Here is a 72089-nt window from a genome sequence, read left to right on the forward strand (position 1 = left end):
AGCTTCTGCGCTGAATTTCATTAGAGCACCGTGTTGAGGCCGCTGGGCGTTTCGTCTCCGACGTGCGAGTGCGCGTATGCCTTCAACTTCGAACGGCGGTGCTATTATGGCCAGCCGCGAACGATCGTTCGCACGAAACTCTTGTCGCTCACCACACGGTCATTGTCTAAGACATATCAAGACTATTGCGACCTACAAAGGTGATTCCTACGCGTCGCTTTGGTTCGTCGAACCCCGTGTCTTGTAATCGCTGCGTGCTGTCATTGTAGTGTGTCGCGTCTCGACTAGATGGCGCCACGGCGACCATCATCATCAGTTGGCTCTAGGCGCTCTAATAAAGCAAGCTCCCCGCCGGGGCGGGTTATGTTCCTGCTGGTAGCATCGTGTCTGTGCGTGCCTCTCAGGGCCGTGTGCTCTGCCGGGGTGGTCCATCGGCGTACCCGCTCGGCCACCCTCAACATGGTGTCAGAAGTGGCTTTAGTTCTTCGGTTCAACGCTCGTCCGTACTTCAACGGTTCAACCAGTTCAACCCCGTACGCCCGTCACGAGACAACCGCCGCCGCCCCCGCCATGACTACCCCTGCCATCGCCGCCGCCGCCGCGCCGCAGCTGACTCAGCTACGCCCACCACCGCCCTTCGACTTCGACAACCCCGGCTCTTGGACTACGTGGCTGCTCCAGTATGAGGATTACACTTTCGCCACGGGCCACTACACAGCACCGCCGGAGGTTCAGGTGCGTTCTATGCTCTATTGTATGGGTCCGCAAGCCCGCGTCGTACTCGCAACCACGCCGCTGGGTGACTCCGAGCTCAAAGACGTTGCCGCCGTCAAAAAAGCGTTTACCGACCATTTCATTCATCCGCCCAACGAGCTGTACGAGACGGCCCGCTTTCACCGCCGTGTTCAAGAACCGGGCGAAACTGCCGATGCCTTCTACACGGCTCTCCGCTCGATGGTAAAGCGCTGCAACTACGCGTCGCCGGAAGTCGAGGAAAGGCTCGTCCGCGACCGCTTCGTTGTGGGTTTGCTCGACCGTAACCTCTCGGATAAACTGTGCCGAAGTCCGAAGCTCACCTTGAAAGAGGCACTTACGCATGTCCGTCAACACGAAGACGCAGAAAACGAGCGCCGGGCACGCGACGCGGCCGACTCGTCACCGCTTGCCGTCGATGCCGCCGCGCGTGTTCGTAACGCCAAAGGAAAGACCGGGTCACCGGACAGGCCCAACCTGAGAGGGTGCTTTTTCTGCGTACGTTCTTCGCACGAGCGTGCAGACTGTCCGGCTCGACAAGCAACTTGCAATTTCTGCAGCAAGAAAGGTCATTTCGAAACTGTCTGCATGAAGAAAAGTAGATGCAACTCCAAGCGCACTCGGTCTACAGCAAGCTCCATTGAACTTCATGCGGTGGCAGAGAACCGTCCCAACGCCAAGTTCATCGAAGTACTCGTGAATGGCTCCCCACTGTCGTTCAAGGTGGACTCGGGAGCCGAAGTTTCGGTCGTACCAAGCTCATTTTCCGGAGTTCCGCCAAAACTTCAAGTTCCAGAAGGCGAGCTCAAATGTCCCGGTAATCACGCGTTGCCTGTCCGGGGTACATACCAAGCCACACTCACGTGGAAAAGCAAGTCCGTGGAGCAGAAACTGTATGTTCTGGAATCCAAAACAGTTCCCTTGTTAGGCTTCCCTGCAATTCAGGCCCTGGGGGTATGCAAGTTCCTTGACCATGTCTCAGGCTCACAGGAGTCTTCCGGAGATCTGCTCTTAGACCCTGGCCTTTTCAAGGGACTGGGCACATTGCCTGACGCCTACACAATCCGTTTGAAACCCGGGGCGACGCCCTTCTCACTAAGTGTCCCGAGACGTCTTCCTTTACCTCCCCATGAGCCCATCAAGAAAAAACTGGACAAGATGGAATCGGAAGGAGTGATCCGTCGCGTCGATGCTCCGACAGAGTGGTGTGCTGGACTGGTAGCTGTGCCAAAAGGTGATGGCGATTACAGGATCTGCGTGGATCTCTCTCAGCTTAACAAAGCCGTCCTTCGCGAACGCCACATGCTACCGATGGTGGAACAATGCCTAGGCTTGCTTGGAGATGCCAAGTTTTTTTCTAAGCTGGATGCTAAGTCAAGTTTTCATCAAGTCATGCTGTCTTCACAGTCACAGCTGTACACAACGTTCATTACCCCGTTTGGTCGCTATTGCTTTCTGCGGCTGCCATTCGGCATCACATCGGCACCCGAGTATTTCCAGAAGCAAATGTCCCGGATACTAGAAGGCCAGACCGGCGTAGTGAACATAATTGATGACATCCTTGTCTTTGGCAAGACTCGTAAAGAGCATGACCAGCGCCTCCAACAGGTCCTCGCACGGCTCTCCAAGGCAGGCATCACACTCAACCGAGACAAATGTTCCTTCGGCACCAACAGTGTCAAGTTTCTAGGAGTCGTAGTGAGTGCCCAAGGTATTTCACCCGACCCTGACAAGGTGGCAGCCATCAAGCGTCTGCCTGACCCCGAAGACCTCTCTGGCGTTCGTCGTCTACTTGGACTCGTGAATCATGTGGGACGTTTCTTGCCGAATGTTTCTGACGTCACCGCACCTATTCGCGCCCTGCTTCAGAAGAACTCTGAATGGACGTGGGGCCCATCGCAGCAGTCTGCTTTCGGGAAGCTAAAAGAACTGCTGTGCTCTGAACGGTGCGTTGCAACTTACAACACCCAGTGCAAGAAACTGTTTCAGCAGATGCAAGCTCCTTTGGCCTGGGGGCCGTGCTTCTGCAAGAGCAACCGTCCGGAGAGCGTCGAGCAGTTGCCTTCGGTTCAAGGTCTCTCACGTCGGCAGAAACAAGATACAGTCAAACCGAAAAGGAAGCATTGGCAGCCAGCTGGGCTGTGCAGAGGTTCGACCAGTATGTCCGTGGTATGGACTTCATCCTGGAGACCGACCATCAGCCTCTCGTTGCACTTTTAGGCAACATGGAAATCGACCTCTTGCCACCTAGAATCCAGCGCTTCCGTCTGAAGCTCATGAGCTACCAGTACAAGGTACTCTATGTACCCGGCAAACTCTTGGCTACAGCTGACACGCTCTCTCGAGCTCCTGTGGATGCTCCTTCGTCGCAGCAGGCCGACCAGGTCGAACTCTACGTGCAAGAACTCGTCCGCTCCCTTCCAGGCCTTGTCTCCACACGGTGGGACGACCTGCGCCAAGCCCAAGCATCTGACGGCGAGTGTGACCTTCTCGTGGAGTACTGTACCAAGGGTTGGCCCAGACAGTCTCGGTTGCCACTTCATCTGAAAAAGTATTGGCAACACAGGGGAGACCTCACTGTGTGTGATGGTTTGCTCCTGAAGAACACTCGCATTGTCATCCCCACCTCTCTTCAGCGGAAGATGCTGGAACTGCTCCATGAAGGCCATCAACGGATCAACCGCTGCAAGGCAGTGGCACGAGAGTCAGTATGGTGGCCTGACATCAACAGCCAAATTGAACACACCGTGTCCAGCTGACGCAGTGTGCTGAGACTCGGGTCCAACGTCCAGAACCCATGATGGCTACAGTCACACCAAGTCTTCCTTGGGAGGAGGTGGGCGCCGACCTCTTCCACCTGAATGACAGGGACTACATTCTTCTGGTTGACTACAGGTCCAGATTCCCCGAGGTCATCAGCCTTGGGTCAACATCAGCAGCAGCAGTAATCACAGCAATCAAGAGCGTTTTTGCCCGCCATGGTATCCCCAAGTTACTGCGCACAGACAATGGTCCTCAGTTTGCAGCCAGGGAATTCGGGGACTTTGCACTGGCCTACGGCTTCCATCACGTCACGAGCAGTCCTCGGTTCCCGCAGTCAAATGGGGAGGTGGAGCGAATGGTCCGCACTGTCAAACACCTCCTAGGCATGTCGGAAGACCCGTACCTGGCCCTGCTGGCCTACCGAGACACACCGGGCGTCAATGGACATAGCCCTGCACAGCTGTTAATGGGCAGACGCCTGCAAACTCGCATACCCAAATCGGGTAACCAGCTGAAGCCAGGCTGGCCGTCTTCGGTAGAAGTGGACCAGCGGGATCGTGCTAACAGGCAAAGACAGGCAAAGGACTTCAACAGAAGACATGCTGCTCGTGAACTTCGTCTGCTTCAGCCAGGTGAACATGTTTGGGTCCGGGATATCAAGAGTGCAGCTGTCGTCTTAAGCCCAGCGCAGCGTCCGCGCTCGTATGTAGTAGAGACACCCAAAGGGGTGCTGCAGCGCAACCGCAGTCACCTTGTTCCTACTTCACCCTCACCAGCAGTGGCCACCGGGAGTGAGCAAGCGTCCCCTTCTGCGTCACATGGTGCGACACCACCAACTGTGCGGGAGCCCACTGCGCATGTGTCAGGTTTCGGTCGAACCATTCGCCAGCCAAGGAGGCTGGACTTGTGAGGGGTCTGAAGGGGGGATGTAGTGTGTCGCGTCTCGACTAGATGGCGCCACGGCGACCATCATCATCAGTGGACTCTAGGCGCTCTAATAAAGCAAGCTCCCCGCCGGGGCGGGTAGCATCGTGTCTGTACGTGCCTCTCAGGGCCGCGTGCTCTGCCGGGGCGGTTCCTCGGCGTACCCGCTCGGCCACCCTCAACAGTCATAAGCTCTGGGACATTATATTCAGGAGGTCATGGTGCTGCTGCATATTCTCGCTAAAACATTGCAGAGGACTCTTGGCGCGCAGAAATGAAAAGTTTGTAATTATCCACGTTAGTTTCGTTGGTCTCCAGAGGGTTGCTTTCCTGACGAGCGTATTAATGCGTATGTCGCGGTTTGGGAGCTGTACAAATGCGTTGACGGATGTGGAGGGGCACACTTTGTAACTGTTCTTAGGGCGCTGGATATACGAGGAGTTCAAGGGCGTTTCGTCTGGTAGGTGGTTGAGGCGGGAGGTTTGGGGGTGATGGTAAGGTTCGTGCAGTTTATCTAAGGTATTATGTACTTCCAGTTCGACCAACTTGCACGTGGGTGTCGAGAGGGCACCGTTCGGTCTGTGAAAATAATTATTTCGCCCCCCACCATATTTGGTGCCCGTTTGTGTTTCTGCTTCTTCGTCGTGTTCTGCTTGATCCTACACAGTCACAAAGTTTCATAACCGTAGCGGGCCCCGCACGACATGCGGCAGTGAGCCAAATTAATATTCTCAAATGCTATTTGCGCAGAAACGTTGGACACCAATTCTTGTAACTTGTTCCTACTGTGACTACATAGCCCTTTCACCATGATGCACAGCATGTACTGAAAGTCACATGCTTTGTTGTTCGTATTTCAATGTATCTTGATGGTACATAGGGCAGACAAGGCACTGCCCTAACAGGCGGTGGTGGGAGCATCCCGCATTGCTGACGACTGGAACAGAAACCGATTTTGTGCTCCACTCCAAGACCCAATGCAGGCCAGGTGGCTGCATGCCAGAATTTGATACGACGAGAGTGCTGAAGTTGTATGGCACAAAACAGGAACGAGAAATCTTTGAGGCCTATGTGATAAAGATGGGAGACAGATGCGCTATAGATTACTGGATAATTAGTGTGAAGTGTGCAGCAGCTGTAATTGCTTTTTACATGTGGTGTTAAAGCAGTGTCACATGAGGGTTTTCTTTACTTTGTAATCACTCTCAGAGGGAAATGAAGCTTTGTTGATGAAGCTCATTCCTGTCTCTATCCTTTCCTTGAGTCACGCCTGACATTTGACCAAAATTTCCACGAAGTCTCAACTAGCCTGCGTAGCCACCTTCATTCAGTTCACTGTTCTGATGCATAATTAAGCACAAAACTCTGGGACGTGTGCCATTAATCACTCATAAGAAACCCTTGATGCCCGCCACACTCACCACTACCACAACTTTGCAAAAACCAGATGCAAGCATAGCCATGACAGATTCCACCGTGCTTCCCAGTAAGCATGTCCCTTTATCAAGAAGGATGCATCACATCTCAAATACACTACGGCGCATACAAAAGCTAGTGATCATCTACCTCATCTGGACATCAGGCCTTATTAAACGACAAGGGAATGAGGCGGCACGCACTGCTGCCCTCAAATTTACTAGCCACGGATTCGTAGAAAGCAGAAAAGACCCGCCAGATTCCCTCACCGACCTCTAAGTCCAAAGCCGTTGTACAGATGCCTACAAACCCACACATACTACAACACAACATATTACCCAACACATGCCCCTATGAATGCCCACCCTGTAAAGGAAAGAAGGAAGGAGAGAGAGAACAAACTTTTATTTCGAAGTCCAGGTTCTAATATGAAAGTTCAATTCACCGGATCCACGTAGTACTCCTGAATGCCCGTGCGGATCCGATGCACGTGTTTGTAGAGAGCTTCCTGGGCAGCCTGGATGTTCACTGTCGGCGGGGAAGACAATCAGAGCTCCCAGGATGTGAGGGATGGGGCAAGAGATGGCGGGGTGCAGTCCCAATAGGAATGAGGAATGGATGGGTAGGAAGAACACCTGGGGCAGGAAGGATGGCCAGGGCACCGATAGATGCGGTGAAGAATGTGATGGGAGGGCAGTGAAGAGGTTTGAGCCTGCCGAATGAGACACGCAGCCTCACGAGTTAGACGGGAACTGGGGGGTGGGTACAGGGTGCGTAATTGGTAACGGCGGGAAGCGCGGTGTTGAGTATGAACCGTCGGTGGGTGGTACAAGGTTGGCCAGGACATGGGCGGGCCTGGGAAAGGTACTCGGGTGAGCGCGTCTGCTAAGGCGTTTCCGCACATGCCAGCGTGGCCAGGAACCCAAACCAGTGTGAAGCGTGGCCGAGAATTAGATGCAAGTATCGGAGTGACGAAATCAGTGGTGTGTGGGTGGGTCTTATGGTCAGCGAAATTACGAAGGGCTGACTGACAGTCGGAGAAAATATATACTGGCGTGGTGGTAGGAACATTAAGAGTAGCGTACTCTATTGCAAGGGCAATGACGTATTCTTCGAGGGAGGTCGAATCCGGTGGAGAAAGAAAGGAAAGCATAGCAGTGTCTAAAGAAGGGAGTATGAGAAATGAAGCCGTGCTCGTTGAGTTTGAGGGATGTAGGAGATAGTACAGGGAAGACAGGAACCATCCAATCAACTGCACCCAATGCTTATCAGTGATTTCAAATAAATGTGTCAAACTTGCATGAGGAACACCTTACGGCATTTTTAACTTTCATTCATGGAATTATTTGTATAAACTTGTTATACACTTATACTGAAGTGACCAGGCAGTATATTTGAAGGTGAGTGAACATTCGCAACTTAGAATACTGTGCGAGTACTTTTTGATATTCGATTTGCAGCTCTGTTTCAAATATTTGAAATTTACAAATAGTAGAAGAACGAATGTTTGCTCTATCTGAAGACGTGCAAATTTTCAAGCTTTACTACATGGTACGACGTTGCGGGTTGGTTTTTCTGTCTGACACCGAAGCCGTGCCAAAAGCCCAATGTAGATGCCTTGCACTAAATAAGTGTTTGCTAACTGTGGTGTATGTTAGGTCAACTGCAACACTACGAGAGCGAAATTTATAATCTAAAATAGGTTTCCTATAAATATAACAGCAGGAGTGAGAAATAAAACGTTATTGTTGGCTTGTTGGTGAGGTCCCACCGGTAACTAGCATGCCCAGCCACCTTTCAATCATTGAGGAGGGTCGGGGCGGGGTGGGACTGCTGCCTATCATACATATTGTCACGAAGACAAGGACGATGCAGTTGTGTTGAATGAGAAACACGTTTATTGGAGCGAACTTGTGCTCCCCTAACAACTCAAAAGAATACAGAGGCGGCGAATCAGCGGTCAACAAAGTGACTTGCACAGGCGAGTGTTGTCGAATCGAATGCCCCGGCGTCCGCACTGCAGGCTTTTTATCTTTTGGCGCGCCTGGTTCTCGAAACGTCGATTCGCATCGAGAACATAGTAGATCCAAGAAGATTATTCTGGGCTGTTCACGTTAGATCGGAATGCTCTCCCTATCACAACAGATAACACATGCGGCACACAAAGAAAGAATGGAACACGCGCTTCCCTTGGCGCAGAGTTAACACAGACCGGCGCAGCCGGGCGGTAAAAGCAAAACACAAATAAACAAACCCAATGTATGGTTCGCGGCAATATTAAATATACTTAATATGCTTAGTGTGTTCACAGTATTTTGAGGAACCCATATTTCTCCATGGCAATGTATGCAAAATTCTTGTTGCACTGGTTTGCATGTCTGTTTTATTTTCTGTTATATTAAATGTTTTGTATGTCAAACACAAGTACCTGAACAGAGATGTGTCTAGTTCTGACTACCTAAGCTGTCTTGTTTGGTGTAGTTATGTTTTATACACTCTAGAAACACCAAAACAAAGATAGTGTGGTTTGAAAATATTCAATTCACAGCCAGCTTTTACTATTCGTATCCGAAAATATTTTATTCAATTCACAGCCAAGTTTAACTTCTTGTATTCAATTCACAGATGCAAAGCTGATAATCACACACCTCTAAATATATATACAAAAAGTAAGTTGTCGTTTGTAGCAACAAAAAACACTTAGCTGCAGTGGCGTCGCTAAGGGTGGGCCGGGGGTCCCTGGGCCCCGGGTACCAGCCTCTCGGTAAAAGGGGGGGGGGGTGCCACTTGTGCTCCTACAATGTGTAATGCTGACGTCGAAAACTGGAAGACAACTGTAACGAGACCACAGCTTTGGCTTGTTCAATTTACGTCCCCACCAGTCTATTCAAATTTGTTTCCCGGTACAATGGAAGAAAGCGAGGAGAATTTTGGCATCCAGGAATGTCGCGGTAGTCGAGGATGGGTGCAGCTTGAGGAGTTAATTGGCTGCAGGGTGAGTGGAGGCGAACAAGGAATGATTCCTGGAGAGGGGGTGCGTCGGTATACGACTGCAACGCTCGGAGGGGTGTAGCGAGTGAGCTTGCTTTTCAATGGGATGACAGGGGGCTAACAAAGCCCCTTCATCACGTCCAGGACCACTGTTGGGGCGACGGACGAGATCAGTAGGTGGGGGGGGGGGGGGGTGAAGGGGGAGGTATCCAAGCCTACGAGACTTTGGTCATGTGTCCTCGGCGGTTTTCTACGTGGCTTTTTTTATGCACATGAGATGTGTACGGGCTCATGGTGAATGTTTAGCATTTTCTGGAGTATTCGCGATGACGCGCCGGAGACCGTGTACCCCGGTCCGGTTGTCATATTTTCAGAAGGAAACCAAGGTGAAAATGACCTGAAAAAAAATATATGGGGAATCTTGAGGAAGTGGGGACTGAGAATTAAAACGAAATGAAAGTACGTGTGAAACATGCAATGAAGGTTGGTGCGGAGGAGCTAACTGTACAAATTAAGCCGGTGTTGGGAGGAGGGGTGGGAGCTCAGGTGTCCAACATTAGGCGAGACAAATGGGTTGTCGCGATTTCCCCTTGGTTGCACCAGATTCTTTCAGTGCTTGCACTAACCAACCAATTTGCAATCCAAGCAACCGCGAAGGATCTGATGTCGGGTGTTGATAGCTCATATTTTTTATGTCGTTGACTTTCCTTCATCGTGCCCAGCGACGCAGCCAGCACATGGCGATTGTACGAAGATGGCATTATATGGAAGGGGCGTATCCCATGCGGCCCCGTGTAATTAAACTAGAACAACAACAGACGAGTAGCTTGTCGAACAAATTATGCAAAAAATAAAACGGTTATGTAGGCATTTATTTTATTTACCTAGCTTTTAATCAGGTAAATCTGTTTTTTTTATTTCATTCTCCTGTAAGTTATCATCATCATCACCAGCCTATCTACGCCCACTGCAGGGCAAAAGCCTCTCCCATTATTCTCCAATTACCTCGGTCCTGTGCCAACTGTGACCAATTTATCCCCGCAAACTTCTTGATCTCATCTGCCCATCTAACTTTCTTCCGCCCCCTGCAACGCTTGCCTTCTCGAGGGATCCACTGTCACCCTTAATGACCAGCGGTTATCTTGCCTTCGCATTACATGCCCTGCTCACGTCCATTTCTTCTTCTTAATTTCTACTAATATGTCTTTAACACCAGTTTGCTCCCTAACCCACTCCGCTCTCTTCTTGTCCCTTAATGTTACACCTATCATTTTCCGCTCCATTGCCCGCTGAGTCGTTCTCAATTTAAGTTGAACCCTCTTAGTAAGCCTCCAAGTTTCTGCCCCATAGGTGAGTACCGGTAAGATGCAGCTGTCATACACGTTCTTCTTCAGCGACAATGGTAGGCTGCTATTCATTATCTGAGAATGTCTGCCATATGCACCCCACCCCATTCTGATCCTTCTAATTATCTCTGCCTCATGGTTGGGATCTGGGGTCACAACTTGGCCTAAGTATATATATTCGCTTACCACTTCTACTGCCTCGCCATCTATCTCAAACTGCTGTGCTGTCCCGAGTTTATTGATCATTACTTTAGTTTTCTGCATATTAATTTTCAGGCCCACAGTTCTACTCTGTTCGCCCAGCGCGGAAAGCATGCTTTGCAATTCGTCCCCCGAGTTACTTAGCAAGGCAACGTCATCAGCAAATCTGAGGTTACTGAGGTATTCTCCATTAACTCTTATTCCCAACTGTTCCCAATCCAACGTTCTGAATACTTTTTGCAAGCACGCTGTGAATAACATTGGAGAGATTGTGTCTCCTTGTCTGATACCCTTCCTTATAGGTCTTTTACTGCTCTCCCTATGGAGGATGATGGTAGCTGTAGACCCATTATAGATATCCTCTAGTATTCTTACATAATGCTCATCTACCCCCTGGTTCCGTAATGCCTGAATGACTGCTAGGGTTTCGACCGAGTCAAATGCTTTCTCATAATCTATGAAGGCTATATATAGGGGTTCAGTATACTCAGCGCACTTCTCTATCACCTGATTGATCGTGTGAATATGGTCCATTGTTGAATAACCTTTACGGAACCCTGCTTGTTCTTTATGTTGACTGAAATCTAAGGTTGCAGAGATTCGGTTGGCGATTACCTTGGTAAATACCTTGTAGACGACTGACAGTAAGCTGATCGGCCTGTAATTTTTCAAGTCCTTCATGTCGCCTTTCTTATGGATTAGTATGATGTTCGCGTTCTTCCAATTTTCCGGTACCATTACGGTCATTAGGCATTGCGTATACAGGTTTGCCAGTTTTTCAAGTACAATTTCTCCGCCATCCTTCAAGAGGTCTGCTGTTATCTGATCCTCACCAGGTGCTTTGCCCCCTTTCATTTCTTTCAAAGCCTTCCTTACTTCTTCGGTCGTTACTGGTGGGATGTCTATTTCCTCTGAACTACTGTCTCGTTCGGCATTATCCTGTATGTCCCGGCTACTGTACAGATCCCTATAGAACTCCTCGGCCACTGTGACTATTTTATCCCTATTTGTGATGACATTGCCTTGCTTATCGTTAAGTGCATACATCTGATTTTTCCCCACGCCAAGACGTCTCTTCACTGCTTTCAGGCTACCTCCGTTCTTTACAGCGTATTCGATCCTCTCCATATTATACTTCCGTATGTCAGCTGTCTTACGCTTATTGATTAACTTGGAGAGCTCGGCTAGTTCTATTCTGTCAGCTGCGGTAGAGATTCTCATAGTTTGCCGTTTCCTGATTAAATCTTTCGTCTCCTGAGAAAGTTTACCAGTATCCTGTCTAGCTATAGTGCCCCCGACTTCTACTGCACACTCCGTGAGAATGCGTGTAAGGTTGTCACTGGCTTCCTGTGTCGTAAGCTCGGCTTCCTCGTTACGGGCGGAATATCGGTTCTGCAGCGCGATCCTGAATTATTCTACTTTACGTCTTACTGTTAGCTCATTTATCGGCTTCTTACGTACTAGCTTGTTGCGGTCCCTCCTTAAATCTAGCCTAATTCGAGATCTTACCATACGGTGGTCACTACACCTTACCCTTCCGAGCACTTCCACATCCTGCACGACGCCAGAATTGTCGCATAATATGAAGTCTATTTCATTTTTGTGCTCCCCATTCGGGCTCCTCCAGGTCCACTTCCGACTCTCCCGTTTACAGAAGAAGGTATTCATTATGCGTAGGTTATTCCGTTCTGCAAACTCAACTAGTAGGTCCCCCCTGCTATTTCTACAGCCCAGACCATAGTTCCCAACTGCCTTGTCTCCAGCCTGATTCTTGCCTACTTTAGCATTGAAGTCCCCCATAACTACGGTATACTGCGTTCTTACTTTCGCCATTGCCGATTCCACATCTTCATAGAAGCGTTCCACTACTTGGTCGTCGTGGCTGGATGTGGGCGCGTAGCCCTGCACCACCTTGAGCTTGTACCTTTTATTGAGCCTAATTACAAGACCTGCTGCCCTTTCGTTAATGCTATAGTATTCGTCTATGTTGCCAGCTATGCTTTTATTGACTAGAAATCCCACTCCCAGTTCTCTTCTGTCCTCTAGACCACGGTAACATAGGACGTGTCCATTTTTCAGGACCGTAAAGGCTTCGCCTGCCCTCCTAACCTCGCTAAGCCGCTGTAAGTTAAGAGCAATATAAATGAGTACCTGCATTGCGCATATAAATAAAGCGGATAGCGTTGTGTTCCTCTTCTTTCCATTTTATAATGGTTTTCGTGTGGCTGTCCCAAGGAGTTCTAAGTGAAGAAATATTTGAAGCTGATGACCTAGATATTTTGCTTTGGTAGGTTCATCTTTCGAGGTGGAGGGTGGGAAAAAAAGAACAGGACAACGAAATTCAGTGCATAACAAAAAGATAAACACCAGGTACGTCACCCACTTTCTATCATTAGGCAATCGATCCGCTGAGTGCTCCCATCCCGGAATATGGTCGGGAGACCCCACGATAATTGAGGTGGGAGTGAGGGGCAGTTTCTGTGTTAGTGAAAGCGTTCTGCTGAGTGCTTTGCGAACATTACAAGAAAAAAAAAATGTTGAAGACTGTGCGACAAAGGACAGAACGCCCGGTGTTGCATACAAGATTTTTGAGCTGAGTGCCCCTCCCCATGCATTGGGGAGAGGAAAAATCTACTGGAACGACTCAGGCATGCAAAACCGTCGCCCAGTACTGCAAAACATCAGAACGCAAAAGAGACTTCGGTGAAACGCTCCAGAAGCGTGACCAACTGGAGGAAAGGATGCAAATAACATAAATCCTTCCCTCTGAACCCTCACCACTTGTGTACACGCGGGCACCGCGCTCCACAGCAAGGCGCTTTGTGAGTGACCGGCGCTACAACGCGACCCCAGTCACCCCTGAAGGAAGAGGGAATCGAGATGGGTCCCAAACGTCTTGTTCTTGGGTATTACTTTTGGTTGGAGAGGGCGATATTATTTCCTCAGCTACTGGGAAAAGGTTGTTTCATCTAGGATCTGTCTTGACCTAGTCGACTGTACAACGACGTCAATGAAATCGTTGTCACCAACATATCGGGATGGGCACGACCGAACGGTTGTGAGCCAGTGTGTGGCGTCGATACACTCGGGCCTGTACAAATCTGATATTTTACTCAAGAGTTCTTTCTTTATCGCTTCGTAACCTCCTTTGATTCAGATTTCCTCCATTGGCTGTTTCACTGGTAAGCCCGAACCTCACATTTTATACTTTATGCTGTGTTCATTTTCCCAAGACACCAATGTCAATAAACGTATTTGCAAATGTGTGGTGAAATCTTTTTACAACGTACGAAAGGAAACAACAACATCGTCGCAGACAAACATCCACACGACTAGCCGTGCACTGGCCGCTTAGACGACTCATGTACGGTCAGTCGTCTCTTTCCCCGCTAAATGTTCCCTTTCTATCTGCTTCCATTCTCAGTAATCACATAACCATAGAAATAAAGAGACCCGACAATGTATCTATTTCAAATGTACTGAAATTCTCACTTAGAGAAATTTCCAGCATGCAGTTGCATGCTGCCGCAGAGGCTGCCTTTAGTGACAAACGGGCAGGCGGTTTTTCCGAATTTCTGGGGCGGCCATTTCTTTCACATTTTATACCACTTTTCCTGCACAATACTTGGAAATATCTTTTTTTAAAGCCCGGCTGTTAATTTGCTGGGACAACTTCTATTTCTCCCCCAACCTTCTTTCACCAGGCTCCGCCTGTGGTCCTTCAAGCGTAATTTGTTCAAGGTGTGTTCCTAGAGACGGGAAAATTGATGCGAATGAAGCGACTATTTGTCTTGCATGTGTTGCCTTTACACAGCCCTATCATTGCTGGCCACCCTCCTCCAGGCCCACGTGATGTCTGCATGATTTAGTCGGCACAGTGGGCTGCGAAGCTTTCCGAACGCCTCTGGCGACCACCTTATAGTGCCGTTTTCTGAGGAGGCACGAGACTCTCTCACACCTCCATTGCTCTTGCAGGCATCCATTCGCTTGGTATCGACTGTAAGATGTGGTACTCTCACACTGCCGCGTATCAGCTTTCACTTTCCCCTACCCCACTTTGGTTTGGCACATTGCACCCTGTGCTGCCGCAAGTAGCTCTTGGCCACTCCTTTCTCGGCTGCTAACGGTGTTTTCGTGCTCACGAGTGACACACCATGATGCTTCTTACTGTTAGAATTTTTATCGATGCCTAATTCACTGAAAAGGTCGGTGTTGTGTATCAAGATCTGCACCAGAGTCGTCATTTGGGGTTCTCTAACCCAAGCTCGTGTAGCTATTATTACCTAAATAACACACGGCTTCTTATGTTGCTGCTTACCTTTCTGATATATTGCCAGTTGTTTATAAATAACTACACATCAATTATCCTGTGGCTTCAATTCGCATTGCATGTCGCAAATTATGCATGCTTGCATTGACGTTTCGAAGCCCACGCATTCAGTATCTGTAAAAAGTTTTTTTTACATTGGTATCCAAATGAAAGACACAATTTGTCGAGACCAATCGCTCTTGTCGCGTGATGAGAGCAATGCCGAGCGACAAGAGTGACAGAAATCGCTTTTGATAGGTCCAGTCGCAAGTGTGAACCAGCCTTCATATGGTCACAATAGAAGAAATTAATATTACCAATAATAACAATAACACTAGTTTTATTATTAATTGTTTTGTATATGGGAGGGGGTGACAAATTTTTTGGGCCCCGGGTACAAGTTTATACCCAGCAACGCCACTGCTCTGCTGCCATTGTCATCACTGCTGGAGAGAGAAACCTGACAAGCAAAACCTTATCCCTGACTAATTTAAGTTTTAAGTTGTAGTGGTACTTTTATGCTGTTTGACAAGCAATAACTTATTTGCGGTGAGATTGCTGCAGACAAGTCCTCAGTCACGCTAAACACATAAGAAATGAACTTGAAAGCATTGCACATCATAAGATCTGTTCCTAAATGTACCAACTGAAATACAATATCGTTCTTCGGCATGTGACAGCACACATCAAGGACATATTGGGTGAACTGTTCAGCGTGTGTTAACGTGTGTTACCAGCTTGAACGTGCCTCAGAAGGGATAATTTTCAAAACGGTAACTTGAGAGGGCCCACGAAAAAAAATGCTTGGCACCAGGGCCAAGTGCAACTAGTTAATATTTTCTCATTCACTACTTGAGGCCTGGATGTATATTATTAAGGCTTGGTTCCTACAGCTGGTAACAACAACGAAAAAACCTTTGTCCTGTGCGCAGCCCTACCTCCCACCGGGCTGCATGTCCTATTATCAGCTGGCTTAAGGTTTCAGACCAACGAAGTGATTAGCAGACAGATTATTCAGCATGGTAGTTACTACACCTTCGGAATGGTGAACATTACCTGCCTGCCTCACGGGTCCGAACATTATACCTTCGCACAGATTAACTCCGTTATACTGGGACAAAAACACAGCCCTGCGGTCTACGTTTGCAGTGGCTAGCTTGGTTACGATGGGAGTGGTCATGCGCCGTCCCAGCGCCCTCGTCTGACCTGCGTTGCTGCCTCTCGCCACGGCACGACGGCGGCGAAACGCCCAGCGGCCTCAACACGGCGCTCTAATAAAACACACCGCAGAAGTTCGTCGGGAACGCACTCATCACTGTCGTAAATTGAGGCGGCAGAACTGATGCAGGGCGCCCGTGGTCACCGTCGCAACGTACTACGCGAAAATTAGGCAGTCGCACACACTCAGCGTCCCGATCACACACTGCACACCACCGTAAGCGCTCTCCAGAAGTTCTTCAGGAGCGCCTTCATCACAATCGTAAGCCAAACACCTATGCACCGCTGCAACGGCAGGCAAAAATCGCGACGAGAAGAGCGCAGCGAGATGACCGCGCAGCAGCTGCCATTTTTCTTTAACCATGACGTCACATCCGGCAAAAAAAAAGTCGCTTTGTTTTTTTTTATGTTTAGTTGGCGCATGCGCAGTAAGGCTCGTCCACCGTTCCTGAACGTCAGGTTGAGCTTTCTAGCGCTGGAGCGAGCGCCATTTCTTCGACAATCTCAAACATCGGTTGCCTTGGCAGCAAGGCACAAACCGCCCCAGAAGTCATTTACGGTTGCGTGATCCCGGTTCAGCTCGGGGCCCCATCTCGCGACATGTGGGCACTGCAGGCGTACAACTCACTCCCATTGGGAAGTGTGAGATGCGTTTGGCATTACAGGAGGCGATGGTGTGTGTGTTGTGGACGCCTTTGTTTCACGATGAAATGCGACGTTGTGCTTCTGCGGGTGGGTAGTGCTTCCCATGTTCTGGAGTATCTTTCTCGAGCGACGTACGACTCAACCTCGCATGGGGTATGTGCAGTGTGCGTGGCTAAAAGCCATCTCGGCTTGCGCGCCAGAGTTAAGTGACTTGCTGTTCGTCCCCGCAAACCGCGCGCGAGGTGGGTGCCGAATTTACGACGGGCAGGAGCAGGCAACCCATCGTCTGTCAATCGCGGTTCAGACTTGCAACGCATGTTGTGACGTTGTGTTCGTTCGAAACGCGTCTCTGGTTTGTTTTGAAGTTGAATAAAATGTATCCGTCAAACCCGGGCATTCGGCTCAGGGCGTTCTCTGCGATTGCACGAAAGAAGTGCCCCGGGGCTTCAACGCTTTCTTTATGGAACGTACTCAGGTAAGAGAATATCCGTGTCGTGTTATGGCCGTATCGCATTCAATACGAACGGTTAAGCGTTTGTTTACACTTGTTTCGTTTGTCGTAAAATGTCCAAGCACTCCGGCACTCCACTCCGCTGGCAGATCAGCCGGCGAGCCGACGCTGAGCAGACGACTCATCTCTTTGCCGGAAGTGCGTGAAAAAGCCGCCCAATTGCAGGATGTCTAGCTCATGATGAACATATGGGAATCGATGATGTAGACATGTGAAGATGGCGGCGTCCAAAAACACGAAGGGAAGGGTGAGAAAAAAGCGACAAACTTTGCAACAAAAGTGTGAGCTTTCCGCTGCGCGTAAAAGAGTAATACTTGGCACAGATGACGTTGACGACCCAATCTAACGATTGCGCTACTTCATTTAGTGTGCCCAAAATGCCTTTCAGGGCCCCTTTAAGTGAAATTATATGGAAAAGGTATGTCAAAAAATGTAGCTAAAATAAACACGTTTAGAGGTATTCAATAGGGTGGCGTCTGGAAAGAAAAAAAAACTTATGAAGAAAGATGAACAGGTGTATCGTGTTGGGCGTGTAACTGACTTCATAATGAACAGTGGAATATATGCGTAACCTATATCGCCCTCAACCCGCCCCCATCGTGTGTCAACTGCTTCGGCGCCTTGTCACTTCGGCTGACTTAATTGGTGCATTTCACTAACGCAAAAGACGGACCACACGAAAAGGAAAAATACAGGACGAACGCTAGACATCAACTGGATTTATTAGAAAATGCACATGCACACCATGACAGCGGCGCACACGCAGTGGAAAAACGAGAGAGGTAGAGAAAAAGTGAGACTTACTAATCAACACGTGGCCGGGTTAATCCTTGGGCTGCGTCTAATCTCACGGCAGCAGTGAGAATTACCTCCGGGAAATTCTCACGGCAGTTTCTATAAAAGCTGACTGGCCGAAAATTTGCTGAATAATATTACGTCCCAACGTAACCTAACGTAACATAACCTGACCTAACCTTACGTAACCTAACCGAACGCCTCATAACCTACCCAAATCCTGCAAAACTGCAACAAACCTAATCTAACCCAGCCCAACGAGACAGACCACAACCTGTATTAAACCTAATTCAACCAATTCTAGAAGTCCTGTGCGTCGATCTCTTGATATATTAAAAACCAGAGTAAACAAATGCACTAACAAAATCAAGATGACCGAAAAATTCCGAAAGCTAAAAAAAAAAGAAAGAAATAACATCGGACTCGAACCTGAGCCTTCAAGTTTGAAACCGAGCACTATACCACAGCGCTACAGGGGCAGCTGCAGACACGACTTTTTAGGAGGATATTTATCAGATTGAATCTCCGCGTAGCGTGCTTAGCCAATAAGAAGCGACTGCCGTGAGAAATTTCTGACGGTAATTCTACCGGTTGCCGGGATAATAGACACTACCTAATCCTTGCCGAAAGAACTTCAGTTCTTTAGTGGACAATGCCACAGAAGGGGTGCTGATACACTCGTCTTGATGGATAGAATATGCCTCATAGATTTCACGTTCACGTTGGGAGCATGCCCTGCGCATGACCTGTGTTTTTCCAATTCTGGAGTACATTTCCACCTGCGACAATGGTCGGCCAAGTGCCCCCCTCCCATTACAGCCAATACTGCTGAGCGATGCTCTCTAAGCCTGTCATTCAGGCATCGCCCCGTCTGACCATTGTAACATTTACGACAGTCCAGCGGAATGCGATAAACTACACCACTACTGCATGGCACAAAGCGCGTGGCGTGCTTCTTCGAGCACTCAGGTGTTTTCGTTTCATTGTTCACCTTGTGGCACATTTTCGCCAACTTGTGGTGAGCCGAAGACACAACGGGCACTCCGCATTTTCCCGCCACCTTTTTGAGGCGATGAGAGAGCTGGTGGATGTAAGGCACCACGGATCATCGCCCACAGCATTGTGTCTGGCGCCTTTTATTTCGGCGACAAGGCTCTCGGCCACACTGGCAATGGTTTCTTAGGGGAAACCCGCACTTTTCAAGCGCTTGACCTGTGTCGTGACGCTAGTGCCAACCTGGTGTTCACAGGACTTATCTAGAGCAAGGCGCAGGCAGTTCTTTGCTATACCCCTTTTTATAATTTTGAATGCGCCGAATCATAACTCAATATTTCTGTTTTAGATCGCGGATTGTACCTCCAGCATACGTTTACACGGTTCATGCAAATGAATATGTTAAGGTAAGGCAGACACCCGTTTTCTGGCATTTCGTACGTGAACCGAAGTCCTTCAGAATTTGTTCTAAACGTCTAGAACACTGTCGACAACAGGGTCACTTACTAGAGGCTCGACCCCTTTTAAAATGACCAGATAGTCGTCAACATATCTAAAAACCGTGGCAACAATTGCTGAGTCAAGGCACGGGGCAATACGCTTGTCAAAATAGGATAAAACCAAGTTACTTAAATTCGGTGCAATACAGGAACCTATACATATTCTTTCCCTCTGAACAACGTAGTCATCACCAAAGTGCACCACAGTTGAAGAAAGATAAAAGCTGAGCAATTCCAAAAAATTGTCAACTGACACTCCTGCAGAATTCTGGAAGGCCACCGACCCGAAGTCATCTATGCACTCTCTGACTGCACACACAATTGCCTTCTGAGGCAGTGAATAGAAAAGATCCTCAACATCAACTGAAGACGCATAAAACGATTCCCGTCAAAAGTGCTGTTCACACAGAACTTCCGAAACTTGCTGGGAGTTCCGCACTAAAAACGGGTCATTGACTGGTAAAAGGTTGAGATGCTTCTGGATAAATTTAGACAATGCTCATTGCCACGAATTCTTCTCTGTTACAATCACTCGGAAGGGCATGTCGATTTTGTGCGTTTTTACTGAGAAGAAAACACTCAAAGAATCTTTCTTCGCACTGGAAATACACTTGCTAACACTAGACAAATCCAACTCTGAGCAAAGGCTGATGGCGTTCTTCTTCAATTGAGCTCCTGATTTTTTTGAAGTGACAAAATTTTTGGCAACAGCTAGCCCCGCTTTTTCAAGAAACACGCCTTTGGGCATGGCGACAAAACCTCCTTCTTTGTCTGACACCAGCAAAGACAAATCATTTTCTTTCAGGTAGCCAACGGTGTCTTTTACAAGGTTGCGAGGTTTATTTCCACTACGTTTCGACAACAGGCAATCCACCCCTTCCGAGACACACCTCTCCTTATTATCTGCAGTTGTCTTATCTGAAATATTCCGAACCAAGGACAACATCGCTACAGGGGATCGATACCAAGGACAACATCGCTACAGCGTACTTCGGCCCGCATCTCAATACCGAATCAACACTTTGTGACACTTTTCGGAATATTTCAGTTAAGGCAACTGCAGATAAGAAGGAGAGGTGTGTCTCGGAAGGGGTGGATTGCCTGTTGTCGAAGCGTAGTGGAAATAAACCTCGCAACCTTGTAAAAGACACCGTTGGCTACCTGAAAGAAAATGATTTGTCTTTGCTGGTTTCAGAAAAAGAAGGAGGTTTTGTCGCCATGCCCAAAGGCGTGTTTCTTGAAAAAGCGGGGCTAGCTGTTGCCAAAAATTTTGTCACTTCAAAGAAATCAGGCGCTCAATTGAAGAAGAACGCCATCAGCCTTTGCTCAGAGTTGGATTTGTCTAGTGTTAGCAAGTGTATTTCCAGTGCGAAGAAAGATTCTTTGAGTGTTTTCTTCTCAGTAAAAACGCACAAAATCGACATGCCCTTCCGAGCGATTGCAACAGAGAAGAATTCATGGCAATGAGCATTGTCTAAATTTATCCAGAAGCATCTCAACCTTTTACCAACATGAAAGGGAACTCAGGAACGCGTGGCAAACAGCCTCGAAACAGAATCGGAGCGACACGCGGATGGCGCCGTGAAAATCAAAGTGGGAAGGAGGGCGCTCTTCCACTGACTGCTGGCACTCCCACCACGCTGCGATTTCTACAAACCAGGAGCTTACGTCATTTCGCCGATAATATGGTATCGTCCGACAGCCGATAAGACGCACGGCGGGAATGGGAACAGTTGTTAGAACAGCGTCCCCCTTTCCACTTTGTTTCCGACGGCGGCCGCTGCGTATCACGCATAGCTGGGTCTGAGGGTGTTTTCTATGCGTTCCTGTGTTCCCTTTCATATTACTCATAATAGTATGAGGGTAAGCAAACGTCACATGGCTCACACAAAGGCGACAGCACCTCTCCACTCGGTGCCTCCGAAAAGTGCCACCGAAGAATGCCGTCGTAGAGAAGCCGACGATAAGTGATCCGGGCGGGTTTTTATACCCCCGGTATTCCGTTGTTTGAATCGCTCCAATCAGGACTCTCACTGGCTGAAATATGAAATGCGACGAATGGTAGCGAAGCGGTTGCGTCAGCCGAGCCGTTACGATGGGGAAAGTGAGAACGACGCCCACGCCGTGTTCGCAAAATCGCCTCCAGCACGTCGGTTGCCGGTCATTCGCCCGAAGCAGGATTTGACCGCGCCGCCGCGACACAAAAGGAGAGGCGACTATGCGGCGCTGCATCGGCTGCATGTTTCAGCTGTTTTCAGCCTGTCCGCCGCGAACGGTTCGGTTTGGTTTGAACGATGCCTGACTCGGCCCCGCAGTAGGCGCGCCGCCCCTCTATTTAAAAGACATGAAACTCTCTAAAATGAGGTGAACTAAACAAGACTTGTTATCAGTAAAACAATGCGAAAATGTGTATGTAAAAGTATGTAAAATGCTTATCAGTAAAGCAATGAGCAGGACAAATTGAGGCCGGAGATCACAGCTCAAGCGCGACATTTTGAGCACTCGATGGTGCCCAACAGCAGCCTCATTTAAGCTACATGGATTATTGCTCGGATTGTTCGGTGGAAGGTCACAGGTTCTGAAAGACGACAGCGCCAGCATGATTTCCGTGGGTCGCCCCCTCTGCAATTTTGAAAACAATCAGTGGGAAGGAAGGAAGCGGGTAAATGTTACATAACGGGCGTGGAGAGAACCAACTCCTACGACGCCCATTTCAGACGTTCTGCCCGCTTAACGTAAATCAGTTTGGTTGTTCTAAGGCCCTTGACGGCTGAAACGGAATTGCTGAAAATAGAGTTGTATGCCTCTATTCGTTTTAATTGACAGCCCCCTCATCACACATGCTATTTTCGGCACTCTTTCTTATTACAGTTCACATTGTCCTTGTCAATATCGCTACAAATACGGTAGGAGAAAAGGGAATATTCAAATAGTGAGAGAAATATTTCCTCTGTTTTTTACATACAGTGTAGTAAAATTGTTTATTCTAAACGGGAAAAGACGCTTTATTGAATAAATATTCAGCTGCGAGCGTGGGGGTTTCTCCAGCCTTCCACCAGCGCAAATTTTGTCCTAATTATAGAGCTATATTGCGTGAAATAGTGTTTTCTTAAAAGTGGTGTCAGTGTTATTCTAACCAGGAGCTCTTTCGAGGGACGCAAACGTGCATTTTGTCCTCACGCTTCTTTAATATGGCAGGAGCAGTAGCTTCAGCCTGCTTATCAATAACAACAATATTGTGACAGAATTGCAATGCGAATAATGATGAGGCCTGATATAAAAGCGATTACACTTGTCGGAATTCCTACGTAAACAAGGAATAAACGAAAAAGCGTAGCCGTGCTCGTTGCACCTAGAAGCTTTAATGTAGTAGTACTGAACTCCATTAAGCAGATTATATACAAAATTCGTGTACACCCGACACCTACTCAGTGCTAAACTCTCTGTTCTGTGCAAGTAATTTATGGTGATTTTAGCGGAACTCCCGGGTGGAGGTGAGGGAGGAAATCGTGATCGTGTTCCTGGGGAAATGGTTCTCAAATTACGTCAGCGCGCACGGAGTGCAGTTATTAAAAGCTCGTTAATAAGTGCTGCCTTCATTGGCCGCATGAGGCACCGACCCGAATGAAGCACGCTACGTGCAATTATGTAGGGCTGGCGAGTAACCGATTTCTTTTTGCGTTTCCTTTTTGGGTGAAGAGGCGTGAGAAAAGTTGATCGATGTGTAGTTCTTTGTCGCGTGAATTGAGGATAGGCTAAGACGTAACAAGAGCTTCTAGGCAGCTGTAGCAGGTAGTTTAGAGAACAAAACTTTGTCCCGAAACTCTCAGGCTTGCCGAAGTTTTGTGATGGAGTAATCGAGTGGCAGCGAAAGAACGAAGTGGCCAATATTGCTGCAGCAACTTTACACCACTTTTACTAACGAGGCGCAATTAAGGCTACAGGTATCTTTGAGATGCTTCTTTGATAAAAGTTATTCTATTTTCCCCCGACTGCTGATTCAGGGTATCGCAGTTTGTAACTTCAGTATTTTATACACATTTTCTTATTTTAAATACTTTTTAGTAGCTTGGAATATAAGAAATACGTTCACTAACGCGTATTTAATGGTCTAATTTAATTGCTTTGGTACCAGATTGTTGTACTCAAGTCTGAAGTTGCTTGTAAAAATTTTATCTTGTTGAAGTCAAGAGCACCTTGATGCATTAAATCAACGAACAGTCTAGCTAAGCGAGAACATTGTTTCATGGGCATAGCAATAACACGGGTATATGTTTATCGCAATACAAAGGAAAGCTCAGATTCAACCCACACGGATCATTCATAGAACTTGGTGTTGGGCCAGTTTTCCTTTTTTTTTGGCAAGTGTGAGCACTGTTCTTAAGCAGGATTGGAACTCACGAGACGGCTTTGGTTTGCTGCGTAATTCGCAAATTTTTTACAGTGCTCTGCTTTTTTTTAACAGATTCAGGACACCGTGATAAAAATAAAACACGTTTTTCACAACTTCAGTAAATGTGGAAAGCCAAATGGTTAAATGATATTTGTAGACAAGGAATTGGATATAACAACGTCGCGCCAGGTTAATTTACCATATTATTTCCCCATAAACTGGATGTAAAATGAACATGACAAGTACCGAAATTTTTACAACGCCAAGTAATTGGTGCGAGTTTTTCTGGCTGGCTCTTTTGTCCCATGGAAATACGTGATTTGTGGTTTACTCGCGAACCATATTGAGCAAGCAGTGCACAAGAGACGGGACATAAGTACGAACGATGACAATAGCGCTGATGTCGTCATCCATCCTTTTTATGTGCCGCCTCTTTTCCGCTGCTTGTCCAATGTGGTCCCTAGGAACCAACTTGCCCAAGTTTGTGTCCTTCTACTCTAGAACCGGCGTGCTCATTTTCTTGTCAATGATGACCATTACACAAAAAGTAAAGTAAACCTTGCAAAGTACTCGAACATTTTCAGGGCAGTTAAATAGAACTTGTAATTATAAACTGACAGTGCACAAGCCCGATCTTTCACTTGCCAGGAAGAACTTTAGGCGGATTTCATAGTTACGCCGAGGTATACAATTAAGAGAATATAAAGGGAGATGCTTAGAATATTTTAAAAACCTATTTTGACCTTCTGTTAAACTGCTGCAAAACTTTCTGCGCAAATCCGAGGCCATGCCCGTCAATACATGACCACCCCTGTGGACACCCCGTCGGAAGCTCTTTTCGCTCGCCACCCATTGCCAGCAGCATCCACAGTTTGTTCCCTTTGCTCGCCATTACCACGGGCCTCCTTTTCAGCCCCATCGCTAGCTTCGCCTAGGAAGGCGGCTCCTATTGCAGGAGTAGCATTCTTTGCCGCAGTTTGATTAAACCCGCAATCACATGCAGCGCATTTTCCACGTTTTGACGAGGCGACGTCGGGCCGCGTTTACTCGCATTCAGCGCGCGTCGCCGAAATGCACGGAGTCACGATCTGACGCGCGAGCAACGTCGATGTCTATGATCACCACATATCGGCGTTGACACAGCAGGAGAAAGCATGGGAAAGCGGACGGCAGCGTCCGGGTTTCCTGTCCGTCTCGTGGTTTGGGGTCATTCCTTTCCGCAGAAAACAATGAATTTTTTTTATCCTGCCGAAATCGGCTGCCTTGAAACAAAAAAACTTGCGAGATATTTTTGTTCGAAAGCGCTCATTCATTCATGGCTTATTGGGCTTTCATCGAGGTGGTCGCGGATTTGCGACACCTTTTTGTAAGTTAAATAAGGAAGCTTTGGTTACATCGCTTGTAGTAATAGCATAATTGGCACGCCTCTAATATCGGCGCGTAAGAAACAAGCGTTATCACTGCATGCCCAAATTCCTCAAGTACGTCCAAAACAAAACACACCCGACAACATTCACCCGCCGCGGCGACTCAGTGGCTATGGCGTTGTGCTGCTAAGCACATGAATGCAGGTTCGATTCCTGGCTGCAGCAGCGGTTTTTCTGATGGAGGCGAAAAGCAACAACGCCCGCGTGTTCGAGATTTCGTTGCACGCTAAAGATCCCCAGGCGGTCAAAATTAATCCGGAGCCCTCGACTACGGCGCGCGCCTCATCACCTGTGTAGCGTCGGTGCGTTAAATCCTACAATCAATCAATCAATCAATCAATCAATCAATCAATCAATCAATCAATCAATCAATCAACGCGACAATATTCGTCGGCAGCCTAGGTTAGTACATCGAATTCTTGTCCTGTGCCACGTCTCATGGCGTTGTCGAGAGGTTGCGTGTTGGGCTTCCGTTTTGAAAGTCTATGGTTCGCATCTTGGCAAACTCTCGCTTTTTCGATCGTTTAGGGTTAGATCAGCTTATTTTTGCCTGCATAAACAATGGTTGCCAAGTTACCTGGCCTTTTAACAGCGAAGCTGATTAGAAAATCGCTGTCCGCCGTTAACAACACCAAGAAATTGCCCAGTGCGCGCACGTGAGCACGGGCCTCGCGGCGACCGTCTGGCAGTTAATAAAACCAAGACCATGTCTAGCGCTCGTGTGTGGGTACCTCACGACGACCGCCCAGCGACCCCTGCGCACGTTCGTAAAGCCAAGCATACCCAGTTAGGGAGACTGCTCCACAACGGGCAGAAAGAAAAAAGAAAAACTACAGCGTTCGCCGTAGTCGTGGCAACACTTGCTCAAAACGAGACGAGATGTTTAATGATGATGATGATGATAAAGATGTGATGTAATGATAATGATGATGTAAGATGTGATGTAATGATAATGATGAGATGTTTCATGATAAAGATGTTTAATGACGAGATGTTTAATGATTGTCAGTTCCAAAACAATGAAGGAAGCTCACACTTATAGCAACAACGCTGTTGCGGCAGCGAAAAGAAGCAAATCGACTGCGATCGCGGACTTAAACCTTCGTGATAGTCGTGAACGTTGCGTGAAGCTTCGCCACATTCAGGTCTTACGGGTTAGTGTGAGCTTCCTTCTTTTTTATCTTGACTCTAACGACAGCAGCAAGGCAGCGCTGAAATATGTTTTGCTTACGCTGTGAATTCATGAAGCAGTACATAATATGAAGCAGCACATAATACATAATATCAAGCGAGTATATCAATATGGAAGGAAATAAGTTGTTTGAAGTGCGTTTTTGTTTATCACAGTGTCTTTTTTGTTTAGACTTGACGGTGATATCTTGAATACATTTTGCAGCTTTTCAAAATTAGTCCGCAAGCATTCTTAGCCATGAATAAATTAAGGCAAGCGTATTATTTGGGTCAAATTTTCGGTCCTGATAACGGAATTTGAACACTTGAAAACAACGGCTTATAAACGAGCACAAATAACTTGAAAAGCATGGCGGACTTCATACAAGCGTCTCCATCAACGTAGGTATAGGGTTACCGATTGGGCTATTAATCGCCTTATTTGGCTACTTTTTGTCTAAATTGGCGTCGAAGTTTTTAGTACCTCGGGGGGCCATCGTATCGCCCACCCTCTTGAACGTGGCGATGGCTAAGACCGGCGGGGCACTCGGTGAGACACCGGGCCTCGGCTCCACTGCCTGAGCGGATGATGTCACCGTCCGGGCGTTTCCCACCAGCGTACTACCAACAACGCCACCATGACTGCTGTTCAAAGGAGCCTCGATACGCTGCCTCAGACCAACGGGCCATGCAAGTGTCTTCAACCAAGATGGACTGCCTGGTCATTCGGGGCTCTGAAGGTGAGCCTGCACAGCTCCACCGTACCCTGAATGGAAACGGCATATTGAGACCTACAGATGGCTGCAGGGCATTCTTTTCCACGAGATTGCCACTCCTAAGGAATCGCTATCGCAGCTCCGAAAGCCGTGGAAGTCGATACTGCACACGGAACAGAGGATAGGCAGCCGCTTCGGCGGTATTTGCCCCGAATTAGTGCCCACGCTTGTTACCAAGGTCGTCATACCTAGGGCGTGCTACGGAGCCATGGCCATTGACCTAACCAAGGCTCAAATGGTCCAGCTACAAGTCTTACGCCGAGACTCCGTTCGGGTGGTCCCCGGCCTGCCACTCCACGCAAAAGTTGAGGACCTACGTAGGTGCGATCGACTGCCTTCCCTGGAGGCCACGCTCGCTGCCAGAAGGGACGGGAATGCCTCTAGGCGAATTATGATGAACGCTGAGAAACGTATCATACTCCTTGCTGATGAATAGGTCAGTTTCGAGCTACCCCTCCTACCGCTTATGACACCACCCTGGGAGGACATGCTGGTTACTCGACCAGAACCACTGCCTCGGAGACAGAACCAGGAGGGACACATTAAGAAAAGGGAGGCTCGTGTACGCAGCCCTAATGACCCCAAGCTTCAGGCAACTACTGTGTACACAGATGTCTCTTGCAATAAGTAGACACGGGCGGCCACCCTTACAGTGGTCACACCCTTTGGGTCGTCCAGAGGGTCACAGGCCTACAAATATCATAAGCCTACGAGCACACAACTAGAGCTCTATGCCTTGTGGATGGCGAAAGAGGTGGTACGCACCGAGGCGGCGCGCTCACTGTGGACGGCACGACAAAAAGTTCACCATCTTCCCGTAGGGGAACCCTGAGTAGTATGCGAAGCAGCCATGCGGTCGACTCAAGCTCCCATTAGTTTTCAGTTCGTCGTTTACGTTAAGTTGAGGTTCCTAGCTACCGCTATGCTGTAGCTGCCCCGAGGGTTTCGCGAGCCCGAGCTTCTTGACAGTGTTTACGGCGCCCTTCAGCTTCCCGAGCCCGAAGCTGCGGATCGGCTTTGCGACGTTGACGTGCAGCTTCAGCTTCCCGAGCACGAAGTTCAGGATCTGCTTGATGGCGTTGACGTGCGGCTTCAGCTGCGCGAGCCTTCCTTGCATCAGTAGCAGCTTCTTGGCGGCGTTCACGTTTCCTTTCGGCTTCGCGAGCCAGAAGTTCGGGATCAGCCAGTCGCAGCTGCCGTTTCGTGGCAGCGGCTCGAGCCCTCTTCTCCGCGGCGCTGTCCGCGGCGCTGAAACTGGCGTTGACGCTGGCGTTGCAGGTAGCGTTACCGGCGGCGTTGCGGGAGGAGAATGAGGGGAGCGGAGTGCGCTTATCCGCTGGGGGCGCCGTGTCTACAGTGGCGCCCCCAGCGGAGAATCAGCGGATACCGTCGCGCCTCTAACTCTAAGCTGCTTCGCATTATCGCGCGTGGAGCCGCAGGTGTTGCCATTCATTGGGCAATCCCGGAGAGGAGTGGAGCTTAGGGGAGCGGAGCGCGCACGCGCGTCATTTATACCGCGGAGCTACAGTGGCGCCCCGAGCAGAGTATGCAGCGGCTACCACCACGCCTCTAACCCTAAGCTGCTTCGCATTATCGCGCGTGGAGCCGCAGGTGTTGCCATTCGTTGCGCTGTCCCGGAGAGGAGAGAACTTCGGAGAGGAGAGGAGGAATGCCGGTTAGGAGAGGAGCGTCGCAGAGGAGAGGAGATGGGACAAGGAGAGGAGAGGAGCGGGAGGAGGATGCGCATGCGCAGTGGGGGTGGGGACGCCGCACAACGGCGGAGGGAACAGGCGCGAACATAAGCTGCTTCGCATCTAAAAATCACCATAATGTCGACAATACAGAAGCTAGCAAACGGCTTCAAGGACAAAACATAGGTGGTTCAGTATGCCACTTTATTATGGAGTGCAGACCACTAGGAAACAACCGCAACGTCCAAATATGCATCGACTGGGTCCCAGAACAGGCGAGTAGCCTCGGAAACAAGGTTGCTCACGCGATGGCGAGTAGGCAAAATTGTACGCTCCACTCGCTTCCCGAACACCCGGTGCACTACTGATGCACATCGACCGTGCCAGCCTCATTGAACCTGATAAAAAGCGAAGAGGGACAAACCTGCGAAACATGACTCCCTAAAATGAGCACTCTCTTCGAAAGGGCTTACCCAGAGGGGCTCCAGTTTTAACGTTTGAAAACAGCGCGGAAGACGGGACTGAGCAAGTTATAGACGACACAAGCGCTGACGAACAACTGAGCGATTTAATTCCCAAGAAAATATATACATGAAAAACTAGGGGAAGAGAAGGAAAGAGACATAAAAATACGAAAGAAAATTGGTTGATAGCGACTGAATAGTGAGTATGACAACGACAATCTTTCGCCGCGTGACGATTTGAAGACGACTAGTCACGTAGGTACTCGATTTCCTTATCCAACAGTGCCACGGATGGTTCGCTGATACAGTCGCTCCCTTTCCTGTTGATTTGGAAGGCCTCGGAGATCTCCCTCTCCCTTCGCCCGCGGTAAGAGGTGAGTGTGGCGCATTCAGTGAACCGAGGGGTGCAGCCGCACGACTTGTGCAGGCGTACAGCTTGCGTTTTCTGCTCCGAAGAAACTGAGCCGCCTGTGTAAGCGCGTTAACGCAGAAAGCAGCAAATCACCAGCGTGCGTCAAAAAACACGAGACACGTTTCATTTCATTTCATTTATTTACTCTCAATGCCGTTCAGGCGTTACAAAGAGGAGTGGGGTAATCAGGACAAAAAAATCACATAGCAATAACACACAGCGGGGCGGGAAGAGAAACAAAAATCACAATGAACAAAATCGTAAACTGCCGATTTGAAGGTGACAGGCTCGGTGATGCAGACGATGGAAGCGGGAAGGCCGTTCCAGTGCACGCTGGTTTTTGGAACAAAACAGTGATGATAATGTTTAGTTCTGCACAATGGTAAACCAACTTTGAAAGTGTGGTTAATGCGGGGAGATACTTAAGTGGGGACAGCAAAAAGCAAATGTTTAAGAATTTGACTGGTGTGATAAATTTTATGGAATGTACACAAGCTAGAAACGATGCGTCGTGTGGAAAGGTCATCCAGATTTAACCGTTTTTTCATTTCGGTTACACTGGCCAGGCGCTCATAGTTTGATAATATGAACCTAGCAGCACGATTTTGCAGTGATTCTAGAGATGAGGTGAGCGATTTAGTACCGGGGTCCCAGACGGATGAGGCATATTCGTCTTTTGGTCGAACGAATGTCTTGTATAATATTAGTTTCAACGATGACGGAGCAAGAGAAAAGTTGCGACGAAGAAAGCCAAGTGTGCGATTGGCGTTGTTAGAAATGAACTTCACATGCGTTTCCTAAGAAAGGTTATTGGTAATATGGACTCCGGGATACTTATAGGCAGTAACTTCAGTTAAAGGCGAGCCATTGAGGTAATAAGTGGGAGGAGTGGTGGGGTTAATTGCTCGCGAAACTCTCATAAACTTACACTTGTTAACATTTAATATCATACGCCATGTTTCGCTCCACGTTGAAATGTTATTAAGGTCAATTTGAAGACTCGCGGTATCAGATGGGTTATAAATGACTCTGTAAATAACGCAGTCATCAGCGAACCTTATAGACGAGTTAACAGTATCAGGAAGATCATTAATATATATTAAGAATAGGAGAGGGCCTTACACCGATCCTTGCGGAACACCGGATGTCACCGGGCAAGGGCCGGAGTCAAGGTCATTAACAGAAACATACTGAGTACGATTTAGCAAGAAACACTCAATCCACTTGATTACATTGATGTCCAGATTAAGCTTACGGAGTTTGAAGAGAAGTAGTTTATGATGAACAGTATCGAATACCTTGGCAAAATCAATGAAAATACAATCGATTACGGATGAGCGATCCAAGGCAGAAAATAAGTCGTTAGTGAAAACCAATAGTTGAGATTCACATGAGTGATGCTTGCGGAAACCGTGCTGGTGTTTAGTAAAGTATGAATAATATTCCAGAAAATTAATCAGGCTGGTATATATTACGTGTTCTAGAAGTTTACATGGGATTGACGTTAAAGAAATTGGCCTGTAATTAGTTGGGGAATGTACGTCACCAGATTTGTGCACTGGAAACACCTTGCCCACCCTCCAGTCGTCTGGCACCGTGGCTGTTTGTAAAGATTAGGAAAAAAAGTGAGATAGTAGTAATGATGAATAGGCACTAGTATTCTTCAAAAATTTGTAGTTTATGTTATCACATCCAGCAGAAGACGAAAGTTTGGCGTTATGGATCATGTGGGTTATACCGTCCAAATCAATTACAATCGGTTCCATTTCCGGAAACGTAACAGAGGAGATAATGGGAGGATTTACAGGAGAACTATTTATAAATGACAAAGAAAAAGCGTCGTTAAGAACATCGCAGCACTTTTCGCGTGGTAAAAAGTGACCATATTTAGATTTTAGACGGATATCGTTAGTTTTACGCGTGTTCACTACGTTCCAAAACCTGCGGGGATTAGTAGATAATAAATCAGGAAGTGTTTGATTAAAAAAAAGTGCACTTAGCAGAGAAAAGGGCACGTTTATACTCAGATGCAGCTGAAATGTATGCTTGCCATCTAACCGCCGAGGTAGATAGCTTGCCGCGCCGAAATATGCGCTTCTTTTTGTTTAAGTCTCTGAAGGGATATACTAAACCACGGTGCTCTTGAGCATGGCAATCGGCGGGTTGGAATGTATCTGTCAGTGAGTGCTTTCACTTTCTCCTTAATAGTTCCCAATTTTCATGAATGGTACGCTCCCAAAATTGCGGAATGAAGGAATCAACAAAGAGCCCTAATTCAACATTGATTGAATCAGTCTGCATTGCGGTAGTTGCGGATAATTTTAGGTTGCTTGCGCATGCGCGGGGAGAAAGACATAAAAATACGAAAACAATTTATGTCGATTGTGTGAGTAACGTCGTGTACGAGATTCCGTTGTCGTGCAAACGCTCCTATATAGGACAAACAGGCCGCTGCTTGAATGAACGTTGGAGGGAGCACGCCAACAAAGTCAGGTCTTCCACAGGTGGCACGCTGTCAGCGCACTGCGCCTCGTGCGGCTGCACCCCTCGGTTCACTGAATGCGCCACACTCACCTCTTACCACGGGCGAAGGGAGAGGGAGATCTTCGAGGCCTTCCAAATCAACAGGAAAGGGAGCGACTGTATCAGCGAACCATCCGTGGCACTGTTGGATAAGGAAATCGAGTACCTACGTGACTAGTCGTCTTCAAATCGTCACGCGGCGAAAGATTGTCGTTGTCATACTCACTATTCAGTTGCTATCGACCAATTTTCTTTCGTATTTTTATGTCTCTTTCCTTCTCTTCCCCTAGTTTTTCATGTATATATTTTCTTGCGAATTACATCGCTCAGTTGTTCGTCAGCGCTTGTGTCGTCTATTACTTGCTCAGTCCCGTCTTCCGCGCTGTTTTCAAACGATATGATGTACCAACAAGCCCTTCAGTTCACCCTTTTCCAGTTTTAAACTACAAGGCCCGAGCAGGCACTGCCCTTACCTAGGATGTACTGCACATGGGGCGCTCCTAAGTCAAAGTGGCGGCACGTAATAACCCACAAAGAAGTGACGGCTCCGCCGTTCTCATCGACCCATCATACCCCTACCCGTACTGCAAGGACTCCACAATCAAGCAGGACATTCGGCACCTCCTGTGGGACTGTGGGGCCTCCATCAATTCCGAGCTCGACACGCCGAACAGGTACAATCCCATGAAGAGTAGACGATGCTCATGAGCGCCAGACATGCATAGTAAACATTAGTGTCCCTGTGGGAGTTTGCAAAAAAATCAGGTGTCGCCCAAAGAATTTAGGGCCTACAGGAGCCCTGAACCCCTTCCCAAACTGCCCCCTCTAAGACGCTGGCCACCCCTTTATACATGCAGTTATGCATACAGAGTTATACATACATATATCTCTTGGTTGTGTGGCTATTTACGGCTGCTTTCCAATCTGGAAATACCCAAGCAGCGCAAGCCTGTACGGCTTAAAATCAGCCGAAGAACTTCAGCCGGGTAATTTCTGCCCGGCCTTTCTCCAGTCAAAGTGTAAAGCGCGCACTCAAAGGTGGGCCTCTGCCGTGTGTTTAAAGTTAACTGCTGTACACCCAATGGCCACTCTCCTTTTACCAATTCATAGCAGAGGGGTCCACAACGGTCCCCGGCCGTACAGCTTTGCCGCAGATCAGCCATTAACCTTTGCCCGAGGCCGGCTGTTTAACTTTTGCTGAAGGTCAGCTGTTGACCTTATGCCGATGGTCGGCCGTTGAAATGTGTCTAATCAATGGCCCATAAGCTTTTGCCGAAGTACGGCCAGTCAGCTTTTCCTGGTGAGCGGCTCTTCAACATATTCTGGTGCCTGGCTGTTCAACTTTAGGTGATATACTAGCCGTTCAACCATAGTGGACATTCTGCCATTCACATCCCGGCTGTCCAACCCCAGCAGCTTTCAGTTCGAATTGCGCACATGGGTTCCTAAAAATGGGACATGCTGTAAGTTCGTACTGCATGCATAAGCATTTGTGCCCTTTTAAAGAGCACTGTTTGCCCTTTCAGAGACAAATGTAGTGATTTACAAAGCCTGTGGTGATTAGGTTTTTTTTACTTAATTTATTTTGCTCAGTTCATGCTGTCCAGTGTCTTCCGGTTCGTTATTTTGCTCAGTTCATACTGTCCAGTGTCTTCCGCTTCGTGCAGCCGCCATCCCGGTCACCGGCGGAGTATAGCCATTTCTTAATAACAGCTGCCACAGTGACCTTGTTTGCGTCGGGGTACCTGGGCTGTATCGACACTGAAAGAAAATTGAAAACAGACAAATAAGTAATATACTACACTGTAAAAATATCCACAGGCTTAGCAATGCCCTTCCTGAAAAAAATTCAATTGATTGATTGATTATGAGGTTTAACGCGCCAAAACTACGCAGGTTATGAGGTGCGCCGTAGCGGAGGGCTCCGGATTAATTTCGACCACCTGGGGATCTTTCACGTGTGCTGAAATCTCAACACACGGGTGTCTGTTTTTCGCCTCCGTCAGAAAAACGGCCGCCGCTGCTGGGATCGAACCCGTGACCTTCAGCACAGCAGCACAGTGCCTTAGCCACTAAGCCACCGCGGCAGGTGAAAAAAAAAAAACGTATTACAAGCTTGCTTAATGCAATGCCTCTAGTTTTCACAACGTACAACTATTCCAGAGAGCCAATATTTATTACGCATTATCAAACAGTATCCATATTCATTCCTGTAAACAAGAACATTAAAAATAAGCTCTAACGGTCGAACAAATACACTGAAATAAAGTAGCCCCTGAAAATATTATAATGAATTCCTCGTGCATAAAATAAAATCAGGGCAGCTTACTAAGAACAACAGACAATCTTGTCTAGCTCGCAGAAGGCCTCTTTTGCCCCCTTGGACCCTGCCCAGCTGCAGGACAATGCCACTGGCTGCCCAATCACCATGCCCAACACCGTGCGGGCAGCCGCCTTGAAGTCGTAGCTACCCATGTGGCTAAAGTACTGGGCCTAACAGGAGAAAGGAAATTTGAAATACACTTGTAAGTTGAATGCATCGAGGCTGAACATATGACGCAAAAGCATACCTTTAACGTGAGCACATGAGAAAGCAAACAATTTGTTGTCGTAGATAACACAATCAGTTCTGCTGCCTTTTGGTTATGGCACGGCACAGAGCTCTGGCCTTTTCTTTTTAACAGCAGAGCTGTCAAGCTTGTGCTCCTCGGAGGGATGTTACCAGGGCGCTACAGCACACAGTCCGGCAGCTGAGTTTGCGAGGGGGAGGAGGGAGGAGAGTGGAGACGAGGACCGGTGCACGTACAAGGGTCCTCGTGCAAAAGTTTAGCCTTGCCGAGCGCACACGGTATGACGTTAGCAATGACATCAGCATTCCGCGCATAACTTTCGCGAGGCTGTTTGCGACAGCAAGGCCACGCCTTTTCTCGCCTCCAGATCGTTTTCGCGGGTCTGCACCTTGTTTCCCGCAGCGGACTACTTCGATGGCGAGTCCGCCGGGATGAAAAACCCCGGGACATTAGTTTCCCTCTCGGAACGCGCTTTGTCGGGCCGCGCTCGTGTTTAAGTTGCTCGTCGCAGTTCCGGGCAAATACTACGGCGTTGTCGAGGTAGACTAGGAAGGTGTGCCATTTTCTGAGGCTTCCCCTCAGCTCCACTGGTCACTGCTGTTTGCAATAGCAAAGCCACACCTCAATTTTGTTCATAATGTTTTTGAAGTCCACATTCTATGAAAAAAATTCTACATGCGCAAAAAGAATGATCAAAGCGGCGCAGATATGAGAAAGTTATTCTATTTTTTAGTCTAACAATACAAGCACATGCAGTACTGGCAACGTCACACTTGAGGCCTCCGGATATGACGACAAAGAGTGGTGGCCCTACAGTTGGCTCAGCTTGCAAGTGTGTATATGCCATTATTTTGACCAAACGAGCCTAAATGTTGCCTTACTGCTTGTTTTCTTTAAAGTAAGCATAAAAGCTTAACCGTGGGCTCAAAGAATACAAAAATCTATAGAGACAGTAACAGAGCCGCACTATGGCTCCCCTTCGAGCACGTGTGCCTTTCCATGGCGTGTTACGATGCACCACTGTTGATATCGCCTGGCGTCAGCGCGCGTCGCCAAAATACACGCGAACTCGTTCATTCGCACGCCGTATGCTGATGTCTATTCACGGCAGATATTGGCATCGATGGTAGAGGAGGCGTGGTCAGGGAGCATAGCAAAAGTGGACGGCAGCTTCCAGGTTATCAGTCCGTCTCTATGTCTGGGGACATGTTTTAGCACTGGGAAATGCTGTTTCGTTCACTGAAAAACAGCAACATTTTTTTCTCTAGCGGTGATTGGCTGCCTTGAGACAAATTGAACCAAACTGTTTTTGTTGGCAAGCTATTATCCCTTGGAGACAGATATAATTCTGTGTGGCACATTCTGTACTTCGCTACCTTTGCTTGCGTCGGAGAGATTGCGATCGCGTGATGCTTGTTATGAGGTAAATATGGAAGCTCTAGCTACATTGCTTCTAGTATTAGCAAGATGGGGGTTGTCTGCAAGATTGGTGTGTGAGACACAAGCATTCTCACTGCCAGAATTTCACAAACATGACAAGAAACAGACACACCTGGCAATATTTGTTGACTATATAGTTCTGTGCTCAATTTTTGCAAGCCTCACAGCTTGTGTATATGGTCGAGAGGTAAGAAGCTGGAGTACTGGTTTGCAAGTCAGTGGTTCTAATCCCGCGTTTTGTTTTTTTGCTGCGAGCGTTCTATAAGGTTTTTTTTACCAGAATATGCAGCTGTTTCTTTAACCTTTCTTTGAACCCACAAGTGACGTTCACATGAAACCTCAATAGCAAGGCAGCGCTGAACATGGCTTCACACTAAATTAAAGAGAGGTAAAGATGGTACAGAGTTCAGACAAAGAGACATAGCAACACCCATCGACGCAGCAGCAGGCACGTCACTTTGCTAGTCTCGTGTGGCTGCTTGTCCTCTCCTACTTTCCGGCACAGTACCACCGAACGACAGCGTCACGAAGCGCGGAAAGGAGCTTTCCAGGTCAGGCCACCCTGGGCCACCTTCCAGGACGTATTTTTTGCCGCCCTCATTTGTCCCGCCATATGACATCGGGGTCAGTGAGAAAGTGAGCAGCAGATTTCTGGTTTTCGAGAAGAGGGCAGTGCTCTATTTGCTTGTATTTTTAAATTTAAAATTAAACAACTTTTTTATTTCTACAAGGATCTTGGCAATTTTTTTTGCATCTATCTCTGCACGATACCAAGAACAGATGTAGTGGCCAAAAAGTACCTGAAAGAAATGTGCTCGAGAAATTCACGAGGGACAAACCCACACACAAAAAAAGGAAGCAGACAAAATGAGATTTGACGGACTAGCGATTGAATTTTAATCATGAGTGATAGAAAGATTCCACTTTCCTGCAAAATGTCTTATATAGGCAATTGGGGCGTTGCTTTAATTAAAGGTTTAAAGAGCACCCTGCGCAATGAGTTGAGGGAATGATTATGTGCATCTTGCATCGCACGTACCTTCCATCATAGCGAACATATTTTCATGATTCTTGTGGGAGGTGATTGCTGGGACAATAGACTACCCCAAAATACATTCCGAGTAGTCGAGGGAAAGTGCTACGGGTCCCTTTGATAGGCAAGGGTGCGAGAAAAAGCCCACCAATGCCTACGCAAGTTGCTGTGTAGGGACATTGCTTATGAGATACCTCTTTCATGTGGAAAGGTCTGCATTGGGCACACTGGAAGGTGTGTGAACGTGCGATTGCGTGAACATGAACATAACCTCTCAGTTGAGAACTGCACAAGTGGGCATAACCCCATCCATAGCTCTGCAAGCGCATGCATGACGCTCTTAAAAAGCAAGTGAAAATTGTTCAGGTGCAGTGATACATGAGAAAGGGAGATACAGGAAGCTTACCACATAGGAAAGAACGGATGCGATTTTGTTAGTGACATTTCAACGGGTCTCCATATGAAAGAGCGTATTTATTAGGCTGTGAATTTTCCTTATCACAATTTTTTTTTGCATGCAAGTGGAGCCACGTAACTTTGGCCTGCAATTATGTGTTCTTACGCTGCCTAAAAGTTAGTTGCTAGTCATTGCCTGTTATCACCAGCTACTTTCTGTGATTGTCAATATTTTGCGCCAAGTTCAAGTATCGTTAAGATGCACCAACTCGCCAAACACATCTTTCTAAGCTTGAAAGAAAGGATGAAATAACCTAAAACACAAAGCAATCACACTGTGCTTCATGGCTATGCTAAAGAACCCACCAGTAACTATTAACAGCAGGTATTGTCTAAAGCCTAATAAACTGCATGTCAATTTCCTCGATTTTAAGATGCAGAAATCCCACAAACCTTGTGAGATTAGCAGCAGTGATGCACAGATTTCGCCCACTCTCATCCATAGCGTTTGTGGCAGGATCAGTAGTAAGGAGCTCATGCCAGGCACTGCAAGAAAAAACAAGACCACACATAATATACGGTACTTTGAAAATGAAAACCGGACAAGCAACCAAACCGAATAGAAAACCGGGCAAGCATTTTGATTGCTTGAGCAGGGTCACAAACTGTTAAATTGTAAAAACAATTCTTTCTTAAGATCTTTGCAGCAGCCAAAAAATTTTGGAATTTGTTAGCACCAGGAAACTAGACTGTAAACAGGTCCTCTGACACAGGGGTTCCCTCTCACAAGTGTTGCAACGTAATGAGAGCATGCTTGCCAATCTTCCCACGAAAACCTGCCTTGAGTTGTTCGCAACACCCAGAAAGTTTCCATAGATGCCACCCATCCCTGTCACAAATGAAGGCATCTAGAACTGACAACCTTAGGTTGTCCTGTGCTTCATGTTCAGACGATATACGAAAATGCTATAAATCAGGGGTTGGCAACCCGCAGCCCATGGGGCAGTATTATGTGGCCCCCGGCACAATGGTAGACCCCTTCTCCTCTGTCACTTTCTACCTGAAGGCCGACATGGCAGTTTTGACCTCAACTGGCATGAAAGCTCGTGACATTCGTGTTGGAAATAAACATGATAAGGATTGCTATTCTAGTTTTGTACACTGCTTTCAATTTCCTCCCCAAAATTTATTTGCCTGCAAAGCCCCCCTCCCCTTCCAACCAATGTGCCCTCCGGCCCCCTCCGTGTCCATTGCATTAAACCCGGCTCTCCGCCTGAAAAGCTTGCTGACCCCTGCTATTCAGCAAAAGTTGCAAATTTTTAACCTGTCACTGCTTGTTCAATTCGAAGTGAATGAAAATAAGTAAGATCTCTCCTTTGTATGCATCACGCAAGCATACAAACCCATTAAACCCTTCGTAATTTCAATGAAGGGCCCATGAAGACTTGCTAGGGTTGAGGCTAGGCCAAGTTGATTCCAAGTTGAAAAAGACGAGACTGCAAAATGGGCGAGATACATCAGACAAAGAAATGAGGAAAAACACAAGTGCTGTTGTTTCTACTTATTTCTTTGTCGTTTGTGCTGCCTGTTTTGGACATTTCCTTCCTTTTCACCCAAGAGGACAGCAGACATTTTTTTAAAGACTGGGCTGTAGCTCATGTCTCTCGGCAATTGTGTTCAATAGAAAACACTGGCGCCATCACTGAAGGATCCGCGTTTTCTCAGAAGGATCAGGCAGAGTAGGCCACCTTGGATACGTCATGGGAGCCCTGACATAGGCAGTTTGGGGAGAGGCACACATGGCATCACACTGATGTCGATGTCGAAAGGAAATCCATCCTTAACTTTTTCGAGCATGCACATATTAAAATTGACTTAAAATATGTTCTTCCGAACACTTAAAGGTTAACCTTCCTGAGGGGTATCTCTATTTAAAAAAAAAGCTTTTTATGTAGTCATCTGTGCTTTGAAATTTTGTGCCAGCACTCCTTTAAGGGTCAGATTGAAGTTTTCACTATTCCCCACACTATAATGTGGCAAGGGCCCTGTGACACACTGGAAGGCAGCAGCAAAAAAATGGGCAGTCAGCAAACTAGATTCCACACCATTGTGATGAAACCAAATCTTTGGAATCGCTGATCAAACAACCTTGCGGAGCTTATCAGTGTTTTAAGTGCAGAATGATATAGCCATGGTGTTCGTTCTTGCTTTAGGTGCTGACTCTGAGTAGAAGCAGGCAACTGAAGCTCACCTGAACCCTCAGGGAGTTCCAAGGGAATGCCAGGCATGATTTACATGATTTTTCTTTCAACTTTAAAAGCTGCCATGCAGTTGAAGAGCCATCCAAAGAATGGTGCAACATCCTACCATTTGCAAAACAGCTTTCTTTCATTTTATGCTGCTCTCCTTATGCAACTGCATTGCAGCTGTTTGTCCTTCATGTTATCATTAGAAAATATTGTTAATTTTGACATGGAGCCCTAGAAGTTCTGGCAAAAAGTCAACACAACTGTTTTAATATTCAAATATTTTGGTTGTCCCCACACCATACCTTAATTAAGATTAATACCCTAGTTACATGGCGGAAGTAACTGTAGTTACGTTTAACAGTGGTTACTAAATTTTAACTGTGGTTATCGCAAACTGCGGTTTTGGCTGTTACATGCGAAATTCCAAGTGTGTCGACAGCGGTCACTTGGTTGTGAGCGTAACAAAAATAAAGTAACAAACTTTTAACCTCACGATAAAAACCAAAGGCGAAGCAGTGTAGACAAAAAATATCGTTAGACAGTTGCTTCAGACTCAAACGCGACGCACTCGCGCACGCCGAAAAAGGGGCTTCCCCAGCAGCTCGCGAGCGGCTTGTTCTCGGGTCGGTTTGGTGTTGGGAACTTAGGATCGTGGTCGATATTTGACCGGCGCTATCTCTACAACTGCAAATTACAATACATAGCACAATTTTTAACCTTTATAATATCCACTTTGTCGCATGTGGAACTTCTTTTCCGCGATTGATTTCGAAGAGGGGCGACAAGCTGTTGCTATTGTGGTCTGGGCTGGTTCGAGCCGCTTTCAGTGCCGTGCGGACAGACGTGCCGGCATGTTTGCAGGAACGGCCGACGTGCGCACGGATCGTTTCCGAGTGCTGAAAACGCATCATGATTGCCTGCTTTGTGTATTTTTTTTGGCAAACGATCAGCAGAATTTACAAATTTAGGCTTTTCTCATAGTTGATTGGGTGGACCGGGAAACGAGCTGCTGCTCACGCGCGGTCGTGCCGACTGCGAGAGCGACGCAAAGAGCACAAGCTCCTCTTGGGGGCAGCTTCGAGGGCTCCCGCTATTTCAGGCCTTCGTCTTCTGCGAACGCCAGGTGATTTTTTTCGCCTACGCTGATGCGCCGCCACTTGTGTGCAAACTGATCTGTGCGATTTTTGAACACTGTGGCAGCAGCAACTGCGGTTAGCGTAACCGAACTGAGGTGGCCAAGCTCAGTTTGCGTTAACCATGGTTAGCGGGGTAACTGTGCCCGTGTAACTAGGGTATAAGGGTCCCAGTCCACTGTGGGAAACTAGCAGGCGAGTTTTACTCATTACATAACCAACTGAAGTGTGTGTTAAAAAAGGCCATTTCAATCTCTCATTTGGAAAAACAAAGCCCATGAAATGTGTATTTTGAGAAGACTTATTGGTACAGTTCTGTCATTATTAAGCATCATACTACATTTCCCCACCTGTAACTTTATCAAATTAAAGCAGTGCATCTCAGCCGTGCTGCAGTACATTAGCATTTATTCGAATAATCACTAAGATCAAAAAGCCTCATAGCAGCCACTGAGTACAAATGTTTGTGCGAATGACGGGAAAGGAATGCTTCTATCATGAAAATACAAAACCTGGACCTAGTACTTATATTATTGCACTTTTTACAGCCTACAAACCGTTGGCTTTATTTTAGTTGTCTCAATTACGACATAGTACCGCATTTCCTCTTTAGTCTTGTGTAATAAAGCAAGGATATTGCAAGAAGCACATGCCGCAAAATTCTGCGCATAGGTGTCCTCGCAGTGTTGAACCTAAAAAAAAAAAAAAAAAAAGCACACGCAATAAGAAACAAACAGGCCCAATTTTTTTGCACTACGGCTATGAATGGTCATTGATTGATTGATTGTGGGGTTTAACGCGCCGACGCAACGCAGGCGATGAGGCGCGCCGTAGTGGAGGGCTCCGGATTAATTTTGACCACCTGGGGATCTTTATCGTGCGCCAAAATCTCGTACACACGAGCGTTTTTGCTTTTCGCCTCCATCAGAAAAGCGGCCGCCGCGGCCGGGAATCGAACCCGCGACCTCGTGCTCAGCAGCGCAACGCCTTAGCCACTGAGCCACCGCGGCGGGTGGCTATGAATGGTCAGTTGCCTAGATTGTAAAACTCTGCTGCCCCAATATTGTTGAGGCCACGATATGGCAGGGGACAAACTCAGTACGCTCGCACAAGCTTTGCAGCCACAGAAATTGCAGCGTGCAGTCGTAGTTGACAAAGAAAGATGGCAAAAAAATGTGCGTATGTGTGTGTAGGGGGGGGGTGAGGAGGGGGCATCAGTAGTTGCTCACTAAAGCCACCAGCGGTTGTCTTACAACTAAAGGTAGAAAAACTATTTTCTGCCAAAAAAAAAAATGCGTGAATGCATTTGACTTCTCACTGTTTAGCCGTACAGCACTTTCCAAGCTCACTGACGACTTATTTATAAGAGGTTCACAGCACTGTGGAAAGCCACGGCTTCTTTCTTAATAACTACGACTGCTCTAAAATTACAGCCAGGCTGCATTCTGAAATTCTCTACCAGAAATACTGTTTTGCGAAGAACAAACTATTTGCCGCAGTGTTTCACTCAGCCTCATCTTTGCTACTTTCAAAACAGCGGTTTATTTGTACTGCAGAAACGGCTTCCTCGAATGTTTCTTTTTTTATATTAGCTTTCTAAGGAAGCTTTGCAACCTTCATTTAAAGGTTAGCAGTGTACTGTGTTCGCAATAGGAAAAAAAAAAAAAGGCAATATTTACGTCTTTGCTGCGGTGCTCACAGGATAGCGGCGGCCCATGCACTAGCCCAAAGCTGGGAAGCATGCACGCACCACCGTGTGCAAGCAAAATGCCTACAAGCTCCTAGAGCAAAATCTTCTGAGAAATGTCATCACATCTAAAAATACTTTTCGTTTCATGCAAGAAAATGCACTACAATTTCCTACTATCTTAAATGGACCTTTACAAACCGATACCTAACCTCGACATCTTAGAAGCTCTTGATTGAGGAATGCATTGTGATAATTGCTTAACGTTATCAACCTCAGCACTGATTCATTACTTCAGGCACCCCTGTCTCCAGGGACCTGCCAGGAGAAATGCACACATGGCTTTTTCCACATCGGCTAGTGAATGGCAAAAAAGCCGCTGCCTCTTGAGCTACTGCCGCAGCACTGACAGGAACATTGTCAGCTTGTTCGTTTCCACGGTTATTAACACAGTAAGCTTCTAGCCAACAACAGAGGTTAGAAACTTGCACAGGATACTAAAAAAACTGAGCAAGCCTTGTCTATACAGTACAAGAACTTCTGAACTTGTGCTTGGTTGCTGCAGTGAAGTTTCTGAGGAAGCATAAATAAATGCTGCTTAGGAGACAATAAAGACGAATTTCTGTTGAATTTACATTGGCAATATTTAGTTCTTTGTATGATTATAATTTATGTTTCATCCAGCTGCCCCCAAGTAAGGAAGTTTTTAAGCGCAGACTCGATTTAAGAGCACACATCGTGAACTTTTGCGAGAAGCTGCATCTTTCACGGTTTTCGATAATGCTATGAACTTTCTAAAAATAAAGCACCGATGAGGTTAGATAGTGCCATTACCATCAAACAGTGCTTACTCAATTGCATTCCAGACGATTTGTCTCAGCACCAAGGTTTTGGCAAGTACAATTTTATTCAACGAGTCAGCACCCTACAGTTTAACAGTGCACTAGAGAGCGCACTCATGGTTGAGCGAGAACTGCACGGCGGGTTTGCCCATGCTGTGCACAGGCTGCAAATGCCCCGTGTTGCATGTTGTCTTATCAGATTCATGGCCTCCGAGTGGTATATTTTGTTATGGCAGTCCTCTTGAATATAACAGCTGTACCCACATTTTTCAGACTTTTTTTTTCCTCCAGCATGCAGGTCGGCATGCCTTGGGTGAAAATGTGCAAAGGCTGCTTGTTTGAGCGTCACTGCACAATTGTTGAGTACATAAAAAAATAACAAACACAAGATCGTTATGCATTAAAAACCATAACTAAGATTTTGGGGGTCCCTGAGTGCTTCCGCAAATAGATTATCACGCCAAATTGAACATATTTGAATGTAGCACCTTTGCAACAATACGCGCTGTCGTACGCTGTTTTTAGAGCCCAGTTATTGATTCCAATCCCATTATCTATCGCTAATTTCTGTTCACTACAGGTTAGCAGTGTTCATTTTATAGACGAGAAAAAAACAAAAATCAACCCTTTTCTAATGCTACAGCTCAGCTCTGCGGGGACGGTGAGACGCACAGCTAATTCGTAGGGTATAGGAGTCGGGTGCAGCAATTGACTGGAAAAAGTGTGGCACAGAGAAATATAGCTCCACAAACTGCGATTTCGATGAGAACCACGCAAAGCATGGTCCATTTGCAGCCTGTGTACAGCATACGCAATCCTCGCATGCAACTAGCTTTCACTCGCCTTTAACCCACTTTCTACTGCACTGTAAACTGTGGGTTGCAAACTGTTGAATATGAACTTACCAATTTTCAAATCAGATTAGGTGTCCGAATCGGCCACACGATACGCAGTCCAATGCGGCTGGTGGCATGTGGCTGGGGCCGTGGCTGCTCCCGCTGTCCCCCGGGAAATGCCTGCACAGCTCCACACCAATCCCGGGCAAATGGCGCCACCCTGAGAAGGTTGTAAAATTGTGGTCTATAGTCAGGGCGCCTACCAAACTGATGCGTCAAAATTTTCCTAGTTTTTGCTTCAGCAAATTGCCATGAGCAACATGATCAAGTATGCTGAACAATCAAAACAATAGAGGAGGTGAACAAATATCATACATTTCTTAAATTGAATTTAAATAGTTAAATACAAATACGAATGTTACTGTATTTAGTCGATTATAACACGTTTTCTTTTTGCAACCTGAAGTCAACCCTCACGTTACAATCTGCCTAAAATTGCAATGATGCACCCAACTGTCATCAATGGCTACAGTTCTGACCATTTCGCAATCTATGTCAGCAAGATGTGTCAGAGTTGTTCGGGTCCACTGCAAGCTAAGATCGACTTTTTCCGTTTCCTTGCTTTTTTTCTGTGGTGGTTGACAGCGTGCGCAACTTTTTTCTTTTGTTTTCGCACCGTACTTTAGTATTGAGGCATAGGTAACTTTCATTGCCCTCAAGTGTTTCAACACCGCTTCAGCTCCCCTTGTTACGGCAACGTGTTGCACTCAGTATGACCCATGCTATTTTAATGGCTCAAGAAATCGGGGATTCGGCAGCTCCCCGAAGAGTCAACATCGACCGTCTGTGGATGGCAGCTACTGCGGGAGCGCCTTTTTACATGCGAACCCTGCCCAATAAGTTTCCGAGGGCCTTGCTACAGCTGCCACGTCGAATTACAAAAGGGTGTTGCTGATTTCGTCACCAAACAGGTTTCGTCACCAAATCAGCAACACCAAAGGGTGTTGCTGATTTCGTAACCGCCTTTTGGCGGTCAGTGTTGAGCTGATACAGCTCTAAACAAGTGGTATCGCTCGACAGATGGGCTTCCTGCGAAGTTATAAGTGTCAAAGGTGGGCGCCTAGCCCAAGTGTTTGAAAAATAAATGTGCTTTTCCATAATTCCACTGGCCTCACATGAGTACTTTGGCGGCTCTTCTTTTTTTTTTTTTTGGCACAACAGAAAGTTACCCTTTGAGTTACTTTAGTGGTTTTAATTTTTCTTTTTTATGCGATGAAGTCACCCCTCACGCTACAATCGTGGTCACATTACAATTCAGTAAACACGGTACGGGGTTGTCTTTGGCATTATTATTGGAAGGGCAAAATTTAAAATTAGCATACACTATGTTCTCTGTGCTTTTTTTAGACCGATCTTGATCAGAAGAGCAAGACTATAAGCAACAACGAAATGAAATCTTATTTGTGCCCAATCACCAATGAGAGAAGCTTTTGAGGTATTAAAAAATGATGGACTTTTTCAGGTACCCCTGCTTGGTACACAGGGGGTTGCGGCCAAATCATTAGGGAGCACTGCCTTGCTGCCCCAACATCTACCTATAGTACACCATGCAGGAGCACAAGCCAGCATGGGCTACTTTAGGTAAACCTACCCATCCGTACCTGCCGCAGTGGCTAAGGCATTGCGCTGCTGAGCACGAGGTTGCGGGTTCGATTCCCGGCTGCTGCGGCCGCTTTTCTGATGGAGGCGAAAAGCAAAAACGCACGCGTGTACGAGATTTCGGCGCACTTTAAAGATCCCCAGGTGGCCAAAATTAATCCGGAGCCCTCCACTGCGGCGCGCCTTATTGCCGGCGTTGCGTTAACGCGTTAAACCCCACAATCAATCAATCATCATCATCATCTACCTATCCGTACCATTGATGCATTTTATTTGCCAGGGCTATCGACGTTTGCCTCCTCATCCCACCAAAAGGCTCTGATAAAAATCACGTGATTACGTTACGCCGTCGGATTGACTGATTGCAGGGTTTAACAGGCTGAAGCTGCACATGGGCTATGAGGCGTGCAGTAGTGGAGGGCTCAAGATTAATTTTGAGCACCTGGGAAACTAACTTATGCTGATTCTCGAGACAAGGGTGTTTTCGCTTTTCGCCTCTATCAGAAAAGCAGCCACCGCGGCCAAGATCAAACCAGCATATATGGGCTCAGCACCACACCTTAGCCACTGAGCCTAGCTGCGGGTGCATTATGCTGTCAGTGTCTCAAGCTTGTGAATACAGTAAATGCTGCTTAGGTACTAACATTACCCTATAGTGCAAAGAACAAAACTTTTGACTGCATTTAATTTACATTGTTTTGGTACAATTTGTTTTTTTCACATCCTTCGCACACTATCTAGCCAAATATATGTTCAATATGATGACCAGGCGGTTGATGCCTCGCCAGAATTACCACCCCATCAACATGTGCAGTCACTTTACTGGCCCGAAAGAATCTAAATTGTCAATTCTTATGATTCGAGAAAGCGAACTCATGATCTTGAGTAGCATGTGGCTATGCCTCATTTAAAAACAGAACCCAGCATGTAAACGTTTGTCTGCACACATTTAGAGGCACTAAAGCCATTTTATATAGATGAAAAAAAAAAAACTATTTTTAATTAATGAGCAAGAATAAACAAAATATGGCAAAGAAAGCCCAACGGTTCATTTTGCTCCGACAAAAATCTATTTGGTTGAAATGATTGATTGATTGTAGGGTTTAACACGCCGACGCAACGCAGACGATGAGGCGCGCCGTAGTGGAGGGCTCCGGATTAATTTTGACCACCTGGGGATCTTTAACGTGCGCCGAAATCTCGCACACACGGGCATTTTTGCTTTTCACCTCCATCAGAAAAGCGGCCGCCGCGGCCGAAAATCGAACCCGCGACCTCGTGCTCAGCAGCGCAACGCCTTGCCACTGAGCCACCTCGGCAGGTTATTTGGTTGAAATGAATTTGAACTCACACAACTGAGCCTGTGCGCATAATGTAAGCACTGTGCTTACAGCATTTTGAGCAGTCACAGTGTGCCGTCGACATAAAGAAATGAAGCATAAAGATGCCTCACTCCAGGTGCCACCAACAGTGCAGCTCAGTAGCATAGACATGATCTTATTTCAGAGAAAGGGGTGGGTAAGCTTGAATGCAAAAAAAGGGAAAGAAATTCAATTGACAGATCAATTTACAACTCAAGTTCACAAATAACTTTGGGACCTTGCACGCACACCCAGCATAACCTCCCCACTGTTTTTTTATTTTATTTTGCTTAACCCATCGCAAAACAGCCGGCTGATTAACTGACCACTGACAAGGAAGCCATGTAAATTCAGTGCATAGGTAGCGCGAAAGGATGTCAGGAGCCTGTATTCAGAGAAAAGAACAGTGCCTTCCTGTATCTGCAAGAGATTCAGCTTGACTAGCTCACATTCACTGGAAGCATGCAGGCTATGCTGCCAGAAGTGTCTGCTGAGAGCACCATCACTCCACTGGCGCGGCATCCAACATCCAATGCATAATGCTCAGTGACACGGTAATACAGAAGGGTCCATAGGTATAGAGAGGATATTGTGGCCGATATGCATGTGTATATGATATGCTGCTGTCAGTTACCGCTGGTGCAGCTACACAGACCCGAGTTTGGCCCCAGCTCCAGCATTCCAATTACTTCTTGCGGCACTGGGACTGCACCTGCAAGATCTAGTGCTTACTCACATTACTAGCATTATGACATAACAGCTGCCCAGCCTCAAGCAGATGTTGAAGGACTCTTCACCCAGAAAACCTGGTTTGCACAGGCACTACATCGTGTACAAAAGAAATATAAAACAGGAATTCACTTTCTGCACGTATAAAAAGCTACATTCAACATAATTCAACTGCCCTAAACATGCAGAGCATCCTACCGCTGAAAGGGCTACCTACTACTATTATTCCTGTGGTAATGCAAGAATAAACAACTCCCACAAGTTAGGTGGGCATAATTCCTGCTGCAAAGGCCCCACATCACTCAAACGCATACTCATAGGTCCAGCTTCTATTTCTGGGTTCCTATATCGGCAACATAAATGCAGTACGTACCTGTTATTGCTTTTCATCTTGCCAGACAGTCCCCGTCCTGAAGCTCCAGCCACTTTTAAATGAAAAGGTTGCAAAGAAAAGTTACATAAGCACAAACGTCGTTACCTGCCAAAGTTAAAAGCTCACAGTACACTACACATTCCGAGAAGTAAGAACACTCACTCAATGATTGTTTTATTATCAAGACAGTTATGTCAAAAGACCTAACCACTGAATTGATGAAAGGTGCTTAAAACCAATGCTATGTAAGCGTAGATAGCGTTTACAGCAATGTGCAATATACTCCGCCTATGTGCTCCTGAACTACAAACCGTTTGAAACAAATAGTTTTCAGCCAGTAACAAGACGATAAAAAAAATATCAAAACACTTTTATTTCCAAGTTAATATTCTCAAACTATTTAAGGTTTTCATTTTTCTCAAGGGAAGTTTTACGTCCGATAAGTTAAGCAGTCGCACATTGTATTTTGCTTTGTTCAAAGTGGCACAGCTATCGAAATAAAACAAAAGCACGGTGAAACCGCACGGCCGCATATAGAAATAGACCTAATGCGATAAAAACCGCATACGAAACAAAACACGTCGATTCCTCACGATGTTATCAAGAGCACCGGCAATTATTTCAAGCTTCCTAAGGCCCTCCGCTGCGCCCACCACCAGTCCGTCAGCAACGCTAGACATATCGAGCAGCGCCAGCAAATTGCATTTAGCTTGCACGAACCACAGCATGAGACTGACGCGGAAACGAGAAATCAAGCCAATAACACGTTTCTGGCACCGAACCTTAGTCGCGCTAGAAAAGGTCCAGCAAAAAGAACTTACCGAACTTCTTTGTCCGGGCCCAGGAAAACGCCGCCGTTCTTCGATCGTTTGCCGCTGTATTTCAGCTTATCCTTAACCGCACGTGTTTCCAACGTGGCAAGCAGGCTTTATCCACAAAGGGCGAACACATTTTACGACGGTATATCGCACAACAAACATGATTCAACAACACGGACAACGCGCAACCACGGCCGACCTTGCCGCCACCACTTGATGGAAAAATTACATCGGAAACGACCGCAGCGCCGAAACGGCCAAATACATGAGCAGAGTTACGACTTTAAATTTTAATTCAAAGTGATCATACAACATTTCCAAATTTTTCAATCTTCAAAGAATCATTTATTCAAAATTGTCATTGCTTTTGGTGTTCACAAGTTTTTCAGTTTAAATAGAATCCTGATCGGAAGCGACTGCAGCGCCGAACAAAAGAGCAGAGTTCCCTCTTTGCATAGAGATAACCTCTTTGTATTTTTATGGAAAGTGATCACACAACATTGCGAAATTTGTCAATCTTTAAGGAATCATTCATTCAAAATTATTATTGCTTTTTGTGTTCACAAGTATTTCAGGTTTAATGGGCTCCTGATTGCAACTTTCCCGATCGCTGCCTTCTTGCTCCCGGTCTTTTCCGATTGGCTGCCAGTTTTGGCCAGAAGCCATGGCATCGCCTCCTTTGGCCATGGAGGAAGAAAAAGTTTCCTCCATGATCTAAGCCAATCAGGCTGTATTTTTGGCGCATGACAGCGCCCTGAAAAAACCTTGAACGGGGATGATGATGGCGAGTAAAAGTCTTTGAATCGGAGTGACGGCATGTTCCATTTCACCTGTCTTAACTATTTATTTTACCTCGGACTTGTCTTAGCTGCCGCTATCTCTGGCTCTGATTCCCTGCGCCGTACGCGGTCTCGTGGACTTGTCTCGGTCATAACCAGACAAATAAAAATTCACGTGTGCCTTACAATGCTTTTCAGCTCGGACAAAATTTGGCGTTCGGCCTGCTTCAGCGCAGGCTTGCACGGGAGTCCTGAATCATTCGGCTCGCCCGTTTGCAGATCGTGATGTTGCATTAATCATTTGAAGGTGTGATATGAGACTTCAGGGTGCGTAATCATTAGCGAGGGAAATCTTTGTCGCAGGTGTCGCTAGCCTTACGCTTTTTCAACCACTTGGTTGGTAAATCTATAACTTCTCGTAAAAGGTACAGCGTTTATGTGAGTCTTTACTGTACTCGCACAGGACTATTCACTAGCATTTCTTTTTTTTTTTTTTGTCGGGTGTTTTCTTCGTAACTTCTGCGAGGAAAACTGGGAGGGAGGAATACCTTTATGATACGGAGAAGTCAGCCTGGAAACAAGATGGCTTGATGAATGAAAATGACGACAGGGAATGAATACACCAGCACAGAAAAACGCACGCATACACAATAAGTACTCTAGAAACGCAAATCTGAAAGACGCACAAACGCGCACACAGTGCAAACGTTCACAGAATTTCCTCAAAGCCGGTCACGGAGAAAGGCAAGGCCTTCGCAGCCCTTGTCGCAGACGCAGTCGAGGGCTGTGAGCCTATGCTAACGCTGAGTTTCAGCACACAGTGCAGGCTCAATGTCCTAAGTTACTACAAGAGTGACAGAGAGGTGATACTCGTCTCGTCTTATGCATGCAGGTAGTCGTTGGCGAAAGGGATGTTGAAGCTTCCTCACGTTTCCGTAGGTCATGCTGAAGTAACTGGAACTGGCCCATGCAGCATTCGGGGAGCCCAGGCGGGGTCATTTCTGTAGTGGTCGGTTGGCAGTTGTAGCTGCAGCGGCGGCTAGCTGTGGCTTTTTGTGTGTGCGTGACAGCTTACTCACCCCGTAATTGCGCATATTAGGTAATAGACCCCCAAACGAACGAGTTCCTCTAAACAATTACCTTTGGTTAAAGCTAGTTTTGTATAAACGCAGTTATATGCTGTCAATGAAAAGTATTAGAAATCAAACATAAAGAGCTAGCTCTTCTGAAACATTGAAACTGCATTGCTGACGCTGTCATACAACTACACTTCTGATGAAGGCCAAAAACGAAAACGCCCGTGTTTTCGAGATTTCGGCGCACGTTGAAGATCCCCAGGTGACCGAAATTAATCCGGAGCCCTCCACTACAGCGCGCCTCGTCGCTTGCGTATCTATAGCGTCAGCGCGTTAAGCCACATAATAATAAATCAACCAATCTCAGAAATTTACGTACCAGTTTATTTTTTTTTCAGGGCTATAACAAAATACGCTCAAATTATGCACCGTTCTTACTGGTCACGTCTGAGGGGTTGTAAAGATAAGATTGGGACCACTTCGCCTTCCACAGAAACAATGAGGGAACTAAAATTTAGGACGCCCACGTGGTCTAATTAATGAATCGTTGCCTTCATATTTAGACTGCTATCATGGCTTCGGCTGGTGAAATCCTCGTTTTCTTGACGCGTGAAAAAAAAAAAAAAAAAAAAAAAACGTTATCTCTAACCTGAATTTCGGCAATTTTTTTAGTGGGAGGTCTTATCGGTACATAGATCTGCTGTCATGTTTAGCGTCCGCAGAGCGGCACATTTGTTTGCACATAGCTGCTGGCCTTTTCTCAGTCCAGGAAGCCACGAGCTTTCGCCACTGTTCGGGCCCATGTTAGTGCATTTCTTGACTGCTACTTAGGTGCTAAAGCCTGGAGCTGGTTCAATAGCACATACGATTTTTGCTTCTTTCCATCAACACAGACGGCGAATGAAAAGGGTTGCTTGATGGCACGACATGGGCCAGATGCATGTAATTACTGCTATCGCGATGAATGCTCCAAAATACAGATTCTATAGAATACATATTTCCGCATAGTAGTATTAGGTCGCTTGTACGAACAAGGAAACTTGCTGACAAACGTTCTGCGTACAGTGATTTTGACGTCCCAAGGAAAAAAGAATGCCAAGAGACCGCCAAAAGGGCGGTCTTTTTTACTCTAGGTAATATGCGTTGTGCGCCCGGAGCATTGATCCTTAATCTCCTCGGCGTCGCGGTTCGTCACAAAGCTTACGTTTTTAACTTGTATCAAAAATTGCAATACCAATGAGGTCAGCGTCTGTACCAATGCGGTCAGTGTCTATGCAGGCTCGCAAAGCACGAGTTGTTTTACGCGCACTTCTTCTTTAGTCCAAAAAAGTGACATTTATTTTTGGTTTCAAGTCTAAAGAATGGCCTAAAACGTATAATGGACAAATGAAACGCGCACACGAAATTATGAACCGGAACACACAAATAGCGCGATTTCTTTCCATGCAAGTGAAATAATCGCGCCGCTATATAACAGCAGAGTCTAAAACATTGAAGGACTCTGATAACAGTAACAAAGATTGAAAATGTGTCTTTCCAAATATACCACTAGCGAGCCATTGTTTTGCATTCACTATCCATATTCTTTCCTCTAGAGCGTTCGGTTTAATATTTTCGTGTTTTCATTCATTCGTCCATGAGTGTACATGTATATACAGCACACTGTGTTCGGTGGCTATGCGCTAGCCCACGCATGACCTTCGGAACTCCGGTGATTGGGCAGGGGCGGTGCTAGACCTGTGACAGACATCAGCCGTTCACCTTTCGAAGAGCAGGAGCGTGATTTGGTTCCGAATGAATTAATGCGATCGGGAGCCAGACGTTTTCTTGTCGACTTTTGAGCATTAACTGCCATAGGAAAAACGAGTACTCGGCTACGGCATCATAGCCGTTCATCTTTTATACTCCGGCAGGCGAAAAGAGGTTGGCCGCTCGGAAGACGTGTACGTGCTGCTCATCTTTTGATGAGCGGCTTTCAAAGAAAAAAAGAGTACTCGGCAGCCGCAAGCTTGCCGCACGTCTTGTGATCAATGTTGCGGGAGCAAGCGCCGTTCCTCGGCGGCGGGTGACTTACCAGAGAATTTATAAGCAACCCGCGCCGGGCAGAAACCGTGGTTACGGCAAACCAGTGAAAGGCGACCAACATATGAGCATTGGCTGCCGAAAACGTTCGAAGGTGACGGCAGCCGGATTCGTACCGTCCATTTTATTATCAACGGCAGCCAATTCGTTGCCTCTTGCCGAGCATGCCGGAGAACAGCCATAGGATGGCCGGTCAAGAAACGGACTTTCCGTGCTGCCTGGGTACCCGGTCCCTTCCACTCCCTGAAAGCGGGCGGGCTTGAGAACGACCCCGGTTTCGTGCGTTCCTGCAGCGTGGGCGGTGGGACGTAATGGCAAAGCATAGTGAGCCGGAACACGCAGGTAGTCGAGTAGACACATAAGTCGAAGCAAAGCAAGCAAGTTTTGCAGCGATGCTCGGCTGCTGCTTTTTGTCTCCGTAGAACTCCACTTCAGCGTGTGTTTCGTCGACTTGCCCCGTCCTCCCTCGGCTGGGCGCTGGGCTGCCATAACCGGACCGCATTCGTCTGGCCTTGACACCCAGTTTGGCAAAGCCGCTAAGCAACGCTATTGAAGTACCAGCAGGCGGCGACAACGGTGCTCATTGGAACCCGACTACATCGTCCGACCAGTGGCGTCTAACGGCTGTTTCCGCCGGCAGCGCCGGTGCTCGAGATTCGAGAAGACAATTGCAGAGGCGGTGTGTCAGTTGTGCCCGTACGTAAAAGGTGGCTCGAAAGAGAAAAAAAAGTAAGGACGATAAAGGCAAAAGGCAGTGGCAGTGAATTGCCAGAGCCCAGGCATCGGTGCTTTAGGCGTATAGCGAGAAGAGACGCCGGGCTGTTCCCTGGAACCAACTGAATTTCACTACAGTGGCGTTGTTTATTGGCAAGCCATTCATTTTAGCAACCGGATCGCTTTGACTATGAGCTCGGACCTTGAACCGCGTTTCCCCGATAAGGCGCCAGGCCTCCCGAACACAGGATTTACGTGAGAGAGGGAATGGCGTGAAAGGCGCGGTGAGAGGTGACCGACAGACACTATGGGAAAGACGGTGACTGACGCAGGATCACCCGGGCTGGACATCTTGAAGTCGATCAAAAGTAGGGCTGAAGGAAAACTTTGCATTACGAGTTTGCAGGACAGTATTGTTTCTTCCTGTTCCGAAGTGTTGAAAACAATATGTACATTGTATGTGAAATCAGTAAAATACGCAAAATATCTACTATATTCAGATGATTTCGAAGCTGTTGTCTCTCCTAGGTGCCAGAAGAAGGCGATTGTAAACGCAGGCAAATTTCTTAGCTTTTCCAAAAGAGAAACAAGAAGTGTCTTCTTTCTCTCTCCAGGATGTTGTCGAATACTACTTAAAGCCGTTGCCCACATAACAGCGTCCAAAACGAACACCCTCGCACTGCGAGGAGTTCGAGTCCCGAAATGGGCAAGTGGGCGAAGTTCATCAGCAACTACAAGAAGGAATGCGAGAAGGAGCCGGACTTGAACAGTAATACATTTTTGCCTTTCTTGGGTGAGAACTGTGAGCTGAAAAAAAAATTATTGTTAAAAATATTTGAGCGGCAAGAGCATCGTGTTAATTGCTGCCAGTCAAGCTACTTACATTGTTCATTGCAATGAGGTCTCTCACCCGCACCGAGTAGAAATAAATATGGAACCCAATTATGGAGCTAATGGCAGTGGAAGGCGATATGTGGATTTGTGTTTCCCTAGTTACGGAGGCTACGCGGCTAACAGCTTGTAGGGCAGGGGAAAGAGCGCTTCCAGGATGGAAACGTAAATTTTAAAAAGTTTCCTAAAGGGAAAGTTTAGAGACTATATTTGCCTTTTCATTACTATAAGGATTCATTCGCACGACCTAGTTTTCATCTAGATGGCTTACGTTCCTTTTTTCTCGTTGGAGGTTATGCATTTTGAGACGACCAGAACCTTTTAATTCATCCGTAAAATTGAAATGTGAGGCGGCATAATAGAACAGTGGTCCCTATGATCAGGAAAGTTTGACTGAGATAAGATAATATATTCCTGAACTGAAGCTACAATTACGTTATGAAGAGCCACCCTTCTTTTATACGTGCAGACTGGCCGTCGTCATCAGCTTTGGGTGACATGGCTTACAGCAGCTCTTGCAAGGTGGCACTGCGGCCCCGCGTCCAAGATATGATACTACACGGCACAGGAGCAAAACATGCCAACAACTTCAAGCTTCCAGGTTGAACCAAGACGCCGAGCCTATGGCAGCATTACTGGAAATAGGACCGAGAGAGCCCTCTTCGGGATCCTCCAATGAGCTAAAGGCCGCAGAGCAGAGCCTGGCTGCTCATGTTGCCGTAGACGGCAATGAGCGCAGCTCTGATCCCATCACTTCCGACCACCGGGATCCCGTGGTTAGTGGGTGCTTCAGCGATCCGACACTGCATTGGAGTTGGGCATCACATTGGGCTGGACGAAGTGTGCTGCACTCGTCACAAAGGTACTGGGATCGACGTTTAGAGTTACCTTTTGACAGATATCTTCGATGGGAACCTGCTTGAATAAAAAAGAACACAGAAGGGCAGCGAGATACACGACAAATTGCTTACTAACTGAAATTTTAATTTGTATATACATACAAAAATGCAAATAATATATAAAATTTGATACTTGTTCCGGCCGGTCCGTGATATCATTAGCGAAGATCGCCGCGCAGAAACTCTTTTCGGTTCGTGACGTGGCCACAGACGGCACACAGACGCAGTTATTTCTAGTTTCGTCTATCTCCAATGCTTCTACTATTTCTCGTCCGATCTTGTTTTTCTTCCTTCCGACCCCCGCGATTTTGAGCAAGTAGGCTTCACAGTGGCAGTCTCGAACGTGGTTCGCAAGGTGGCCGGAGAGGGTTGCTTGGAGCGAAGCAGCATGCTCTCGGGCGCTGTCGTTCAGGCAACGGCCGGTTCGTCCGATGTAGCGAACCGGCACCTCAGGGGAATTTTGTATACCGCATATTTGCTGCAAACTGCGTATCTTGTGCGGTGTTTTTTGTCGCAAACTAGCCTCTGGGCGCATGTGTTCACCTGATGGCACATGCCGTAGGCCTTGTTGGGAGCGGAAAATACGACCTTCATGCCATGTTTCTTCCGCACGTTTTTCATGGCATGGGAAAACCCCTGTCTGTGGCCCTGTCACGAATTGAAAAACAGTTTCGGCGCAGCGATCTTTGCTAATCATATCACTGACCGGCCCGACCAAATTTTAAATTTTATATTTTCAGTTTTTTATATATACGTCTGTGTTTCCTTCAGTAAAATTTCAGTTGTTAGTCAGCCCTTCCTTTGTGTTCGTTTTTATTCAAGCGGATTCCAATTGAAGATGTACCAACTAGCACAGAGCAGAGCCATTTTGAAAGATACGTTTGGTGCACAGTATTTGCTGACTGTGGATGAGAGCACGAACGTGTCATGCAAAAAAAAAAAACTAGCTGTTGCGACGTTTTTTCTTCAGCAAAAAAATTTTCTTTCACAGCTTTTCTCGGCCTTTTGCCTGTAACTGGTGCATGTGCCGAATAATTATTTTCCAAATTGAAAGTGCTGCTAGCTAAAGTCAAACTTCACATCCAATTTTGTGTGGGCCTCGGCGGAACAGTCGGGGCAAGCGTCATGAGTGGGAAGCACAACAGCCTTTGCACTAAAATTAAGGCAGGAAATTATCGGCTTGTGCTAAGTATGCCCGCCTTTCATTCCAGCTAGCCTGCAACGAAGCTATTGATGTGCTACCCACTGTTGCGATGCCGTTACGCACCCCGGCCTCAGCGCTAGGGTGAACCACCAGAAACCTGCTGTCGGTCTTCCCTAATCGACATTCGACGAACTGGCGTGTCCACAATGGCGACCTATGCTGCTGCTGGACAATAACCCCTTCGGCGACCTCGGAGCCTCTCAAGCGCCAACCTGCCAGCGGCGGTGCTGAGTGGTGCTGAGCGCCTCAAGCGCCAACCGGCAAGCGGCCAGCGTCATTGCTTGGCGCCCCGCACTGCAAGCTTCGGCGGCGTGCCTGTGTATCATTGTCATGACCTTTTGTGGTATGTCTGATGACGCTGAAGATGCCTTCAATGAGCCACTCGACGAATATTACGACAGAGGAATGCAAGACGTCTTCCCGGTGGTGCAACATCACGAGGACAAAAGGGGGCTCCGACCCACGGCAGATTGCCACGTCGGGGGCAAGCTAATGCTCACCCACGCAGGAGAGGAGCGGGTCACTCGAGCGTGTGCGCATGTGTTAATGCGTGGGGGCCATACATTTTCTCATTGGTGCGTCCTGATGTCAGCCGAGGAAAAGGGTGAAGGGGAACGGACGCAACACGCCTATTTAATCTCTCGCGCGCAGGAGCGCACTGTCTGTTCTCTTTTACCGAGATGCAAATACTTGTACAGAAAAGTTTTCTTCTCCTTCAACTTCGTCACCATGACTGCCCCAGCACGACATCAACCAGGGTCCTCTTCGACCACGCTACCTGGTCCCCAATGGTGGTGGCAGCGGTGGGATTCGCAACAGTGGATGGCAGCTCGGCGGGATCGGCCAGCGTCAGCACCTTGGTGGGGTAAGTGCCTGAAGTTCCACCTCTCGTATTGCCAGACCTTCCTAGCGAAGCGCCGTGCGTTCTAGGTTTTGACTGTTTGTCACTGGTTTCTACTTCGTTGTGGCGAGCAGGGGAGGGTAAACTGTTTTGGGTGCAGTATCACGATGTACAAGGTCATAGTGCGGGATCTCCTCGAAATTTGCAAGGAGTTGGGTCTTTCTGTTGGCCCCACAAAGCGAAAAAAAAAACAGATTCTCAAGCTCAAGGAGGCCAATGAGGTAACTCTAGAGAAAGCCCGGGAAGCTTATGAGGACATTCAGCAGCGGTCTGAATATGACAGCCAAGCCCTGCGAAAAGAGCAGTCGGTAATTCAGGCCATCCAAAAAGCTGCCGAGAGAGCGCATGGACTCACCATGAAGGAGTTGGATTTTCGAATGTCCGCCGAACACTCTGCTCCATCCTTACGGGAGTCCGCGAGCCTAAGAATCCAAGACCTTCTGCAGCCGTTCACGGTTGGCGAGGCAATCGCTGGTTTTCTTGTGGATTTCGAGTGCACGTGCGCTAAGCAGGTTTCTCTTACGACTTTTGGCCCCAAAAACGTTTGACACTACTGCCGTGAGGGGTGGCCCATGTAATCGCGCGGTTGAGTAAAGAGGCTGCGGAGGTGTATGACAAGGTCAAAGCAGCTCTCCTGCGAAGTAGGTACCGCCTGTCGGCAGATCCCGCACCGCGAGCTAAACCCGCAGCCGCGCAAGAAAGTAGCGAGTCGACCGCTTCGGCAGATCGCGAAACGCGAGCTGGATCCGTAGCCCGCACCTAAGTAGAGAGCCTATTGCATCGTCAGGCCGCGAAGCGATAGCTAACTCTGTAGCCGCGCACATAAGTAGCGAGTCGACTGCGTGGTCAGATCGTGAAGCGCGACTTAAGTCTGTAGGTGCCCAGAGAAGTAGCGAGTCCATTTCGTCGGCGGATGGCAGAGCGCAAGCCGAACCAGTAGCCCCGCACGAAGTCAGCGAGCCACTTTTGTCGGTAGATCGCGATGTGCGAGACGAAGGCAGGAAATCGGTCAACCGGTACGCGCAGTGTACGGACAGCGACGAAAGCCTAGTTTTGGTTCCCTCGTCAGAAACTTCTCAGCAGTTTTCGAACGTTGAGAAGGAGGCGCTTGTCGTCAAACAGAACACGTGTTTGATGCGAAGCTCTCTCCGCGAGAGCATGGAAGGCTCAGCGGCTTCAGACAGGGGCGGGCCGAAGGCGAGTGAAGCCGTAGATCTTGAGGCGCTGACGAAGCAACCTAAGTCACAACCCATTTGTATGGGCAACGGCCAGACTTTAGAGATAGCAGAAGCTAGGGATGACTCATGTCATCAAGCGGGGCTATTGCCAGGCCCGTTGTTTTCCGCATAGAGACGCAAGAAAGAGGCGGACCCTCATGATCCGTACGGAGGAGAGTAATCAGCGCGAACAGGGGCACAGCATATGGGACTTGGCTATGCCAGCTTAGAAGCGTTTGTAGGCCCGGGTAGCCAGAGTAGCAGTGGCGGCTACATGCCACAGAAGTTTGATTGCATGTCGTCTGGGGTCGGTGCATTGCCGCTCGAATGTGCCGTGATTCCCAAAAGAAAGAAACGGAGGCGACCGAGAAACAATCAAAATGAAAAGACGAAGAAAGAAGGCGAACCCTCTCACTTTGCAGCATTCAGGGCTAAAATAGCCAAAAGCGGCGTAGCAAAACGAAAACTCAGACATCTGAGGGAAACACAAGAGGCCGCTCTCTAGCCGTGACAAAAGCCGATGATCACTATGCCAGAAAGGACAGAAGGGGGTGACAATGTTCCGCAGGAATACTCCGAGAGTTAGGGGGAAGGCGTTTCGGGGAGAGAGTGATCACCGCCGACGCGTTCGTCATGGTCGGGCGTCCCATTCTTCACTGGGTTCCCTTCATTTCAGTACTTTTCGCACGCGATGCGCGTGTTTTCCGCTTCAGTGTCAAAGACCTCCCCCGTACACTGTGCGGTGTACATTGCAACAGATGAGCAGAGTGGGTTGGCATAAGTGGCAGGTGCGTTTTCACAAGCTGCACCCGGGAGGGTTTGTTTTGACAATAGCATAGGATGTTTCCACGGATACAGACCAATCCGTGAGCGCCTTTACAATTGCATACTTTAGTCATTCTGTTTTGTTATTCAAGTGTTTACCAAGTTTTCGTGAGATTGAGGAAATTAAGCGTCAGTTTATTTTGGTTAGCAGTGTGTCCATCATTGGGATCTAACACCGCGTGAAGTAAGCGTACAGTTTGTGTTTTGTTAGAGAAGTGGTTAATGTGCGTGATCTAACACCGCATAGTTAGGACTTTTGTTGGGCGTTGTAGAAGTAGTTTATGTTCGTGATTGAACACAGCATAACGTAGTCGGAATCTGCGTGCCAGTGTTCATTTTGTCTCACCCTGATGGAGTGCACGAAGTTGTATATAAACACCAAAGTAGGTGCGTTTAGTACTACGTGTTTATGGCCAGTTCGTGTTTTGAGGCATTTGTAATGCCAGTTTGGTTGTCTTGCGTATTGGTAACACCAACGCAATTTTATGGTTCAGTGTAAAGAAGGGAAGCTACAGATTATTGCTTATTGATGTAGCCGAGCGCTGTGTCAGCTACCGACCTCTAGATTATCGTTCAGATACGTGTTCGTGTATCTGTGTTTTTTCATGCTATCACTAGTTTCTTTTTCGAAGGTGTAAGTACCAAACGTTTTTGAAAGAGTCGTGTAAAGTCATAATTTGTTTCGTTGTACCGTAGTATCGGTCTCGGTAGTTTTGACTTCTGGGCTACGGTGCGAATGGCAAGCGTTGCCTCGATTGCCTCGTACAGCAGTTGTAGTTAAGTAGCTTTGACAAATGGTCATGGGAAAAAAGGGGAATGCCTTTTGAGTTTTGTGTGCTTCTTCACTCATTTGCGTCATCTTCCTCATAAAGCTCGTACAGCACATTCATGATTCTTTTGCACTGCTGTTGTTGTTTCAACAACACCCGGAAATGAGGGATGATTCTGAACTTATGCAACGAGATGAGCACTTCGAATCGTTTCGAGGGGTGTAATATTTTGAGAGGTCAGTAATTTTTATGTTGTCCGGATCTGGCCGCCCGAGGGATGTTCAGAAGGCACTTCCCGCATCAAGTGTGGTTCGACAATGGTTGTCCTGTTGAGTTTGTCATTTCTGCAGGAGCCTTGTGTTCGTTCCTTCAGTGGAGGAGGCCCAAGAAAGAAAGCAGCATTTCGGAGAACTCCGCCTCAAGCCATGGATGAACCGGCTGAGTACCCGCATCATTCCTGCCGAGCCGTGATGAGCCGCTGGTCCTGCTGATGCATTGTCTTGCGTCGGGGGTGCTGTTGTGATGCTGTCACGCAACCCGGCCTCAGCGCTCGGGTGAACCACTAAAAACCTGCTGGCAGTCTTCCCTAATCGACGTTCGACGAACCGGCGTGTCCACAATGGCGAACTTTGCTGCTGCTGGAGAATAACCCTTTCGGCGACCTCTGGGCCCCTCAAGCGCCAACCGGCAGCGGTGCTGACAAATAGCATTGCTTGGCGCCCCGCACTGCAAGCTTCGGCGGCGGGCCTGCACATCGTTGTCATGACCTTTTGTGGTGTGTCTGACGACGCTGAAGATGTATTACGACAGAGGAAAGCAAGACGTCTTCCCGGTGGTGCAACATCGCAAGGACAAAAGGGGGCTCCGACCCACGGCGGATTGCCACGGCGGGAGCAACCTAACGCTCACGTGAGCAGGAGAGGAGCGGGTCACTAGTGTGTGCGTGCGTGTGTGTGTGTGTGTGTGTGTGTGTGTGTGTGTGTGTGTGTGTGTGCGTGGGCGTGTGCGTGTGCGTGTGCGTGCGCGTGCGCGTGTGTGCGTGGGGGCGCTACTATCAGTGCCATGAATTTTGTGATTGGTGCGTCTTGACGTCAGGCGAGAAAAAGGGTGAGGGGGAACGGACCCAACGCGCCTATTTAATCTCTCGCGCACAGGAGCACACCGCCCGTTCTCTGTGATCGAGATGTAAATATTTGTACATAAAGTTTACTTCTCTTCAACTTCGTCACCATGACTGCACCGGCACAACAACAACCACGGTCCACTTCGACACACTACCCTGGCTCGCAACACCACGCACATTGAATACATCGTACGCGAAACTTAGAATTCATTTGACCGTTCCCCAAAAAGGCAGCAACAATACAGGGAAACCTAAGGAGCCATCACCTCGGGCGATATTCCGAGTAAACTGGTAGGCGCCTGTGTGAAAAGATGGGTAAGCATTGCACCTGGTAAAGTACGTTGTTGGGCTAGTTGGTCGATCATTATTAACAGATGTATAGCGCAAAAAATACGAAGGACAAAGAATGCACGAGGACGAAGCGCTATTTTTTTTTCGTTTCGCTTCGTCCTCGTGCATTCTTTGTCCTTCGTATTTTTTGCGCTATACATCTGTTAATTGCACCTGCCTTGCTGTGTATCTTGGATCAGTGGACTGCTCTGCAATCCCACTTCGAAGCAACGAAAAGTAGGAAACGCTGGCATGGAGGAAAAGTACTAAAGGAAAAACAGATCAGAAAAATTTACTTTTGGTTATATTTGTAAGCCCAATCATGGCCGAATTCGATTGTATGAGCAAGCTTGTGCAGCTCAAGGACCCGGATTCTTCGCTAAATGAGGAGTTGATTTCTTTTCTGAAAACGCCAATGGCAAGAGTTGGAATGTCTGGTTACGCACAGCCTGACAACACGAATGGGAGCAGCACATATTACATGTGAGGGCATGTGGCTAAGGAGTTCTTTTTCGCGACTGTCTAGAGATTTCTCGGTGAGTGACTCTGAAGTTTTACTGTTGGAAATGTGCCGCAAGTTCAATATAGCTTTTATGAAAAGTGTGCTAAAGCGTCTTGCTGTGAACCTGAAAATTCTGAGAGACCTGCAGCTTCTCGAACCAAAAATTTAAAGTACTCACTCTATTTTTTATACCGCTCGCTCGCTGCTTTTCTAGTATGTACACCTTCTCTGTCTAGTTGAAATCTGAACTAGGTGAGATTATTCTATCAAATGTGTGGTCCAACATGTTTAACATGGGTTTGTTTCTTGTGTTTTTATGAATGTATATGACTGTATGTATATGAGTATGAATGTATATGAATGATATGACTATGTACCGCGTTGCCCACGTGTATTTTATGCTCTTTTTAATCTTTGCTTCTTTTTCTCCATTGCAAGAAATGGGCAGGAACTCCGTCAAGGTACTTTGCTGTAGCTTTTCGTTCTAGTCCAAGCATTTTTTCTACTTTGTTGTGTAAGAGGAAAAATGTGAAAAATAAAGTTGAAAGTTGAAAGACAACTGTAATTTTAGCGCTGAAATTTGACTATGGCTTTCTCAAAACTAAAGTTTACGATCTGGCTGAGGGTACCCGGACCATGAACGAATTGTGGGTTAGTGTGAAAAATGTAAGAAATTTTGCCGGCAATCCCATTTTCCCACTTATGTCTAAGCTGGCGCTGTATTTGCCATTACTACTTGTCTCAAACGCTGGCTTTGGACGAGTGTGCATCCAAGTCTCCCGTACTGAAACCGACCTTCGAAATATAACGTATAACGAGACATCAGAAGCTATCCTTAACGTGAAGTTTGGTCTGGGAAGAAATGGAGGCTGCTGGAAGAGTTTCAAACAGGGCTCGGAATCTTCATCTCGTTAATTTAAACAATATGTATGGGCCAAGCAGTTCCGCACCCACACAAGGTCATGATGGCTAAGAGCCCTCTCTAGCCGACTGTAGTCCCTGCCTACTATCTGATGATGTCTACTTCAGTGAGCTTTTGTAGATGTGAATGTATACTTTTATATAATACTATTTTATACATAGTTATGTGGTTCTACGAAGCCTTGCCAGATTTTGTATGTAGCAAAACATTTATTTACAATATATAGATTGTAAATAAATGTTTTGTGTGCTGTTTCACTCTTAAAGGCCAACTGCACTCATATTTCACCCTGTCTAAATGCTTCGAAATGTGTAGTAGATACAATGAGAACTACTGCGACGCGACTGGTAGCTCTGTGCAATGCGTGGTTATTCAGTTTGATGCACTCAAACTCACGCCCTTGCAGACGACAAAGCACCTGCCGGCGTGTCGCGCAAACAGCCATTTAGCGGTAGTGACATGCCAGCCGTCCAGGTCGATCGGCCTGCCTCGCAGCGGGAGAATCCAGGAAACTCTTTTTCGCGCCGCCGGTACACCTGGCTTTCATGGCTCCGATGAGGCTTTGTTAACCGTACGGTTCTCTCCAATTCGAGTGTCGTCGCGACATCATGTCTACGCGGTGTGCTGCTGTCGGAGCGCACGATTAGAGTCGCGCTTGGGGGACAAGCGCTCGCTTTTCCGCGCGCCTCCCACACCCCCCAGCAGGCACGCGCTCACACCCTCCTCCTTGTGGCCGAGCCGGCCGCGTCGTCCCAACACCACCTAGACTTTCAAGGCCTGCGGAGTGCCGCCGTGACGTCACAGGGCAGGGGCGGCCGCGCGCCGCCCTCAGAGCACGGAAGCGGAGGCAATGAACAGGTTTAGTGCCGTGTCACTGCAAAAATTGTGGGGTAGTAGTATTCTATTTCTGTTCCCGTGCTTGGACATGACCCCATAGTTTGCCGACCATGTAACGCAAACTGTGTTGTTTGAGTAAACATATCGGTGGCAACAAAAATCGTTTGCACTGTTGCTCGCGAATACTTTTTTGTCTAACCATTAACCGCACTAACTATATATAAGACAATAGTAGACTCCTCATTGATTACATTGTGGTAAATACAAGGGATTTAAATGTGCTGCACATGCAACTAACTCTCACGTTTTTCAGCTACAAGCGCAAACGAGGAGAAGTTGGACAGTTTAGAAGTGAAGTTATAAGCACAAAACATTAACACACGAAGCACACGAGCTCGTTTTGGATATTTTTTGGGCAGTAGAATGCAATACATGCTAAAAGACTCAACGTTAAGCTAAATTTGAATTTTACCTGTTCTTATTTTAAATATGTTCTTTTTGTCACGTACCAACAGCATCATTACGAATATTTTGTTGTAACATGCACACCATATTCAACTTCACTGCCATGGGCCAAAAAGCGCTGTGACAGCGTAATGCAAAGCAAGACCGACAAATAAAATTATTATACGACTAACTGACTGGTCATTCGTGGACGCCATTATAATACCCCTGCAATGTTCTATTGTGCACGGAGGTGTCTGCAGCCGATGCCTGTAAAAAGAGTGAGTTGGTAAGAAAAATTTTCACCTCAATAACGATTGTAATTTTTTTTTGAAATCCATTAGAAGCAGTCCTTCACACACTACGCTGAAACTCGAAGGGGTCAGGACTATTTATCGTATTTCGCAGGAAACGATGCGACCATTCGAACTATTGCGCTTATCCTAAATTTGAGGGCATGTTGCTCCACATTCAGATAAAAGTATCACCACAAAATTACTCGAATTTTTTTATAGACCAGTTCACGTCAATCCTGAGCCATTTAATTTTTGATACCGCGCGTAAAGTATTTATTGGGGAATTAATACGTCTAGATTAGTGAAACATGTGTTATTAGGACTGTCTTTGTGACTTCTCGGCAAGAAACCATTTTTTTTGCAGCGAAGCATCATAATGATGCCAGCTATCTTTTAAAAGCATGCAGATCGAACACTACAAATGCATTTATGATGACTTTAAACGGATTTATTGCACTAAAAGAACCCCAGTGCTGCTGTGAACACAGTGACTCACTTGCTCAGCGTTTGAAGCTTTCTTTCTTTTGTTTTTGCGCTAGCGTCCGCGATCTTCTCATTCAGTCGGCAACAGAAGTTCTTATGCAGAATGTTTGTACTGCACCACAGCACATGCTTCAGTAGGAGCTCACCCTGGAGTTCAGTGTAGGTGGAAAGTCTTCTCGGCGTATTGCACGTATCCATTTTCGTCGCTACTCGTCCTCTTGAGAAAACCGAAACACCGGCACTTCCACTCTGGTGTGTAATTTCCGCGACACCACGGAACTGATCACTTGCTCGGCATCACAAATATAGTGCGCACCATCCCGGCAGAATGTCAAATGACAGGCACGAAAAGAAGCTTCGTCAGGATCATGCGCGCAGTACCATGCACGTGAGTGCAGTGAGAAAAAAAAAGCTGACTGAGAACACAGCAGTTTCAGTTTACATGCGCTGTCGAAAATAGTGCGGGGTAGGTATCATTCAACCTCCGTCAAACTTGCTTGCAAATAAAGGCTGTAACTTATAAACTTTTACGTTATCTTTGTCCACAATTTACCGAACAATCTGTTCTCATTCTACCGCAAAATATACATCGATATTTGTTGTCACTGCGCGAACTGACACAAACACGGGCATGCTGTGTGGCACTACTTGAACCTCTTTGCCCTGAAGGAAACTTGTTGTGAGGGGTGGCTATGAAAATTCTGGGAAGTTGTGGTTAGTGAACCCTGCCGCCCAGCCACTACAAAGGATAAGCCGGGATGTTATGCTGAGTGGGCGCACCTTTTCTTTTCGTCCCCTTCTCGTTGGGCTTTTGTGGGCCCCATCGGGAGGCAATTAACGTGTCTCGCGACAATGGCCGTCTTTCTGCTCCTGCACGTACCTACCTACGCCGGGACGGGGGACAGAGGAAGGGGTGGCAGGGCCCACGGAAAAGCTTGCAGGCGACGCCAGCAGAAAAGTATTTGGGCTTTGCAGGGAAGACGACCATGGGCTTTGCCAAGAAGCCGACTTTTTCAATCAGCCCCCACCCGCCCCAGCCCGATGACGTAGGCCGCGTCGCGCAAAAGAGAATTTCGGCTTTATAGTCTAGGTGGTGTTGGTCGTCCGGTCCGCACGGATCGCGCCGTCAGGCCAGGCCGTCTGGCTATTCGCCGCGAGCTCGACATGTAGGTGGCGACAGCATCGCGCTGCTAGTGTGGATGCTCCGCTGAGCGGCCCGTAAGAATGCGCACTGTGGGCGCGCTTCGTGCCGTTTTTCCCCCGTATGTGCGCACGAAAGGTGCAAACAAGAGTGGTATAATGTAGCTCGGTTCCTCAACGTTCAATGTATAGCATGGAAGCGGCAGTCAGTTTTCATTACTACGCCAAAAAAAGCGACGACTCATCGGGAACCTCAGAATGGCCGTAATTGTGACAATGAACTTGTACGCTGTGGCTCGTAGCAAGCTCGATCTCTCCAGAATATGGATTTGAGCCTTAAATAAAAGCATAAATAGAAACAAATCAGGAAGCCGCGATCTCTGAAATTCAGTTTACAACGGCAATCTCAATCGCTTTCACTGGTAGCATGACGCATTCTTGCATTTGTGGGATGCCCTGAAATGGTAACACTACTTAACTGCCCCGAAATTCTTTCTAAGAGCTTACGATATTTTTTGTGTGTTCAAAAGGCAACATAAAATTACTGAATTTTGATCAGCGCAGAGATATAAATGTAGCCGCTCTAACGGGTCTTTTAAATGAAATTTTAACGACTCTGAAGAAAGGTTTGATGAATAACGGTTACGGAACACTTATTTACGGCTTTCGTCGCAAGTGAACTTGCGAATTGAAATGTTGATTGTACTGCGTGCGTTGACAATTCAATTTTAGCTAGGTTTTCGCAAAGTGACAAGCAGGGGTACAGTGTGCAAACCAAGCTTCTGGGACCTCACAGTGAGCACAAATTTTCTGTTACGGCTGCTGTGCTTACCATTTGCGTTCCTTTTAAAATCTAACAGGTGCCTGCAACAGCGAGATGTGTTTGAATTCTTGCGTATAACGTCGCTTACGAACCCTAAAGATGGCAATAAATGAAGTTGCGCTGTTGCAGATGTAGTAAAACATTTCCTTTTTATTTCTCGTTGCGAATCAGCGCAACGGGTTCCCGGTAACTACTTTGTTTTGTAAACGGAATATCGCTTTTTTCGTGGCATTTAATTCTTGAGGATTGGTTAAAAAATGAAATTCTGTGCATTTAGTTTTTTTTCGGGAAGGGGGGGGGGGGGGTCCTGCCAACGTTGCAGGAGCAGCGAGAAGAGAACGCGTGTAACGCGAAAACTATAGTTATCAGTATTACTTACAATCGCAACTACACTAGGCGTCGTGTTCTGTAGCGGTGAAAAAGCAGTACGTATTTTCAAAACTGATTAACCCCCGTTTGGTCCGGGATTGTCCAGGAATTGTGGCTCGCCTTTTTCAAAATTGTACTGAAAGCAAGCATTGTGGGAAAAAATTAAAAAAAAAACAGCGAGTCATGGCACACACATCTGGGCAACAACGCGCATTATATTACGCGTTTTCTCCTCTTTCTTTAAACTTACGTCCACCTTAAGAGGTTAAGACGTGACCATATTATTCATTTGGTTATGCTGAGTGAGACATTTCTGGACAAGGTGATTCATGTCGGATTTGAAAATGATATATATGAAAATGACACACGAAATGCCACATTTTGGTGGAATACAGAAGCGCTCAAAAAACAAGGACGAAGGAAGAAGTTTCTTCTTTCGTCCTTGTTTCTTCCTTCGAAGAAAAACAAGGACGAAGGAAGAAGAAGGAGCGCTTCTGTGTTCCACCAAAATGAACACATACCAACTAGCCCAACTTTCCGTTCTTCTGAAATGCCACATGACAGACGCAAACTCACAACTGCTTAATTTTACCGAGAAATCCCCCCTAAATACTCTTGTGCATCCATAGAAACGTATTTTAAATAATACGTAAAATTAGCGACTCGATACAGTTGAATAAATGTTTATTCTTTGTCCTCAGTATAAACAACGACTGTCCAAAAATGGTATTTATTTTAGGAAAGGTACGGGAAGGACACGATCACACATGGGCGATAGCGCACGGGTGCAGCGTAAATGTTTTTGTTTCTTTCTTTCTATAAGGACACAGCGCAATTTTGCAAGGGTGTGGAATTTGCACGCGTATGCACAGGTCTTGTCTCTTCCTACACGTTTCGCGTACTAAACTTTTATCCTTTAAATAATCACCACGCCACCTTCAAAAAGCACTCTTAGACGTTCCCGAAACGGCAGACGACAGCACTCAACAATAAGAACAGTGCAATGTGTGGAAGCAATGTTTATAACAAGTTTCACACTCAAGCTGTGACCAGGGCGAAGATGTTTCGTGGAATTAAACCAGCGCATTAACCCGCAACGGCCGCTGATTATTGCGTTTCTAGAGGAAATGCGCAAGCAGAGGTAACTAAGTCATTGCTTACTGCCAAATGAGCACACATATTGGCTGTGTTGTCGTGTGCAGCACGCGTCTTGCGCCGCACGCAATGAGAAAAAGCAGACGACGCGAGAGCGCCATCCACACTAGGAGCGGTTCGTCCCGCCGCCGCCAGGGGCCGACTGTGTTCGCGCTCGGGGCGAATAGTGCCTAGAATCCGCCTCTTTCACAACCCCACTGCGCATGCGCAATCCCCTAGCGGCCAAGTCCCTAAGCAGTCCAGTAGGGGCAGCAGACGACATTCCCCACAGCTTCCGCACAAGCGGGAAGGGGTCGTGGTTGTATTTACATCGTTTGATTTTTTGTGTGTGCTCGTTGTGCGCGGAACAATGCCCACAACTTGTGCTGCGTTCCGCTGTAACTCGGAGTGCCGAAAAGGGAACGGTGCCGGCTTCTATAGCTTCCCGTCGGCCGCACGCGATCGGCTACGGCGGCTTGCGTCGCTCGCGTCGGCTCGGGTGATGGGAATTGTAGGCTTAGCATCCTGGCGGATATTTGATCGCCGCTGTCTGTGCAACTGCGAATGACAATCCGCAACACAACTTTTCACTGCACTATCATACCCTTTCTCGCATGTGGAACTCTATTTAAGTTATAACTGCCGTTTGAGAGATCGGTGACCGAAACTCTGCATAGCCTGTTTCGATGCTTCCGCGCAGGTATCGCCATCTCTGGGCCGCTCGGCGCAACGCGCGCCGCGGCGACCGGTCAGCGTATACGCTTGCATCGCGGCAGATATATCTGATCGCCGCTTTTAAAATGAGCCCTGACAACAATACCTAGCACAATTTTTCACCACACTAACACCTACTTTCTCGCATGTGGAACTTTTTAGCGATCAGATTGATTCAGAAGAGCAGCGACAAGCGCGGTTGCTACCGTGGTCTGCGCCGGTTCGAGCCGCTGAGTGTGCCGAGCTGGCAGGCGCGGCCGGCGTGTGCGCGGACTGTTTCCGAAGGCAGAAAACGCTTCACGATTGCTTGCTTTATCCATTTCTTGCGAACAAACGCGCAGAATCTACAAATTCAGCTCGGCGATCGTCGTAGTTGACCATGGTGCAAAAACTGTGGGCGGAGCGACGCCGACGACGCATCTCATGCGCGCATCAGGCCGTCTCAAATTCACGCGTACGACTAGTCGTGGCGACAGTCGTAACGATCAGTCGCATGCGAATCGCGTGTACCAATCGTACGTGTGTCCAGCGCTTAAAGGCATTTTGCGAACTGCCGGCCTTTGTTGAGCTGGCGATCGCACTTCATGCCAGGCGACTCCAAGTACTGCTCGCTCTGCTACTCGGCCGGCACACCTGGCACACGGATCTGTCCGAGATTTCTTTGCCAGCCCTCATTCAGTGATAAGAAGCCGCCTGGTATTATGTGATGACCAGGGGCTGTCATCTTAAGGCGTTATAACACCAACACAGAAGAAAAACTTCGGCTGCTCCTCGCCGTAATGTGGGATTGCCGTGCATACAACGAGAACGCAGCCGGAGGAAACGCCGGCAAACCCTACGGCTTAAACTTCCGCTAGGCACGCTAGGTGGCAGCACACCGCAATGAAAGAGGCGGATTCTAGCCACTGTAGTCCGGCCCATGGAGGAAGAAAAAGTTAAGAGACGGCGCCACCGGAGAAGCCTATGCATAAAAAGTAAAATCGAAGTCGGCCCAGGGCGTCACTGCACCACGTGACCCCACCGCGACAGCGCGCGCCGCCGTGTGAGAGCGCGCGGTGGGGTTTCAATTTCGTCTGCTCGAAACTACTCTGCGGCCCGTTGTCGCGAAGCCAGCTATATGTTTTTTTTTTCACGGCTTCGGTCTTTCGCACGTACGCGGCTGTGATGGTGAATGGACGTTCGTCACGCTTTCATGCGCTGTCGGACGAGAAAAGAGGCGACAGAGACGTTGTGAATAGGGAAAAAGAAAATCAGATGTTTATCTGTTCCCCAAGTCCTGAGTTACGGGAGCGGGAAAACAAAGTACATCGTCATTTCGCGTCAGTCTCACATTACAAGTGACCCCAAAATACAGTTCGGCAATTCTCGAGCTACTGTCTGTTCTGCCCCACACCAACGTCCCTCGCGAGTAGGGTTCAGAATATTAAAGGCGTCGTCTCACGGACAGGTCCCGACGCCTTCTCAGGTTTGTCGTCGTCCGTTGATGTAGCCGTCGAAGTGAGCGAGGGCAGGGGTGGCACGACTGCTGCAACTAGATCGTCGCCGGCACACAGCTGCTCTACCGTGTGCGGCGCTTGCCACGGGGCAGCGCACCGATGTCTGATCCCAGCTGAGCTCGCGAGGACCACGTCCCACGAACGACCCCGGACATGAGCGCCTCGGTAGCGTCGGCCAATGCCCGCACTCGGCAACTGCGCCCTGACAGGAGCCGCTCGACAGGCCGTCCCTTGGTCCTGAAACAAGCCACCAGGACCGGATGAGGTAGGCACGCCCTGGGTGAAGGCCCGCAGCAGGAACTACGGCAGGAGCTCTTCCTCTGGAACGTCGCCCAGCCCGTGGTTCCGTGGCACGAACCTCTTCGCACGTCCCACTCGTAGCCCTTCTGGCTTCGTTCTCCTCTTCCCTCGATTTTTGCCCAGCTGTCGCGCCACCTGCCCACAGCCCGTCGTCTTCTCTTCCGTGTTGCACTGGTAGCTCGAGTTCACTCACGGCCCGTGTCACAGTGTAATAATTAAAAAAAACCACAACAAACGAGGAAAAAAAAACGAAACTTGGGTCTTTTCCTCACAATATCCCCCTGTTCAAGAAAGTTGTTTGGGAAAAACAACTTGTCCACAAGCGCATGGAGTACGAATGCACACACACTTCCAGAAGTAGATAAAAACAAACATTGCTCACAGATGTCCGTTCAGTTCAGGGAAAATGTGACCCATCCAGGCAACCAAAATTGCGCACACGAGTTTGTTTTGAAACGGTGGAACGAAGCG

General features: G+C 47.5%; 1 long non-coding RNA gene across 2 annotated transcripts; it reads right to left on the reverse strand.

The window, feature by feature from the left end:
* Window positions 1–33781: 33781 nt before the first annotated feature.
* LOC144179478 (uncharacterized) lies at window positions 33782–49492 on the reverse strand. 2 transcript variants are annotated; one of them, XR_013324252.1, is made up of 5 exons: window positions 49351–49492; window positions 48530–48581; window positions 44477–44627; window positions 38114–38206; window positions 33782–33982 (listed from the first exon to the last, which is right to left on the reverse strand). It is a non-coding gene; the product is annotated as an uncharacterized LOC144179478 (long non-coding RNA). The 2 variants fall into 2 exon arrangements; XR_013324251.1 differs by lacking the exon at window positions 49351–49492 and having other exon boundaries at window positions 48530–48802.
* Window positions 49493–72089: the final 22597 nt, after the last annotated feature.

The sequence above is a fragment of the Haemaphysalis longicornis genome, unplaced genomic scaffold (assembly GCF_048455015.1).
Source record: "Haemaphysalis longicornis isolate Haplotype H1 unplaced genomic scaffold, Haemaphysalis longicornis Haplotype H1 scaffold_4, whole genome shotgun sequence".
Taxonomy (NCBI): domain Eukaryota; kingdom Metazoa; phylum Arthropoda; class Arachnida; order Ixodida; family Ixodidae; genus Haemaphysalis; species Haemaphysalis longicornis.